The 71,683-nt window shown below is 38.4% G+C and overlaps 4 protein-coding genes, 1 long non-coding RNA gene and 1 other non-coding gene across 10 annotated transcripts; 5 read left to right on the forward strand and 1 right to left on the reverse strand.

Moving 5' to 3' along the window:
• The first annotated feature begins 6,330 nt into the window (after positions 1–6,330).
• On the forward strand, positions 6,331–11,690 carry LOC104227848 (calcium-dependent mitochondrial ATP-magnesium/phosphate carrier protein 2-like). Its single transcript, XM_009780196.2, has 4 exons — positions 6,331–7,182; positions 10,025–10,810; positions 10,892–10,982; positions 11,096–11,690. Exons 1-4 carry the CDS (start codon positions 6,783–6,785, stop codon positions 11,286–11,288), a joined length of 1,470 nt encoding a protein of 489 aa, XP_009778498.1. The 5' UTR covers positions 6,331–6,782; the 3' UTR covers positions 11,289–11,690.
• A 980-nt stretch (positions 11,691–12,670) lies between these two features.
• On the forward strand, positions 12,671–17,496 carry LOC104227849 (uncharacterized). Its single transcript, XM_070171435.1, has 6 exons — positions 12,671–12,840; positions 14,974–15,215; positions 15,312–15,524; positions 15,610–15,702; positions 15,799–15,900; positions 16,632–17,496. The coding sequence occupies exons 3-6, from the start codon at positions 15,447–15,449 to the stop codon at positions 17,052–17,054; spliced, it is 696 nt and encodes a 231-aa protein (XP_070027536.1). The 5' UTR covers positions 12,671–12,840; positions 14,974–15,215; positions 15,312–15,446; the 3' UTR covers positions 17,055–17,496.
• Positions 17,497–18,998: 1,502 nt separating this feature from the next.
• LOC138886963 (uncharacterized) lies at positions 18,999–19,954 on the forward strand. Its single transcript, XR_011405939.1, has 4 exons — positions 18,999–19,261; positions 19,342–19,442; positions 19,516–19,543; positions 19,664–19,954. It is a non-coding gene; the product is annotated as an uncharacterized lncRNA (long non-coding RNA).
• Positions 19,955–27,469: 7,515 nt separating this feature from the next.
• Positions 27,470–29,298, forward strand: LOC104227850 (pentatricopeptide repeat-containing protein At5g61800). Its single transcript, XM_009780199.2, has one exon. It carries the CDS (start codon positions 27,472–27,474, stop codon positions 29,293–29,295), a length of 1,824 nt encoding a protein of 607 aa, XP_009778501.2. The 5' UTR covers positions 27,470–27,471; the 3' UTR covers positions 29,296–29,298.
• Positions 27,478–27,559, forward strand: TRNAS-AGA (transfer RNA serine (anticodon AGA)). The gene has a single exon. It is a non-coding gene; the product is annotated as a tRNA-Ser (tRNA).
• Positions 29,229–37,322, reverse strand: LOC104227851 (sucrose nonfermenting 4-like protein). Of its 5 annotated transcripts, none has more exons than XM_009780202.2 (14): positions 36,914–37,322; positions 36,703–36,790; positions 35,741–35,923; positions 35,446–35,556; positions 35,286–35,345; positions 33,859–33,948; positions 32,912–33,049; positions 31,186–31,327; positions 30,905–31,081; positions 30,763–30,826; positions 30,580–30,649; positions 30,013–30,109; positions 29,820–29,935; positions 29,229–29,608 (listed from the first exon to the last, which is right to left on the reverse strand). In XM_009780202.2, the coding sequence occupies exons 1-13, from the start codon at positions 36,979–36,981 to the stop codon at positions 29,844–29,846; spliced, it is 1,380 nt and encodes a 459-aa protein (XP_009778504.1). In that variant the 5' UTR covers positions 36,982–37,322; the 3' UTR covers positions 29,229–29,608; positions 29,820–29,843. The 5 variants fall into 5 exon arrangements, with proteins under 5 accessions (XP_009778504.1, XP_009778507.1, XP_009778505.1 ...); XM_009780205.2 differs by having other exon boundaries at positions 31,007–31,081; positions 35,446–35,580; positions 36,914–37,321; XM_009780203.2 differs by having other exon boundaries at positions 35,446–35,580; positions 35,741–35,884; positions 36,914–37,320.
• Positions 37,323–71,683: the final 34,361 nt, after the last annotated feature.

Raw genomic sequence — 71,683 nt, forward strand, 5'->3', positions numbered from 1 at the left:
GTAAATTGCCGGAAGATCCGAAGGCATCCCGGGCACTCCCCACCAAAGCAGTTCGCTACAGCTTCTAGGAAGGCCAGTTGTATAGGAAGTCATTCCAAGGCCCATTGGCCCGATGCTTATGAGCCTCCAAGGCTAATTACATCATGAGAGAAGTTCATAAAGGAGTTTGCGAAAATCATTTAGGTGCAGATTCGTTAGTGTTAAAATTAGTTATGGCAGGTTACTACTAGCCCCTAATAGAACAAGACGCTAAGGCGTTCGTTCAGAAATGCGACAAGTATCAACTCCATACGCCGTTAGTACACTAACCGGAAGAACTATTGCATTTAGTATTATCGCCATAGCCATTCATGAAATAAGGGATGGACATAGTCGGTCCGCTATTGTCGGCTCCTGGAAAGATAAGGTTTCTTTTGATTTTAACTGACCATTTCTTTAACTGGTTTGAAGCAGGTCCTTACCTAAAAATAGGCGAGTGCAAAGTGGCCGATTTCCTTGTGAGAGAACATAATTTGTAGGTTTGAAATACCAACGGAGATAGCCTGCGACAATGGGCCATAATTCATTAGGCATAAAGATTACAAAATTCCTTGAGGATTTGAAAATAAAAAAGATCACATCTTCACTATACCATCTGCGCGCAAATGGCCAAGCAGAGTCTACAAACAAGGTGATTATTCAAAATCTCAAAAAGAGATCAGAAGAAGACAAAGGCAAATGGCCCGAAGAGTTACCGGGAGTGCTATAGGCATACCGGATAACGGCCAAGTCAAGCACGGGAAAGATACCTTTCTCTTCCGTATACAGAGAAAATGACCTAATCCCGGTAGAAGTGGGAGAACCTACCATTAGATACTTCTTGGCGGACGAAGAAACAAACAACGAAGCGTTGCTGGTCAAACTGGAGCTGCTTGATGAACGTACAGACTTGGCGCATATAAGGATGGTGGCCCAGAAACAAAGAATGGAAAGATACTATAATTGAAGAGCCAATATCCGTTATTTCAAAGTGAGAGACTTGGTTTTAAGAAAAGTAACTCAAAATACCCGAGAACTCAACGCAAGGAAGCTGGGTCTGACGTGGGAAGACCCCTACCAGGTTTTAGCTATCACCGAGAAAGGATCATATGAACTGGAAAACCAAGATAGAGTAAAATTGCCGAGCAACTGGAATGTGGCACACCTCAAAAGATACTATTGTTGATGAGTATCACTTATACTGAAAGTATGTGTTGCACTCTTTTTCCCTTCGTCCAATTTTTGTCCCAATTGAGTTTTTCTAGCAAGGTTTTTAATGAGGCAACAACGAAAAATATACTATAAAAGAAATGCCATTAGCAGAAATAAGACCTTTAAATGGCAAGTCATGGAAACAACAAACCACTGCGGGATGGTTAGATAGTCTTTGGCTCGATAGCAAAGTTCTTAATAGGAAACAAAGCTTGCTATTGGAGCAAAAGTTATTCGACCATTCACGAGTTCCCCTTCACTACAAGCCACTAGGGGGTGGTTAGATAATCATTGGGTCGGTAGCAAAGTTCCTAATGGGAAACGAATCTTGTTATCAAACCAAAGGTTATCCAACCATTCACTAGTGAAATCGTCAAAGGAGCAAGACTTCCAGTGTTCCAATTCACATTATTCGCATTCGAACACTAGGGGGGATGATATGAGAATACATCAACCTCATTGCCACAGAAACCGAGACTACAAAATCTGGGAACAAAAATATATCATCAGGATCAGGGATTGCGCAGCCGACCCAGTAGAAGCAAGTTGTACAAGTTAGACACAAGTAATGGCAATTTTATTTTCAGCAAAATGAATGCTTATGTACTTTTGAAGATAGATGAAATAAAATAGAGTCCTTTTATTTTTATCTTGTTTCTTGTCCAAATGATGAATTAATTTTATCATTTGAAAGTTAATCAAGTACTTCAAATGCTAGTGCCAGAATGAACATAAGACGTCCTCTTCAAGAGTACTGTAAACATAAGAGGGTCCTCTCTTATGAAACCTTCACAGTAAAGGGTTGGTTCTGTAAGAGTTTATGCCCGGAACCCAAATGTTATCGGAAAAATGCACCCGAAGCATTGCATAATTTGATGCAAAAAAGTAAACTTTGCGTAATACTTAAACGAAAAGCACTTTTATATAACAAACGTGCCAAGCAACAAAAGTACAAAAGTATAAAAAACAACAAAGGGAAAAGAAAGTGAAAAACAAAACTATTGCATCCCCAGAACTCAGAGAAAGAGAAGCATCTACACCCCTAGGAGAAGTAGGCAGATCTATTGTCGGCTTGAGATCTTTATCATTCATCATTATCCCCTTCAAATTCCTCTTAAGATCCCAAGAACTCAAAACCAAAAACAGAAGAGTTAGTTGTATCAGACCAAGCCGGGAGGTGCCTTCGGGCAGTTGGCTCTAGCTCTCGAGTCTTGGTGATTTCGGCATTAAAATCAAAGATGCCCGCTTTGGCATCTTCCAAGATTTTTCTCCTCATACTATACATAGAATGTGTTTTCTCAATAATGAGGGAATCCTCTCAATGCTGGGGTTCCTATTTAAGCCAATCAACCTCGATCGAAAGGCCGTCCCGCTCGGATCTTATGGCTGTAGGCTGAGATCAAGGTCACGGATAGTGGAGATATGGACCTTATTGTGTTTCATGACCCTTTTATACTTCTCCTCCATCTGGGCACGCTTCTCCTTAATAGTAACAACCTCTTCCGCTGTGGAGTTCAAGGCTGCCTCTAAATTATTCAGTCTCTCAGTAGAGGCAGCCTCGCACTCGGCAGCATCGAGAATAATATGTTGGACCTTAGACCATTTAGCCTTGGTTTCTTGAAATTGTACACTTAACTGGGATGATTCTTGGCTAAGGGCCATTACTTCTTGCTTGCTCTATTGCAACCGAGACTCTAACTCACAGGCTTCAAAAACTTGTGCTTCCAATGTCAGGAGACGAGCAACAACTTGGCCAATAGTTGATCCTGCTCGGATGTAAGCTTCTTTTTTTATTATTATCAAGGATCAACTTTTGAAGGCCCTTAGAAGCAAGAAAGTTGGCATGCAAAGCAAAAAAAACCAAGTACGAAATCCTATCATAACAAATCAAGAGAAAATAAACAACAAAGAGAACGAGCACCATACCACTACTGCATTGTGCATGGCATTATTTATCATACACTCCCCCGAAAGAGAGTGTATTTTCTTTTTGTCTTTCTCTGAAGCCAGCGGCTTCAGGTAATTGGCGAGGTTCACCAGTCGGGACATCAGATGGCACTCGGTAGAGACCGAGAAGGAGATACTCTTTCTCATCTGGGATCTGCAGAGGGAGATGAATAGTTGTTCCCTAAATTTCCATGGCCTGGGGACTAGGGAGGAGTGACATCATACTCTCGGGTGTCTGCGGTCAGTGAGGGTTGTAGATGTTGCTGGCGACGAACGAATGATCGGCGAGGAAGGAGATGAAGCTGATAGTATTGTGGGTTGAGGTTATAAGCTCTTCAGATTGAGCATTCTTTTGAGCTGATAAAGGTCGTTTTCTCCTTTATAAGGAAGCCCCTTCATCACTGGCTTCCCCATCATCATCAATCACCACAGTGGCAGCAGCTGGCTTGGGTATGACTTTCTTCACCTTTTTATTTTTGATTTCGCCTAAGGAAGAGCGCCTTTTTTTTAGTTGATTGCTCTCCGGTCGGGGACTCCAAGAGTAAGCACTTGCACCGAAGGCAGATCCGATGTTGCCTGTTCGGGTGAAGGCCTCGTTCAGAAACCTTACAGCCTCTCGAGATCAACGAAAACATCCTCCTCGAGGATGGTAATAGAGCATTGTGGAAGACCTGAATTCAACAAAAAATAAATTTAACTAATTCTTTTATACACAAAAATAAGATAAAGACAAGATTAGTTTCGCGAGCCAACTTACCATGATTTTTGGCCTTCCACCTATAATTGGGGAGTTCTTTCCACCAACGATTCTCAAGCGTGGTAATGTCCAGAATCTTCTAGACCCACTGGTCCAAGCCTTCAACCCTTGGTGGTGTCTACTGGGTTGCTGAAATAGTAAAAAGAGAAGAATCAGTAACAACATGAAATAACTTTTTTTTCAAGAGAAAAGACATGCTTTAAACTTTCGTGTATGAGTCCATAACTCAGGGAAAGATGGAGTTGTGGCCGGAATGATATCCCTAGTGGCAACAACAACGAACCGCTCCATCTATCCACGATCATTGTCATCATCCATGCTGGTGAGCAAAGTATGGTAGTCATATTTGCTAAAGTTTATTACTTTCCCACTGAAAATATTAGGGGAGTAGAGGTTCATTATGTGAGTCAAGGTGAGCTCTTCATTTATTTCCTGGCACAGTTGCCGTAGACAGGCTACCATTCGCCACACTAAAAGGCCCACATGTGCCAAACAAATCTGGTATTTGTGGCACAACTCCAAAATTACAGGGTCAATTCCCCTGCTCAAAGAAAATGCACCCAAAGTAAATGGGTACGTATAAACGTACATAAAGCCCTTTTTAGGAAAGGTTACTCGCTCCACCAGTTCGGGAGCGATGATATTGAGATCGTGACAATCACAATCCTCCTTCACAACAGGAATGCTAGAACGACAGATGGAAGAAGGGTACACGCCAACAACCCATGTACGAGAGCTTGTAAAAGAAAACTTCTCTTCGAAGTCCTTAGTTGTTGTGAGTCTTCTGGGAAAGATAGTGCTCACCGTAGGAGGGATAACATCATTTGTGTTTTCTTTGTTTTTAAGAGAACTTGAGTTCTTGGAGGAGGAAGCCATGGTTAGCAAAAGGTAATAAGAGCTCGATGAAAAAGAAGAAGATTAAAGAAGAGTGACAACAAGAAAGAGTCGAGTATAAATAAGTTGAGAGAGTTTGAAAAACTGTGAAGTGTAAAAGAAGAAGAATGAGGCATATAAGTAAAGAAATAGGCGGCTAAAATCCTGGCCATGATTACCTTCGAGAACCAACGAAAATATTGTTAAATCGTGGAGTGACGCTTGTTCGGGGCATTAAATGCGGAGAGATGTGCGTCTAATCAAGCGTTAGAAACTTTTCAAAAGGGATCAGAAAATTTTTCGCCAAGAAAGGTATCTTCACCAACTTCCCTATGACACAACTATATGCCACTAAAAAGTAGGAGGACTATCTGCATAGGGTAAAATAGCGATTATATTAAATACTCGAATGATAGAGCGATACGTGAAACCGGAGATAGATGAAAAACGAGGCTAATGGAAACCAAGACGGGGACAACAGCTTTGGTTGGCACCGAGCAGACCCCAAAAGGAATATTGCTAACAAGGACAAACGAATATTTGCCACCCGATGACATTCAATGTAGAATATTCCTCAGTATTAAATACACAATCCGTTACAACGAATTTTGGCATCCATAGCCTACCGTTACACATTCTTCAATGGCTCTCATAATAGTCATTTAAGAGAGGCTTGATCCTAGGACCTTGTTCCCTAGGAGTGACTATATATAGTGACTTCAACAGTCATTGTAAGACACGAAATTTCTGACAAACTTATGCTACACATTATTCTAAGCTCAATAATACTTTATTTCCTGTCTATTGATATTCTTATTGATGTCTTCGGAAGCCTTGCTCCCTGAACTAAGTTGTTTGCTGTCTTATCTCGATTTCAACGCTAAGTCTTGCATTTTATTTAAATTATTTATTATTTTGGGATCAAATTTATTCGCTTGTCTATAAATAACGTTATAAATTCAATTGTACTGTTTTATGGGTAAACAATTATATTCGTGAACAACAACAACAACCCAACAAAATTTACTATTGAGGTCGGGGGAGGGTAGTGTGTAATGTGGTTCAAAATTTTTAAGTTATCACATTTTACCATTCGACTATTCTTTGAGGCTAATTGTAATGTCTACTTAGGGAATCAAAAAGGCGTTTCAGTTAGGTTTCTTTTTTGTTTTGTTTTAGACTGCAATATTTGAAATTTACTTATCTTATTAATTTGAATTTTTGCTGCATAAGCTAATTAAGGGAAAATAAAAAATTCCAACTTTCAAGGCTCAAACATAAAATCTCTGGTAAAAAATCATGAACCAATGCTAAATTCTGTTTTTCTTTTTCTTTTTAAATTTTGGCTCTAAATTTGGAATAAAGGCACAAGAAACATGAGCATGAAAACGAAAGCGTGAACATGACACCAGGCTCATACCCAAACGGCCAAACCCCATCCGGGGGGGTGGGGGTGGGTGGGTTGAACGTGCGGAATCATGTTCCCGTCAATATAAATCGACTATTCCATCCAAGTTCCACCCACTTAGGAAATTTTTTCACACGCACTGAATTACAAATCACCGGTAGCTACCGCTTCAGCTCCGCCGACTCACCACCGCCCCCTTACAATTTATCAGACGCCCATTGGACCCTCCTAACTGGAAGTAAGAAATTCGGTAATTGGTTTCTTTGTCCATGTCTGTCCGAAACCGGCCATTGACGTTTTCTTTAAGCATTGTTTAAACAGTAGTACAGTACCCAATAAATTAATCAGTTTCTTCAACTTTGGTAAACTTTGACTCTTCCCTTGACTCGTTAACAACAAAACCGGCCTATTAAACCGGGTTTATTCCTCGGATCCTTCACATTTATTCTATCTTTTTTTTTTTTTTTTGGAATTAATTCGCTTCTATACAGAATTACTACACAAAAGCACTGTTGCGTTTAGATCTGAAATTCTTTTTAAAATTCCATGCGGTGAAGAAACCCAGCAATGGCAACTAAGGACCGGCCCGGCTGCTGCAACCCGGTGAAGAAGCCCGGACCGGTCTCAATGGACCACGTTTTATCAGCACTAAGGGAGACTAATGAGGAAAGGGACATTAGAATCAGAAGCCTATTCGGCTTTTTCGATTCGGACAATGCCGGTTACTTGGATTACACGAAAATCGATAAAGGATTATTTGCTATGCAAATTCCAGCTGATTATAAGTTTGCTAAAGAATTGCTAAGGGTGTGTGATAAAGATAAGGATGGGAGGGTGGGTTATCAGGAGTTCAGAAAGTACATGGATGATAAGGAGCTGGAGCTGTATAGGATTTTTCAGGCTATTGATGTGGAGCATAGTGGCTGCATCTTGCCGGAGGAGCTTTGGGATGCCCTTGTTAAAGCTGGTACTTATCATTTCCCTCTTCAATTTCGTTCTCTGAGATTAATCGTACATGTTAATATTGCTCTCTTGTTTACTGGTGTAAATACGTGCTGTGAATGTAGTAGAATTACTTCTGCTGGTTTGTGCAAGGAAACTATGTCTATACCACTGGGGTGACTTAACAATTTGCAATATTGACTGATTCTATTATTTATCTTTATCTTGCATTTTTTTTTTTTTTGCTTTTCATTAAGTTCTTATTGTCTTTTTGTATGTATTTATTCTTTAATTCTTATATTTAGACATGGTTAAACAGCTTAAAGATCTGTACTGATCCTTTCATATTGTTGAAGGGCAAACAAATGTATAGGATGATTCATGTGTTGCCTGCATGTGTCTTTAATCTCTACATCAGAAGTACGAGGCTTTGTACTATTTTAGAATATCAAGTAGGTTGACACTTTGTACTATTTTAGAACTTCAAGTAGGTAATTTTTGTCTGATCAATAGCATTGAGAGTAGATGAGGTGCTTTTTTGAAGGGTTGTATTGCTTGGAGTTCTGAAGGTTTCCTTCCCTATCATAGTGCTAAACTCTGATTTCAATCCTATATTTTCCGTTCAAGTTAGATATAAATGGCGTCCTAGTTCGGCTATTAATAGAACCATCTGAAGTCTGAACTAATGGAAGAATTTGGTACTCCTATAACTCTTTCTGAGTTTAAAAGAGAAAGGAATCAAAAGGAGGATTATCCCTTCCCTCTATTGCAATCCTACATCTGCTTTTCCTAGTTCCCTTCCCAGTCTTGTGAGTTGGAATTGAAGCCTCAATGGCTATTATAATCAAGGAGGGAAAGACAAGAAGCAAAAGATAGCATGGAATGATGGAGAATTGGAGCAAACGTGGTGATGAATTGTAAGGGATTGCAGGTGTTGGGGACTTGCCGGAGGGGTCAAATTTTGTCGACCGGTTATTGTCACCTATTTCCCAGGTCTCCTGATCTCTTGGGATAAGGCTACTATTGCTGTGATGACTAGCGGCACTATTCTGAAGGCTAGCACCATTATCTTGTGATCATTATTGCCAACAGTCATCTCTCTAAAACTTTACATGGTAGCTTCAAAAGTGTATATCATTTGTAGAAGTCCTAAATGGGCTAAACACTTGAAAAGTCTAGCCTTTCATTTTTTTTGCAAGACCACCAACACCATTTTTGGTCCATTGTTTGTAAAGACACCATCCTGAAGGCTAGCCGTTATCTTGTTATCACTAACCGTCATCTCTCTTAAAACTTTATACGGTAGCCTACAAAGTACATTTCATTAGCAGAAATCCTAAATGTATTAAACACTTAGATAAGTACAGCCCATTTTTTTCTTTTTAAAATTATGTTTAATGTTCTTTTGGGACATGGATATCGATCAATTCCTGTATGAAATTAAACCCTGTAATTTAAGGTTATGCAGATGATATTGGGATCAAGTGCAATTAATTTTAAGTTAACTTGCAAAGTAGCTTCTTGTTTCTGATTTCTTTTTGGTGTACCGTTCCCAATTGTACAGAAGATTGAGTTTCTTCCGTGGAGAACCATATCTTGGTGTAGGTTTTCTACTTTTTGATATACGGCTTGTATATGGGGATTTCCTATCATTGATAAAATTATTTACCTTAAAAAAATTTGGGATCGAATGCAGTTGGGTTAGTGGACTTTTGGGGCTAAATTTTGTGTGAGAAGGTGGCTTGACGTGTGAAAGTGGTGATCAATACCTGTAGTATAACACTGATTAAAGTAAATACTTGTACTATAATTTATTTATTTCCTTATTTATGTTTTATTGATTATTTTAACTAAGTTATTTATTTATTTATCTTGTTATGCATTTTTTACTTGGAACAACTACTTTGGGGTGTGTGCGTAAAACTGTTCTTTTCCCGATTTAGTTCTTTCAACTCTTTATTTTTCTTCCGTGCTCTGGTGAAGGAATTGAGTTTAGATGAGGTTTAAGTCTATAGGTACTTAAATTTGTTGTAGTATTGAAACTGAGGCCAGCAAAATTAGGTTTAGGCTTAGTTCCAGCGTTGAGCTGGATACTTTATTCTTATATGTGTAGGGTATAACTAAGTTATTTGTGGGATGCCTTGCTTGCTGTTTCTGAATGTCCGGACTAATTTTGGAGATTGAGACTGATCTTGTACAAGCAGCAGGTAAAGGTGCTTATCAGTGAAGCTTCTCAAACAGCCAGTTCCAAGAAAAATGAAGCTTCTCAAACAGTCTTCCATTCATAGCATTCTCTGCACTCTACCGATTTCTAGCAGATTCAGAATTTTCTTTGTTATGATCAGTTGTGTGTGTGTGTGTGTGTGTTTTTCTTCTTCTTTTTTTCCGGATGAAGAATCAGTTGTATGTTCTTGAGATGCTCTGTCTAGTAATTTATGTTTGCCTTCTTCTTTAGTGATAGAAAAAATATGTGTACTCCTCGTTACAGTGCTAGTTGGCCTTGTGAAGTTTTCTGACTCATAGTATAGAGTTTTTTACTTAATTGTGAAGTTTCACCTGTTATGTAAATGCTCTACATCAGTACTCTTTGTCTGCCTTTTCACTTTTGCTACGTGGTTTGTCGGGTAAATATCTCTTTTAGTTTCATCTACATTGAATAAGATGCCTAAATGGGTTTGGGTTGATTAATTGGATTATGCTTTCTGAATCTACCAAACAAATATTCCATCTTTTTTCGCTAATTTGGTTGCTTTTACAAATATTCATCTCCTCTGGATATATGTTTCTGGGTCATAATTGTTCCCAAGCCTCATTTCCTTTCATTAGTTGTCTTCCTCTTATAAGTTAGGGCAGTTTCCTTTTTGCAGGGATAGAAATAGATGATGATGAACTTGCACGTTTTGTGGAACATGTCGATAAGGATAATAATGGGATTATCACTTTTGAAGAATGGAGAAATTTTCTTCTACTTTATCCACATGAGGTCACGATGGAGAATATTTACCGATACTGGGAGAGGGTATGTCTTGTAGATATTGGTGAACAGGCTGTTATTCCAGAAGGCATCAGTAAGCATGTTCATGCAGCTAAGTATTTGATTGCTGGGGGAGTTGCAGGAGCTGCTTCTCGTACCGCTACAGCTCCCCTTGATCGGCTTAAGGTGGTTTTACAAGTTCAGACTACTCGTGCTTCTATTGGTCCTGCTGTCAAAAACATATGGAAGGAAGGTGGTTTATTGAGTTTTTTTAGGGGCAATGGATTAAATGTGATGAAGGTTGCACCTGAAAGTGCAATCAAGTTTTACACTTACGAAATGTTGAAAAATGTCATTGCTAGTACCAAGGGTGAGGAACAGGGTGACATTGGAGCTTCTGGGCGTCTTGTGGCGGGAGGCTTGGCTGGTGCAGTAGCACAGACTGCTATCTATCCCATGGATCTTGTTAAGACTCGGTTACAAACTCATGCATGTGAAGGTGGAAAGGTTCCCAACCTGGGAAAACTATCAAAAGATATATGGGTTAAGGAGGGGTCTCGGGCCTTTTATAGAGGGCTGATACCATCTCTTCTTGGAATTATACCTTATGCAGGCATTGATTTGGCAGCCTATGAGACATTGAAGGATTTGTCCAAGATATATATTCTTCATGATAGCGGTATAGCTTGTAACTGTTAACTGCTACTCACTTTTCTCCGACAAAATTAAATGGAAAATTTTCTAACAGTTTGATATACAGAACCTGGCCCTCTTGTGCAACTGGGTTGTGGGACAATATCCGGAGCGCTTGGAGCAACGTGTGTTTATCCTTTACAGGTCGTTCGCACGAGGTAGCTCTCTATGTCTAACTGATGCTGCTACCATAAATTTTCGCATTTGTATATACTTCATGTGTTATCATGCAATTTGCCTTTCTATTCACACACAACTTCAATTTTGCTAGAATGCAAGCTCAACCTACAAATGCTGATGCTGCTTACAAAGGAATGTCTGATGTGTTCCGAAGAACACTTCAGCATGAAGGTTTCAGAGGCTTTTACAAAGGACTTTTTCCAAATCTTCTAAAAGTAGTTCCAGCAGCAAGCATTACTTATCTCGTTTATGAATCCATGAAAAAGAGTCTAGAACTCGATTAGGTGATATATTCTTGATTGACTGCTCCACATTTGGAGTTAAATACAGCTGATGCTGAGGACGACGATGATGAAAATGAATTAAGATTTTTTGGCTCATAGGTGCTTTGATTGTCAAAATCACGCACTTCATTTTACCTAACAAAAAAAACAAAACATACACATGGTTGATGCGACATTGGATGTTGAAGAAACTTTAACGAGAGTTTTATTCTTAGCCTGACAGAATAACTATGTTCGTGATTGAGAATGGTCTTCATTTGGTGATTTCTGTCCGAGTTTTGTAGGCATGCCCACTGTAAACTAATGCTAATTTACATACACAATGTAATACTGTAAGGTGTAAACCTTACCATTTTTTCTATATGGATAATTTGCGTGGATGATCGAACTCATTTTGCTCCATTTCCTTCTGTATATAGGCTCGTTTGCCACCTTGGAGCAGATGAAACAGTTACACCAAAATAACAAGCTGCTTACTGTTTTACCAGGATTCATGGTTCGACATTAGATTTCTTGTTCTCGTAAAGTGGGATGGTAAGCAATCTGTTTTTGGGTCAAATACTTGAGTTAATCAAACAGCATGGCATACTTTATGTGCCACTGTATTAAGTAAATAACCAAAGCATATGCAAAAGAAGACAGAGCTATGTATATATGTAGAAGTATAAAGTTAAACGAAATCAAAGGTGAGTAGGAGAGTTGGAAAACAAAATTTATTGTGATAGTATAATATCACAGTTGAAAAGCAAAATTTATTGTCATAGTGCAATATATTTTTCTCATGAAGGTTGTGAGAAGGGTACAATGTAATTCTTTTAAAAAAAAAATTCCCTTTCTGTATCCGACAGGGAAGCAAGAAATACATTTTTTTTCTAGTTTACGCGTTAGCAAATAATGTTTGATCATTTCCTCAGTTTTGCGTCAGAAGCTCATTAAAAGTTTATAACTTTCAGTTTTTTTTTTTTTTAATATTTCAGTTACAGAAGTTAATATTTTAGAACGAAAACATAGGAAGTGAATAATCTAGGGTTGTATTTACGGCTTTGATCTATTAGAATCTTTTATGATATGTTAATATTTAATTGCCAAAAATATTAATTAATGATCAATCCTGCTAAGATTTTGTAAAATTTGTAAATATTGTACTATTATATGTCACTACAAAAAAACAGTCACGGCAGTCAATTAGCGGCGGTCACTCGGTAACTCCCGCAAATTGTATCAAATTGCGGGACTTTCTCTAATCTAATCGATGCAATTAATTATAATTTGTGGATCAGCTGGTACATTAAAAGCAAAAGAGCGCTAAGCTTCTAATTTTTCCCACAATATTTTTGTTTTCCCTCATTTTTTTCTCCGCCAAAATCTTTTAGACTTATTACCCAAAACCTTTAGACCTTCTAATTTTTTTGCCGTCTCTCTCTCTAGTCTCCAAGCGGCAGCCTCTCTCTCACCAAATTGGAGTGTCGTTGCTAGAAAATTCTCGGTGTTCTTCTTCAGATTATTTGCAATTTGTCTTTCATCTTCTCCAATTCTGATTTTATGTAACCAGGTATTTACTATTTTGTAAATTACATGTGGGTTTTCACTTTATTTTTGTGTTATTTTGGGTATTCTCTGTTGGATTTAAGGTTTCTCTATTTATTTGGAGTTTTTTGGTTGATTTGGGGTTTCTATGTTGATTATATGCAATTTATTAGCTTGATTTCTCTATAAACCTAGAATTTTCCGGCATGCAATCTGCTTTATTGCCTCAATATCCTAATGTAATTTTGTTTTCTGTTTCTTCTTTCATGTTCTGTAATGTAAAAAAAATTCACTAAAAAATTGATTTGTCGCTGTGTTTTTCAGTTGTGGTAAGCTTTTTCTCCATTATTTCTTTAATTACTGCACTGGTATCCCTAATTTTTAACCTTCATTTTACTTGATTCTTACATGCATATTTATGGCAGATACCTAGGCACATGTATGTATAATTTTGGTTTTGTGATGATGCTCTGTTCTTTCGATTGGGGAATTATGTGATTTTATTGGTTATTATATATATGAATTGGAGTTAAGGGTTATAACTTGGGGATTTGTCGATTTTCCTATTTTGTGGTTATGATAGGGTTCTTTTACTGATATGATAAAAATCAAAGTAGTAGGCCTTCAATTTAGTTTGATTCACCTCTCTGCCAGTAGGAGGTAATATCTTATTGTTGAAACATGTTGTCCATAGTATTATCTGTTTCATATCTAGCTGGACTTTATGAATCAATGGTATTGAATATATGAAGAAGATTAAATGTCTTGGGTCCTAAACTGTCTTCCAGCAGCTGTTACATTCTGATTCTTGTTTGTCCCTTGGTACAATAGATGTATTATGGTTAATATGCTATAATTTTAAACAGATACTTACTTATTGTATGATTGTTACTGTGATTGTTTCATTACAACAGATTCACAATGTGAAATTATAACTTGTACACAATCACTGAATAAGTTTGATTGGTTCTAAATCAAAGTAGTAGGCCTTCAATTTAGTTTGATTCACCTCTCTGCATTGAGAGAGACCTCAAACCCAAGGCACCATTAATCTCTCAATTGTTAAAGAAGAAGGCGCAGATGGAAGAAACAGTGCAATACAGTGAACTTTACCCGATAATGAAACCTTTAGTTAATAAGGAACTAGGGAATCATATTAAAAAAGTGTTTACTAAGCGTATCTCTACATAATCAATTAATGTAAGCAGTAAACCTTTTGTCACTCTCCCTGCCTTTCTCCATTGTTTGCATTGTTCGACCATATCTTGTTGGAGCTAGACTTCTTCTGTTAATTCTTGACACAGTAAGCAGAATAAACAAACTTTTCTTTAATATATTTTTGAAGTCAACTTCATTTGCTTATTCAATGCAGTACATGAGTTTTTGATTTTTATTTCAGTTATTTGCTATAGACAAGTAATGAATGGTGTAACGTATCCTAGAAAATGGTAGTGAATATGATAAGATTGGAATTTTAATTTCCTTTGGAGGACAGTACAATGAAGTAGATTTTTTAATAGTAAGACTTGACAATACAATGAAGTAGATTTTATAATTTTATCTTAGTGCTGCTGCTGATCACCTGATCTTTCATAAACATACTAAGTGTTCCATCATATCATAATAATGGTGGGGATCTGCATGTGCAATGTGTTTTAATGCCACTGAAGTTGTCCTTTGAATATGTACTTAAACTGATGTGCTATCATGTTGAGCTGCTTCTCAACCAGATGTTATAAGGAGAGTAATAAGTTGGTAAATATGGTTATCTTTTATGGCTGCTTAACATTACTTTAATGCAAAAGGCTTGATGTAATGTAGTCAATTGAGAAATTAAGTAGCTTGTTGTAGCATTCTCAGTTGGTTTTATCATGCTAGATAATTAGTAGAACATTACCTTTACTTTTTTTTGTCTTATAAAGTGTTAAATATGTCTCTAATCTTAAATATGTCTCTAATCTTAAATATGTCTCTAATCTTAAAGCTTTGACACAGAAAGAAAAATAGGAAAGAACCTCCAACTAGAGATCTTATCAGTATAAAGTTAAAGGCTGCAATATACAACCAAAGAAGGAACAAAGCATGTTTGGGTTAAAGACATAATGATAACTGCTGAAGTTTAGTAACATTTTTTCTTTTGGCTTTTATTTTATTAAAGATTCAGAAGAAAATAGGAAGAGGCTCAAAGTGAAAGTTAGGGATGTTCTAAATTTATCTGGTGAAGAACGTATCGTGCTTGAATTCGATTACCTGGACGAACCATTTGGAGAAGCACAAGGCCTTATTGCTGGCTTTTGTGGAATTTTAGCAACTGATTGCGCCTTATTTCCAATTCACTTTGAGAAATGGCCAGATTTACCTGTATCATACTTTGACCATGTATTTGATCGAATTGTAAAGGTATAAGCTTTAATTCTTTCTGCTACATGTCTATTTTATTGTTGGACTTCATATTTGCATGTAGTAGATAAGCTAACCAATGTTTTATTCTTGAAGAAACGGTTTTGTTTTAAGACAGTCGAGTCAGTTGCACGGCGTTATGTTTATAATTCTATTTGGAAAAAGTGGAGTGCGAATAGGCTAAACTTGTGGAGAGCATTCTATGATCCACTCAAAAGTAAAGCTCAGATTATGGAAAATATTCCGACTGGGATTCCACGGGATCAGTGGACTTCATTTGTTGATTACCGTTTTAAAGAAACAACTTTGGTATTTATTTAATTACTTCAACTTTTATGTTTGATTATATTTAGTTATTTGTGTGATTGACTTTCAAGTATTTTTTTTTTGTAAGGAAATGTGCAGAAGGAATACTGAGATTCGAAAGAAACAAACATCTACACATACAGGTGGCTCCAAACCTAACTCCAGAAGAAGGGCTGAAATGGTGAAAGATGTTAATTCATGTCATTTTACTTTAATTATTAAACTAACTTATGTAACTATTCCAGTTAAGTTATTCTGTTGGTTATTTTATTTATAGATGGCTGAGACTGGACGAAGGCCTGGACGCGCACAGCTTTATCTTGATACTCATAAGAAACAAGATGGAACATATGTGAATGAAGCGGCAAAGGAGATATGTGTAAGTTTCTTCTTTATCTTTGTGATTGTTGAAGGTTATTCCTTTTTGGGGTATGAAATCTAATATATGTATCTGTCTGATTCACTATTAGTTTCAGCTTGTTCCAGACTAGTTATGTATCTTTTTTGATATTTATCAATGGGTTGTAATGTCAAATAAGTCTACAATTTGTTTCTTCCTTTCTTGTTTGAAACATTATCTGCTTTTTCTTGGAAACAACAGTATCTCTGTCCTGATGATGAAGTGGTTTTATTGCAACTATTAATCTAGCTAGTAACACAGGCAATACAATTCCCCCGGAGCTCTATCTTGTCTCGTAATAACTGCTCTCTTTGTTTCGTCGTTCTACGTACAATGGCGATAACACAACAGCTGAAACAAGTGCTAAAATCATTTCTACTCCTATGTGTGAAGAGTACTGGTTTGAACATGTAGCATAACTCTCCATTGTGCAGGAGTTTTGATAAAAAAAAAATTAAAGGTCAGTTTTCTTGTTATTAGGCCAAGAGAACTAACCCTTAATGGGATAAATGATAGCTCAAAGTTTGTAACATTAAGATTTATAGAGGAGCAAGACAAGGTATGAAAGGAATGTAGGTGTAAAGGTGAAACTTTTAGGTGTATTTATACTTTTAAAGTGTCTGGCTTGATGCATTTCAGCAGCTATCTCTTTTTTGCTTGTCTTGGTGTGCATTTAGTTACTTATTAATGTTGTGACAAACAATACATAGGAAAAAATTGAGCTTGCTTTGAGCCAAAGCACGGTGGATGAGTCTGAACTTTCGCCTGGTAAAGTGCTAGGAAAAGAGCACTCTAGAAGGGTAAGGTGCTTAGGATTAGGAGTTGTCCCTAGCAAAGCTTTTAAACATGCAAGACCTCGTTTTGGTGGTATGAATGCTTCAAGTAGTGATGCTTCATGTTTGAACCATTGCCAAGAGAACTACAATAAATTGTTGAATGCTCACAACCAAAGCCAAGAGAACTACAAACAAATGATGAATGCTTTCAAGGCATATAAGATAATGAAAGAAGGGACAATACCGGAGCAATTTGTGGAGTTCTTTGCTTCTCCTCCTACAACAGTAAATAAACTTGTGATTTTTTTTCAACTGATATTATCTGCATCAGGAGCTGCATCAACTGATATTAGCTGACCTGGTGTCAAAAGACACATGCTTTCCTTGTCCGTTCTAGTGGTTTTGGCACTCTGTAAAATCCATGTTTGCTTGTTTACATGATGAACTTGAGCATGATTTTTCTGCTGAATGCAGCACTCCAGAATATGCTCAGAGCACTTCTGTTTTCATTCTTGTTTGGATGGACAATCATATGTTTATGTCCTATCCTGCATCAACGATGTGCTATGAGGTCAAAACAGTATAGTGAAAACAAATAAATTGTTGATCTCTTACACACTTGTAGCTTTTGACAATGTCTCAAGAACGAAGACCCGAGGGAACCTTTTAAGCAGGAAAGAGCTGATATTTGAGCTTCCCTGATAAACTAATTTTCCAACTGTTTATATGTATTGCTGAATTTCTAGTTTCATGTGTGTTAAAATTTTGACTACAGAATAAAGGATGGAATTGGTTCAGATTTTTATTCAAGAAATAGCTTAAGTTATAATTAGCATTTAAAGGATCTTATTGTTTTATTTTGTTTGCTGCCTAGAGATGCAGCTAGTGGACCCCTATCACCCACGGGCGCAAGAAGATCACCTGATGGCAGTAATCCAAGTGACAATAATTGAAGTTTTTTATAATTGAATTAGATAATTGATTATGGCAATGTAATTATGTGATTGGAGCGGATGTTAGAATGGCTAGGGTGAATGTTTTATGTTAAAATTTAGTTTGAAAACTAAGTTCGTTTCGAGCAACTAAATATAGAGGCAGATTGCTATATCGGAGACAGCTCTTCCGACGCTACTGTATGCAGCTAGAAACATTGCTGAATCTGCTTTGAGTTGTTTAGGAATTTTTGCCATCGGAGCATTTTTGTGGCCCCATCATTTATATATGAAAGTAATACTTTTGTGATACTAACTATGTTGTTGATATTTCTAAGTATTATATTATATTCAAAGTTTAGTTTCTAAGTGTTATATTATATCTTTTTTGGTTAGATTATGGTGTGGAAAGGTTCATTAGTAGATAATATTCAAAGTTCAATAATTGTAAAAAATGCAGTAAAAGAAATTAATACGTTCAATGAATTGCATGGGTTTTGACCGCCGTAATTTTTGTATTGCTAAATAATGATTTCCTATGTTGCATAGGTTCAGACTGTCGGAACTTGTAAAATATATAAATTTTTTAATAATTTAATAATCAATTTACGGGGGTTGAACTGCCGCAAATTAACTCCCACTAATTAATTACAGCAGTCGCGGCAGCGGTAGAACTACTGTAAATTGATTGCAGCGAGCCTCCTTGGAGGAGTTTTGTGAACCGCTGCAACAACAAATTACGGAAGTTACCGACTGCCTGCAATTTGTAAAAATAACTGCCGCAATTTGACTGTTTTTTTGCAGTGTGTGTTCTTTCCCCAGACAAAAAAATGAATTACTCCATTTAATTTTGGGGCGTAAAATTTTCTATACTGCTGTCAGTATTTCTCGTTTAGCCGAGGTCTGGGAGCAAAAACACTATAAATAATGTTTTTTTAATAAGCGAGTGATAGGGTGCCCTTTTCTGCTGTAACTCGTTTGTTCTCTCGAATCATATACCTGTGTATTTCAACATGCTAGTGTTACTCATGCGCTCTTGATTTATACAAGTACTGTATTTTTTGCGTAGATATTACTGATATTTCAATAATCTACTTATATTATTCACAGTTCCGGATCTGGGATTTTAATCCTAGGTTTAGGACTTAGGTTTCAACCACTGAAATCATCACCTTGTCTGTCCCTGGAGCTAATACCAATAGACACGTGTTCCAAGAGAATTTGTTCTAATATAGACGATCTTTTTTCACCTGATGTTTTGTTTCTCGAAAAACCATATAATCCTACGCCTTTAATCTCTATTAGTTTAGGTGCTGATAAGTTTTTGTTAGGTGTGTGGGCTGTGGCTAGTGTTTAGGTCTAACACTATTGGTTTCCTGTAACAAATTACTATTCATTCTGCATTTTTATCAAAATGGTGTTGGCCTATGTATTGTATATACACATGTTTTTCGGAATAATTAATATCATTTACGCGCACATATAGAGAAGGTTTAATTTCTACCAGAGAGTGTCTCTGCCAATGTGTTTGATAATATGTGTTATTGATCATACTTGTTAAGTTTCTAACATCATTCGTTAACTGACAGCAACTTGTTACACCTGATCGATATCTCTGCACAAATTAAAATGGTGAGTGAAAAATTGAACCTCATCCTCTTAATACCAATTGCATTAATGCCATTGAACCATATATCATTTGTTCTCCTCAGGTTCTTCCGAATGATATTGATTTGCTTAGCCCTCCTATGCCACGCTGGGGACAAAAACACATAAGCTAAAGTCTGTACTCCAAGGACCTACTTGTTCTGTGGTAATCGTTTGATCCGTTATCACGCCCTTTGTTTTTTTCCTTATCTTCTTTTAACTCTAATGAACTGTTGCAGAGTGTGAATGTCAATACTGCTTCATTATGTAAGTAACAAGAACTTGGTTTATATTATTGTTTATAGGTGTTCTTTTGATTGATAATTAACTACTATTAGTTACTGATTTAATAAGGTACTACTACTAACTTCTTTAAAATTCTTACAGGACTACGAATTTTGGTCGTGCACAACCGTTTGTTCTATGCTCCAGCTGCCAACAACAGACATGTACACCATCATCTACGAGATCGAAGCTTACAGAAGGTTGTTCCTTTAGGGTTAAAAAAGAATGCTAAGATGATCGTTTGCCTGATATTTAGCTATACTTGGTTGAACTACCAAGGTGACATATATACGTACTTAAAGGATGTGTTAGTCAACAGATAAGTTTTCCGTTTACTTTTTTTTTTTTTTTTGTGAAAACATTATTACTATGAATAGTTTGGCTGTTGTATTAATCTACTGCAAGTTGAAGCGATTAATCTTCTTGGCTTTCGATTTTGTTCCTGTGAAAAGAATAGTCTATACATGGGCGTTAAGTTCTTCGGTCATCCATATATATAATCTGGGAAATAGGGGCTTTCCGTTGACTCTGAATGCGAGAACAACAACAACCCAGTGAAATCATACAAGTGGAGTCTGAAGAGGCTAGTGTGTACGCAGACCTTACCCCTACCCGGAGTGGACTCTAAATAGCGTTGTGATTGCACTAAACAAATCCAAGCATGATGTTTTCTATGGTACTGTTAACTGGTACAGAGAAAAATATGAGTAATAACTTGTTGTAGCTAGTTAAGTTGCATTTATAGTGTAAAATTTCTTTCATATTGTCACTACATATAGATTAAATCCTTGATATGGAGCTAGAAAAGTTGGGAGAAAAGGGAAAATAAACACCATTATACTTAATGGACTAGAAAGGTAAGAACACAACTGTATTTCTTAAAAAGAAGGCATTGCCTCCAACACCATTAATAGCAAAGCAACAAACTGAACAAGGACATTGGTTGAACAGTAGTTTAATCAAAAGCTAAATGACTAATAATAGCAAAGCAACAAACTCAAAAGCCAGGCTGATCCATGATATGATGGAGAAGTAATATGAAAATACAATAAGAAAAAGGTAAAATCTGGAAGAAAGGCGTGGCCTTCCCTTTGCCGCTATGACTTGCCTGTTTACCTTGGTATCTGACTCACATCAGATGCACCAAAGGGTGTGACCTAGTGTTCACTGAAAAGTTTTAGTGATCGCCATTTTCATCCTCGAGTACTCCATCAAATACTTCTTTTTCTTCTTTCTCCACATCTTCTTATGCTTCACAGCCTTATAGTGCAACTAATTATAGGAGCTGAGTTGCTGTTTTCTCTTGTCTCTGGAAGTCCTATTATATAACAATCTTGAAAGCCAAGAATTTGTCCACCATATTATCTGTAGACTGTAGCCAAGGGCTAGAAACATAAAGAAATGGCAAATTTTTATGGTCCCCCCTCCTAGCAATATTCTTTTTGTATTAGGTCGTCTTGTGCTTATGTTACTATATTACGGTTTCTACTGGAGTTACTAAAGAATTGTCTTTCCTTATTTTTTATTTCCATCTTTCTGAGCCGAGGGTCTATCGAAAACAGTCTCTCTGCCCTATCGGGGTAAGGGTAAGGTCTGCGTACACATTAATTACCCTCCCCAGACCTCACTTTGTAAGATTTTACTGGGTAGTTGTTGTTGTATTAGGTCGTCCTGCGTATCCACCACTAAGGGTTTATATATTCTCTCTTTGAATTTTTTTGAATTGATACGATAACAACAACAAAGAACAATTATATCTCAATGCCAAGCAAGTTGAAGTCAGCTATATAACATGAGGTCGATTTAGAGGCGGATCTAGGATTTAAATGTGGCGGGTGCCAAAATTTCCTTTAATGTACATCTTATAATAACTATTACTATATAGTTTGTTCGGAACATTTGTACGGTTCATATTTTTTTTAGTTTATTTGGATAATTTAATAAGCACTTTATTTGCAAATATAAAAATTACATCAATTTTCTAGACCCTACTTATGAACTTTCATTGGTTATATATATTATTGTTGTCGCATGAAAATTACATCTCAGAATTAAGAAGCAAATATAATTAACATTTTAAAGAAGGAATCACACTTTTATTATTAATAACACAAGTAAAATCAATATTTTTACTAGGGAACTGCATTTTTTGTATGCTAAAAATAAATTTGCACAAGTAAAATAAAATCTTTAATAAGGGAGCTCTACCGATCAGAATAAGAAAAATAAAAATAAAAATATCTTCAATAGATAAATTATACCCCATAAGTAAATGACAGAATTAGATAAACTACAAGATCTCAAAACTTCAAATCATAAATCTAATGATTGAGAAATATTCATCATAATTTATTACTCAAGAGATTTAAATTGTATTTAACAATCATAGAATAACACAATTTTTTATGTTATAATAAAAAAGAAATAATAAGTTAATTTTGATCTCAATCTAAATATCAAGACCCAAGTTTTTTGATTTTGAAAAACGAAAACAAAAAGATTTGAGATTAAGAGAAATACTTATATTATAAAAATTTTAAACTTTGGAGGCTCTTTTTTGAGTGTTCTTGCTAAATATTAAAGATAAAGTAATAGAATAGAGGGAAAAATAAAAATAATAAACGACAAATAGGAAATTAGGAGGTAGCCTAAAAGGAAAATGACCGAGAGAAAAGAAATAAAAACACAACGAAAAGGGAAAGTCAAACAAGGTTCAAGATAAATTCGAACTTGAATTTTACACACGAAAAAAACTTTCAAAAAGATTTACCAGCCATGGCACCTTTGTCTAGTTTACGGATGGAGGTGGCAGGATCATATATTTAAACTAGTTAAAAAAAAATTATGCATAAATATATGATAATTTTACCAACCGAGCAGGTGCCATACCACCCCTACCCATAAGGGTGGATCCGCCCCTAGTCGATTGTAGTTATACTATACTCTGCACTTAATTGTGCAGATTTTGGAGTCAGACCTAGTCGAGCTTTGTGAGCTGAGCTGTTTGCTGTACTGTGGAGACCGAGGTAGAGCTACTTCCTGCCTGGCGTCTCTTCCTACCTTTCCTTATTGTTGTTGTTTCAAATAGTCTTTTATGTTTCAGACTTATATTCGTACGGTAGAACTCATGACTCAGTATTAACAGTTTTGGGAAGTTGTATAATGATTTGACATTATCTATGGTTATTTGTCTTTCAAACGTATTTATTGTATTATTTTTTACTCCCTCCATTTCAGTTTATGTGAACCTATTTCCTTTTTGGTCCGTTCCAAAAAGAATGACCTCTTTTTAAATTTGGAAACAATTTAGCTTAAACTTACAATTATATCCTTAATGAGAGACTTTTATAACCACACAAATACTTTGGGCTTCTTTTTATCTTGTTAAGGACCCCAAATTCAAAAAATCGCCATTTTTTAAACTCCTTGCTCAGTCAAACAGGTTCATATAAATTGGAACGAAGAGAGTATCATATTTCGTTCTTGCTTTTATGATTGACTTGTCTACTAAGTGGGTTAGGCTTCATCACGACCGATAAGTAACGGATTTAGATTAATAAAGGCGAGGAAATCTATGCACTCTCCATGTGGATAAAAGCAGAAAAAAGGATATAAACAAATCGATACTTTAACTGAAAAGTGGAATGCGCTTAGTAAAAAGATGCAATTCAGATGGATAAGTAAGTGGAAAGTGTTTGGTTAAAACTTAAAAAGCATTTAACGGAGGCCATATAACATTAAAAATTAAGTAAAGGATGCTAAAAGAAGAAAACAAAGGACCCTCCAACCTACTAAAAGTGGAATATGATGCAGATTGGCTTTTTCTAAAAAAAAGTACAATTACTTTGCATCGTTCGTTTTTAATAACTCATTAAAAAAATTCAAATGATTCTAAGGAATCTTGTGGAAGCTGAAAGCCACTAATTCATTAAGTGGGGAGGAGACATTATCCCAGCGAAAAAAGGATCTAAATGTGGAAAGTGTACAATATATGTCATTTTCCATTATGTTCCTTTTGAAAGTGAAATTCTTGGTAGACAAAGGAACTAAAGGGATTGAATATGTATAGCAATCTTGGGTTGAATAATGGAGCTTTTATGTTAGTTTAGAGATTTGAGATGTTTGCTCCTTGGAATTTGGAGCTAGAGGCTTCTAGGAATATTACAAGACTCCACTATTAAAAAAATTGGGACTTAACTATATTTGTTATAAACAGAATTCTATTTATGGTGAATGTCTATATTCTAGAAAGATTCTAGGATTTGTTACGTGGTGGTTAAGTTACTTTTCCCTTATATTTCACTGATTTCCTACTCGCATTCCCTTCTTTCCTCTTTCGCTTCTGGATTTGTAGTTTTGGTATGATTTGGCTTCAAATTGGCAATGTGTACTGTCCTTCACTGTATTAGATGTTAGAACGTCTTTGAAATAAAATACTTTATTTTCTTTCCATTTTCTCTGGAAATATTAATATGTATTTGTATATTTCCTTTTGTACGTGAAAACCACGGGAAACAAATATGGATATCTCACAAAGAAAACTTGGATCAATGTCTAATTGTAAAAATATTTGTTTAGTTGATTCATGTACGACACATACAATATTCAAATAAAAGAAATATTTCTCTGCATTTAAGTATGTGTAAGGAAGATGTTACTACAATTTCTGGTAGTAGTAAATTAATTGAACGCTCTGGAAGAGCTACTATAACTCTGCCTAAGGGAATAATACTTGTCATAGAGAAGGCAATGTTTTCCTCCAAGTCCAAGAGGAACTTGTTGAGTTTTAAAGATATCCGCCGAAATGGATATCATATTGAGACAATAGATGAGAATAATCTTGAATATCTTATCATTACCAAGAATGTCTCTAGCCAAAAGAAGATTATTGAGAAGTTCCCATCTTTAACTTGTGGCCTGTATTGGACAAGAATTAGTGCAATTGAGACACATTCTATTGTAAATCAAAAGGTTACTGATTCCAATACTTTTGTACTTTGGCATGATCGATTGAGACATTTCTGGATCAATTATGATGAGACGAATTATAGAAAACTCAAATGGGCATCCGTTAAAGAATGTAAAGATTCTTTTAAATAATAAATTTTCTTGCACTTCTTGTTATCAAGACAAGTTAATTATAAGACCATCACCAACAAAAGTTGGGATTGAGTCCCTTGCGTTTTTGAAACGTATACAAGGGGACACTTGTGGACCTATTCACCCACCTAGTGGGTCGTTTGGATATTTTATGGTCTTAATAGATGCATCCTCTAGATGGTCTCATGTGTGCCTATTGTCATCTCGCAACCTCGCGCTTGCAAAATTAGTGGCACAAATAATTCGATTACGGGCGCAATTCCCTGATAATCCAATTAAGTCTATTAGACTTGATAATGCTGCTGAGTTTTCATCCCAAGCATTTACTGATTATTGTCTATCAATTGGGATAAAAGTGGAACATCATGTAGCTCATGTTCACACTTAAATGGCCTTGCAGAATCTTTAATTAAACGTCTGCAATGCTAGTTCGTCTCAGACCGACAAATTATCATAAATATTCTCCGTTGCAATTAGTTTCGGGTCATGACCCTAATGTATCCCATTTAAGAACTTTTGGATGCGTAGTATATGTTCCAGTAGCACCGCCATATCGCACCAAAATGGGTCCCCAAAGAAGCTTAGAAATATATGTTGGGTTTGAATCGCCATTCATTATTCGTTACCTCAAAACATTAACGAGGTATTTATTCACTGCTCGATTTGCAGACTGTCGATTCGATGAGACACTTTTCCCAAAATTAGGGGGAGAAATTGGTGAAACTAAACGAGAAATTTTGTGGAAAAAACCATCATTGTCTCATCTTGATCCACGTACCTCTATTTGTGAAAAAGAGGTGCAAAAGATTATCAATTTGCAAAGAATAAATAGCAAATCAAATGCAGACGCATTTACGAATTCTCTTATATTGCTTGTTCTCATTAATCAATAGACCAACTGAAATTGGGATTGAATCCCATGAATGTTGGAAATAGAAAAGGTGAATATGGGCCCATTCACCTGCCGTGTATACCACATAAGATGCATCTATGAGATGGTTACATGTGCAATTATTATTAACACGCAACCTGATGTTTGCAAGATAACTTGCTCAATAATTTAATTCAGAGCATAATTTCCAGATTTTCTATTCAAGACTTTATCTTGATAAGTTGGTTATACCACAATTGATTTAGCAAAATGATTTATTGAGTGCATCCACTTAATAGCTAAACTATTACTTATGAGAACTAAGTTGTTTATATCAGTTTGATATACATTATATACGAAAGTATATTACATTCTCCCCTCACAAGTGGTTCAGGGCCAGGAACCAAATAATTCCATCTTATTATTATTGATGTGCGGTGTATATTTTGATTAACACCATAATGCACAAAGATGGATTCCCAAAATTGAGGAATAAAGTTAGTTTTTCTAATATGAGGGAGAGACATGATAAACAATTGAGAAAAAGTTACGTGGAAAGAATTATCATTTGTCCATCTAGATCCTCGAATAAGATAATATGAACTTGAAGTTCATAAAAATATAATTCATCTGCAATATATTGCAAAGCATGCCAGACGCATTTGCTGACCCAAAGAAAGTAACTATATTCTCACTGAAAATGCTCATATTTAGAATAAGTCCTAGAAGGACAAAGTCTATGGCACGCTTAAAGCGTATAGACTGATCGGTTTCAAATAAACTTCTTGATAAAGAAGATGAGCAAATGATCAAAATGATCATAATAAAAGAGGCAAGTGATCTAGAAGATCACATGACATAACACTTCATAAATCTAGGTTCAGGTACCTGAAAATATGAATGAAGAGATCTCTATGTTATGTCTTTATGAAAAAGATAATATTGGAACCGATATAAAATGTTCGTCGGCGACATCTTTCATAGCGCTAAGTATCGATGAGGATCTTAAGTTTGTCGAATACAGACCCAAAAAAATATTGGCCAAATAGAAGAGTCGCAATTCAAATAGAATTGGTTTCATATGAAAGACAAGTATTTGGACCTGCAGTTCAAACACTTGAAAATATAAAGTCAATGATATGTACAATCACTTTTCGATATCTTATTTGTCTAGTATGACATGAAAACTTGATATGCATCTAATTAAAGTCTATTATATGACTTATATGACAATTCTTGAAGGATATTGCTAAAAACATATAAAATTCTTGGTCATGAAGTACTACATCCTACGTGCAATTTGTGCACATATGTATCTTGCTATAACTATAAGCATGATAATGTGATAGTGAGAATTTTTCCATCTATGGAGACACTGAAAAGGCTATTCCGCGACATTATATAAATGCATTATATATATACAAGAATGATGATTTCAAGGTGCAACATATTTATTCAAGTGATAATATGGCTGATTTGTTCACAAAATCTCTATCAACATCAACCTTCAAGAAGCTAAGAACAAGAACAATATTGCAGAAAAAGAGAGAGAGAATTCTTATTGAATTGGGATGATTTATAATGGAATAAAACCCCTCTATTTATAGGAGAAAAGTAATATTGAATTTACAATGGAATTGAGAGAATTCTCTCTTTTTCTGCAATATTGAATTTGTACGTCCGAAGTATGCTAATATTGATAAGGGGATAAACTATTGAATCATCATATGACTAACTGCTACATCAGCAAGTGATAAGCTCATGCGTTATCGGGCAAATTCTATTGAGACTTTCGTTATTAGTAGCCAAAACAGTACGTTATCAGTAGATCTCGAGCAAATTCTATTTGCTCTATAATCCAACTATTATGTGTTCGTTTTCTCTCTTCCTTGCTATGAGCTATGTTAAATACTAGATTAAAAACTGTAGAATAAAAAACATGTCGGTGGACGTGCCGGAGTGGTTATCGGGCATGACTAGAAATCATGTGGGCTTTGCCCGCGCAGGTTCGAATCCTGCCGCACGTTTTTTTAAAAAAAATTTCCTTCCCACTTTGTGCCTGCATATACAAAGAACTGCCACTTTGCTAGTTATGGTTTTGGTTTCCACAATGAACAACAACAACTCCTATGGTAAGGTTCAAGTAAGGTACAAACAATCATCGTTCTTGATATTTACACTAAAGCAACAATGCAAAACCATTTCACAAATTCAACAAGTCCATGCTCGAGCCATTACCAATGGCCACCTCTCTTCTTTTCACTCTACTCTTATCCTCACTCAGATCCTTCATTCTTTCACTTCCCTTCTCTCTTCTCTTCCTTTACAACCCAACACCCATCGCTATGCCACTCATTACGTCACCTCCATTTTCAGCCTTATTCACAACCCGTCATCTTTCTGTTACAACACTATCATTCGAGCCCACACACTTCTCATTTCCCCAAATACCTCTTTTTTATATTTCCTCAAAATGCGTCGAAAATCAGTCCCACCAGACTCCTACACTTTCCCCTTTGTTCTCAAAGCTTGTGGTTTAGTAAATTCTCTGTCCCTCGGCAACACCCTTCATTCTCAAGCCTTGAAGTTTGGGTTTTTAGCTGACGCTTTCGTGTGTAATAATCTTGTTCATGTATATACCGTCAATGGTAATACTAGTGACGCCCATAAGGTGTTTGATGAAAGTTGTTGTAGAGATGTTGTTACTTATAATTTAATCATTGATGGGTATGTCAAAGCAGGTGAGATGGGCAAAGCGAGAGAAATGTTCGACGAAATGACTGAAAGAGATGCGGTTTCTTGGGGTACCCTTTTGGCGGGATATGCAAAAATGAACAAATGTAAAGATGCCATTGAACTATTCTATCAAATGGTTTCATTAAACGTAAAATTTGATAATGTTGCATTGGTTTCTGCTCTCTCAGCTTGTGCCCAACTTGGGGATCTAGAGAAGGGGAAGACCATACATGATTATATTAGGAAGAAGGGTATTCACATAGATTCATACTTGTCTACTGGATTGGTAGATCTATATGCCAAATGTGGGTGCATTGAGATTGCTAGGGAGATATTTGAGACAAGCTTGGAAAAGAAAGTGTTTACTTGGAATGCTATGCTAGTTGGATTAGCCATGCATGGTCATGGCCAGTTATTGTTTGATTACTTCTCAAGAATGGTGGAAGGTGATGTCAGGCCTGATGGGGTAACTTTTTTGGCATTGTTGGTGGGATGTAATCATGCAGGTCTTGTTCAGGAAGCTAGAAGGCTCTTTGGAGAAATGGAAGAGGTTTATGGTGTTTGTCGAGAACTAAAACATTATGGGTGTATGGCGGATTTGCTGGCACGTGCAGGGTTGATTAAAGAAGCTATGGAGATGATAAAGGCAATGCCAATGGCTGGTGATGTGTTTGTGTGGGGTGGTTTGCTTGGTGGGTGTAGGATACATGGGCACGTTGAGCTTGCTGTTAAAGCTGCTGAAAATGTGATGGAGGTGAAACCAGAAGATGGTGGGGTGTATTCAATCTTGGCAAATGTGTTTGCAGATGCTGGTCGTTGGGATGATTTGGTCAGTATAAGGAAAAGAAGAGATTGTGCAAAGATCAAGAAGAGTGCTGGTTGTAGTTTGATTCAGTTGAATGGGATGACACATGAATTTATTTCATGGGATGACTTGCACCCTCAAAGTAACGAGATATATTCCGTCTTAAATTGTCTACAACTCAATTTGAAGCATTCTATTGCCGATAGGGTTTTGATGAACTAACAATACATTCTTTTCACTGGTACATCTATACTACTGTCATTTGACGTGTAAAAAAGTTCTTGAGTAACATCTCAGTCCAGGTTCTGTGTATTTTCTTTTTTTTCCTCGACTACACAAACTTCGTTTGTTTATAGACAATTCTTAAATAGCATTTCTCTTCCACGAGCTACTTCAGGCAATACATCGCTGGATTATGCTTTATTGGTGATAGTTGTATTCATCTTTTCCACTTAGCCAAACGACATACTGGGGACTTTTCTGTTTGAGCAAATGCGCAGCCATTACAAAGTCATCATACTTAGTTTATTCCCTCCTGCCAAAACAAAACAGTGAACTGTAATTGCCATTGGCATAAACCTTTAGAAATGGCAAAGAAGATGATTGGATCCAGTTCACTACTTCTCTTAAAAGTAACTTTTATGTTCTTTTAGTTAGTCAATACTGTACACAAACGCTCATAAAGCGATTGCAAAATATAATATGCAAATTGATTGTGGCTATTTCAGGAAGTAAAATCTAAATACCTGTGAAATTGTTCAAGAAATATTTCAGCTTAAAAGAAGATTAAACACGTCTCTCAAAGTGATTATGCCTTCTACCTGCCGGGAATTGGGATCAATAACCACAATGCGCCGGACAACTGAATCAAAAAGAGAAGGCATTCATATTAGAAGATTATGAGGCTCACAAGAAGAAGAAAAAAGAAGAGGTACAAACTTGGATCTGAAATGAGCTCCATTATCTTATAGAGTGAATCGAAACGTGTGCATGTCCTACAACGATCACGAGATACTTCATCTATGACCTCCAGGACCTGCAGTGAAATTGAATATGCATTATATGCAGAAAAAGTAGAAGAAACCTTAGGTAACAGCAGGATTACAACTTCAATCTACGCGGATTTACACACACAGTAATAGAATGTCCGCATGCCCTAAAAGGATCATCACCACGCCAACACTATTTACCAAAAAGATTCTGCAGTACTTTTACCCATAATATCTTGAATTAATCAAGATGAAAGAGTTCCAAGAAGCAAGTAAAAACCAAATGGTAACTAAAGTTTAAGCAGCTTTATATCACCATACAAGTATGACTGTCCATTTAAGTCTTCATAGAGTTATTCTGCATACCAAAGAAAGTTTGGAGACAAGAAAAATGTTTTTAAATAAATTCACCAACTTTTGTAGCCCATAGAATTCTTTTGCATGCCAGCACCTCGCTTATATTAGCAAGCATGATAATCTTGAGGGGACAAGAGACAGTGGATTGAAATGCACTTACTTGGGCCATTGTCATCTGGTCAAGCCGAAAGCGAGCATACACATTGCCTCTCGCCAAAGAGGTAATGTCACTATGTAAAGACAGCAAAATCACAAGTTTGTAATACTTAAAATAACAAACCAACTTCAATGATGCTGAAAATGAAAAATCTCAAGCAATTACCATCAGAAGCGCATGAATTACCTCCGAGAGTACACATTTATAAGGGCTCCATCATCATCAAGGATAGGTATTGAACTTATCTGACCTGTCAGAGCAAGAGAAAGACGTGCTTAGTACACGTCTTAGTTAAACAATTTTGTTCTACTCATATAATATTGTGAACCTTCTATTAGTAATTTAAGAGCAGAACTAAGGGGATCTCTGCTGTATAATGTTAACAATACACGGCTGCTTGCCCTTCCACCAACTTCTCTTGCCCATGTACCTAATGGAAGATTACCCACTGGTTGCTGCAGAAGAGGCAGATACTCAAGAGAGTGCCTAAAATGCCTGCATATGTCTAGGATTTTCCAAGGAAGAGATAAAACCAAACATAAGCCCTTGCGAAAAACATTATGAGGAAAAAACTGCAGAATTGGAAAGCAAATTATAGAGAAAACACACGCTTTGATATTCCTGCAAGGCATGCAGTATGCAACAACTGCACACACGACTCGTCTTCTGGTGAATGTAAAAGTGGAACTGCAGAGATCTTATTGTGTAATAATAATAGGGCCACATCTTTCAGTGAGTCATCAGGTCCAGCCTGTGATTGAAGAGAAAGTAGGAGGAATGAATAGAAAGAATAAGATTCTGGATAAAAGCTACTCTGAGAGAAAAGAAAGAAAAATTTATCATGGTTGGATAACCTGCAAATACGTAACCGCTCCCCCCCCCCCACCCCACCCCCAAGGCCAAAAAAAAAAAAAAACGTACCTCCAGGGAGAGACATGTCAAACAGAAGCAAAAACCATTTTATTCCATATCTTCTATATATTACTAAAAGGAGAGGAAAAAGCCCTTTCGTTAATCCAAGTGGCAGCTTAAAAAAAGCCACATGACATAATTAGTTACTAAATTTATTATTTAGTTAATAATTAATTATTGGTTATTCTTTTTGAATTTAAATATATATAAAAAACGAAAATAATAAAAAAATATAAAACTACCATATATATGAATATATTCATATATATATATATATTAATTGATTACTTTATTTGAATTAATAAATATAGATATCTTACAATTAACTATATAAAAAACGAAAATATAAATATAAAAAAAAACTACCCATTCAAATTGGGTGGGAGTAGTTTCAAGTTGGAGTTTTTAAATTATTTTAAAATAAAAAAGCAAAAAAAAATCTATAAAAAAACAAAAAAAAAGAGAAGAAAAACTACCCATTCAAATCGGGGAGTAGTTTCAAGTTGGAGTTTTAAAATAATTTTAAAATAAAAATAGATATCTTATAATTAACTATAATTAGAAAATGAAAATATAAATATATAAAAAAGTAACTACCCGTTCAAATTGGGTGGGAGTAGTTTCAAGTTGGAGTTTTTAAATTATTTTAAAATAAAAAAGCTATAAAAAACGAAAAAAGAGAAAAAAAACTACCCATTCAAATTGGGGAGTAGTTCAAGTTGGAATTTTAATATAATTTTAATATAAAAACAAAATTAAAAAAATAATAAATTACCAATTCAAATTGGGGAGTAGTTTTAAGTTGAAGTTTTAAAATTATTTAAAAATAAAAAAACAAAAATAAAGTAATAAAAAAAACTTCAGAGAAAAATATTAAATAACGTAATATGCTAATGAAACTTTCTATTAACAAAGTAATAGTATTAAATATTGAAAGATATAATAAAGAAAAATACATAACAAAAACGTTATTCGATGCGCTGCCTGTATAAGTCCCGTTAGTTTAACATAGATTTTATTCACTAAAATTTAGATAATATTATTAAGAACAACATAATAATTTAAAAAAAAATTCAATAGTAATAAATTATATATCTTCTCATATATTACAAAAAGAAAGCGAATACTAAATATTGTTTAATATAATAAAGAAAAATAGAACAAAAAAGTTATTCACTGACTATATAAGTACGTTTGATTTAATAGAGATTTCATTATTGGGTATATCGTATTGACAAACAAGATGACAATTGAATTTTATTAAAGCAATACGATCTAATAGGATCAAACAAGCCTGATCATAATTTAATTTAATTAATATTTTTTTAATATTGACCGCGCATCGCGCGGGTACGACTACTAGTAACAATTAGAAGAGCCAAGAATAGTTTGTGAATACTCCACTACACATAAAATTACATACTTGCAGTAACACCCTTCTGTTTGGAGGTATCATAGGCCCTGACACTTCTGCATGCAGTTGGAATTTTCTGTATTTCCAAGCTGAAACAGTGTGCCTTTCAAGCTCATCGTTGGTCAGCACTGAATGACTTCCATGGAGCTGCAAAAAGTAGTTTACCTTAGGCATGATATATAGGAATGAAGCATAGATGATACATGACGACAATGCACTAGTTATATACAAATCTAATAGTAGTAATAAAATTTATCATTAATGATCAAAAGACAGCCTCAAAGGCATCCAATAGGAGAATTCAACTGCATAAAAATTATACATAGTAGATGGAATTCAGAAGAAAGGCACTATCTTCTTGTGATTAAACCTTACTATATCAATTCTCCCCATAAAATACAATGCAAGGAACATTCATCTGCAGGTTTATGATCCTCAATTGAACATAGAAAAGTCACTTATTTCAAATATAAATGAAAAATCGCTCAAACGACATAGGATTCACTCTTCACTATTTGCTGCATTAGAAAGACCAAATGCTTTGACATGAGGTGGACGGGCATGGAGTCCATGGACAAGCAACTTATTAGCCATATAAAAATGGAGTTTCTGAGTTTTTACTAGAAACATGGATTTTGATTATTAAGATAATGAGAAACCAAGCAAGAAAATCTTCCTCAAGAAAATATTATTCTCCGGCTCATTTTCAGCACTTAAATTCAAAGCTCAAAAAGGTTAAAAACTCGGTGGACAATGGACCCATCCCTCTGCCCTTCTCCACTTAAAGACCAGGCTTTTGTCTACCGCAACAGTCAAACTGGTGACATGTGCCTAACTCACACACCACGTGCTCCACTCTTACCATTATATCAAAACCCTACGGCCTCAAAAATATTTGGAAAAATAAAAAATTTAAAATCAGTTGCCAGTTGTGCTTAACAACTACTAAATAGTACCTTCAACAATATCAAAATGAAATCAGAAGCAGTAAGCATTCCCGATATCATCGCATTCCGCTCATCCCAAAGAGGCATCACAGCAAGTCCCTAAACATATGTTCAACTAGTGAACCTCAAAATATATACCAAGCATAAAACAAAAATCAACATGTAAAGTGAATGGAGAAATATAGTGTAACAAAACATTAAAGACATAGTAAGATTGCATGAACTATTACCGGACACTAGAATTTTTCAACCAACACAGTTGCATTGATGCCCAACCTATATCCAGGGAACATTACAGGCTCAAGAGCCATACTTTTGGCAGGATTCACCTGCACTGAATAATATTTTTTCCATCCTATGTTTTCTTCAATGAAACCAGCCCAAGAAATAGATTTTCTAAAGCACTGCAGATTAAAGGAAAGACACTCTCTTCCCCATCACAGAGAAAGTTGACAAATTAATATTACACGGCTATATTCCACAACCTAAACTATAAGAACATCTGAAACATAAATGGATAAGGTGCCATACTATAGATCTTCCTACCCTGTACATGAAGAAGGTCTCCACAAGTCACTTTTTGGAATAGGCCACATAAGCAAGAATCCAAAGGGTAAAACAAAGTGGTTTCATATAATAGAAACAACTATGCTTCTTTCGCAAACTAGTCGGGTCGTCTATATTAATTCTCAATATCCATTATGTTTTGTTTGGACCCATTCCCAATACTCAATAATTTATCATTTAAGGAAAACTAGTGTTCACTAGCTGAAGAGGTTCTCTGTATTTTCTATTACATACAAATCTCAAAAAACATCGTGGAAAACACCAAACAATAGTGTAAATGTGGAAACACGACAAAGTCTTAACTCCAACTAGTCTATCTTGCGTATATGAATCTTTCATTTCCATAATGTTATGTTCTTTGCCAAGTCCACATAGATTCTGGAAAAATGAATGACTTTGAGACAATATCCCTCCACGTAACTCTAGGTCAATTTTGTATGTCCCAGCAGTCAGGTTTGGTCCTTCAGGCAGCAACTCCCGCTGGTATATAATCCATAAAGGAAATTGGGCTAGGAGGTGAGTAACTATATCCAACTATTATTTGCCGATCCATGCAATTCAATAACAAATAACAAAGCAAAATGATAGATTCATCTCAGATGGCAAACCATACCGAAATCAAGAATAAACTAGTCTTAATAAAGTGCAGACATTTTGGTTGTAGATTTATAATCAAGTCCATAATTGAAATGTATAATTTGGATATTTACTCGAGTTAACTCATATGCAAATCTCCAAGACAAATTACAACTTCCAGAATTTGCTGAGCAAGTACTTATTAGCTACAACCTTGAGCTTGAGGACAAAGGTGTCTCTGACACCCAAGAGGAACCAAGAAGACGGTCAATAGTGTACATAGAAAACCGAACCTGTTCATACATGATATGAAAAGCCTGTTTCACAGCCACATCAGAATCTAATGCAAAGACCTATGAAAAATCACCAGTTAGGTAGTCAGTAAATTTAAATAGAGATATTATTAAGTAATGGCACAATACAAGAGGAAAGCATAGATAAAGACTTCCAAACCTTTCCTGAATTTGGAATCAGCTCATCTGCTCGGGAAGATGACAACAACATGAATAGACGACGGCGGGAAACATCTATTTCATTGGCTGACAACTGCATGACTGGTTCAAGCTGTAGTCCACATGAAGATGAAGCCTGGTTGGTATGACAAAGAAATTATACGGAATTAAAATGTTAAGGAAAGTGGTTGGAGGAAATCATTATGAGTAGTTGTCAGAATGAGGGACGGAAAAGGAAATTGAGGTATGGTCATTAACCATATCAAGTAAGAAATTCTTTTCTGGTCAGCACTGACCTCTAGATGCATGCTTCTAGCAAAACCCGAGACCAACTTCGACTGAGTATCCTCCCTAAGTAAGGCAGAAGGTGTGGAATCTGATTCCTTAACAAGTATCAAGTTATTGATTGCACCATATTCATCCTGAACACAAAGCTGTTCCTGGTCGACTTGCCAGGTTCCATCAATAAAGAATTTGTACTGCATAGTTCATTTGGAGCCAGTAAATTCAACTCCATACAAAATGTGCACTTTTTTTATTTTAAGCAGGTGTTACTGTACGTGTGTAATACATCAGTAACAGCTATAATATGTAAAACTTTACGATACTCCATATCTTGTGAAGAGGTAACATTTGCTAATGGTTAACTTGTTAAGAAAGCAAGGATGTTCCTGAAAATCAAATTATTTACCAGAATAGACATATTAAACACAAAATAGGATCAGTTTACACATCAGCCAAAGCATCAAAAGCAAAGAATACCGTAATCCTCAGGAACTAGACATGAAAAATCATTAAACCTATGCCTGTACAGTAATACTAAATCTCGGAAATATATTTGCATGCTTAAGATTTGCTGATACTTAGACGCTAATAAGCATATTGATGCATCTTCTTAGAGGCAGTTAAAGTGCAGCAACAGAAAAGGAGTACAAGGGACTTAGACGGTAAGATGGATCACAATGAGTAATAGCATATCTCCCGGAGTATTCCCTCAATCTCAATTTAGTTAGCTAACTTTCAGTTATAATCCATCCAATTCATTTGACCAACCCTGATTATCTATTTCTTTACTTTATCAAAACTTCTTCTAGCTCTGTGAACAGATATTCTGTATGAAAAAGATGATAGTAACTATTTTCGCATACAGCACCTAAGGCAATTGTCATTGAGCCGCCTTTTCTTTTGATTTTTAGGTGTACTTTGGCACAAATTCATTAGCTCGTTACACAATCATCACATAGAATTAAGGGAATACCTGATGATAACCTGGTGGAAGATCAATGATCCTCTGAAAAACGGTGGCCGAACCCTCCACCAAATTCATCAGTAACTGATCAGTCCAGCTGCACCATCCAAAATCACAGGCACTTAGGCAATATAACAAGCATGTAACGTGCACTTTGTTGAATCATAACACAAGGGGCTTAAAAATAAAAGACTAGTTGTAAATGAGAAATTAAAAGTACCCATTGAAGGAACCATAGAGGAAAACTTGACTACCACCATATCGCCATGTAAAGGTTATTAGTACCATTTTCCTCTTCAGACCCAAAACTTCCCTTTTGTGGTTTCGTATATATACATGGTTTTACGGGAAGACACAGTCAGCAAATTAGACAGAAAAAATCAGTGGAAATTCCAGAGGAAAGAGGGGAAATAGGGGAGCAAAGAGCATCGGTATACCCGAATGACAAGAAGCCAGCAAAGAGCGGAAATTATATTAAAAGAAAAACTACTAGAGTAAGCAAACAGTGGAAAATGAAAATGTAACAATGGATACGACATGGAAGTACTACTATGATGTTTGTGTATTTTAATGTTTGAAATAGTTGCAGATGCTTTCTGTTGGTTTCTATTTCTTTCTCTTTTTCAACGTTTTTTACGTTTTGTCATTTAGGTTGTTTGGCTTTATATAGCAAGAATGACATTTGTATTTAGTTTCTCTTTCATATGTCCTATGTGTTTGTCCTTCTTTGATCTTTTGAGGTGTATGATTGTACGGTGAGGCTCGTTGGTATTTGAAATAAGAAATAATTAATTTTAAAATTAAATTTGATATAATTTTATTTTATGTTTGGTTAGGATAAAATTATAGTATATTAATTTCGAGATTAGTTATTCCAGGATTATCATATTATTTTTATTTTAATGGAAAAATAAAATAATTAATTCCGAGATAATTAATCTTGTCATAACTCATTTCCCAATCAAAATACCCCTAAAGTGGGGTGTGAAACTACGGCGGTCTTGACATCTCCTCCTATGAACTTCAAACATAGATGTCTATTTGTTTCTATATGATATATGATATATGATATATACTCTGTTTAACTCAAAAGATATTAAAACCTTTTTGAACAAATCAATCAAAGATGAAGGGGTAAATTATAGTCAAACTTAATTGATTCCAGACCGAACAACTTCGTAATGATGAATATATAGGAGATGAACAAGATATCGCCAATCTCATTAAGATTCAATATTGCATTCCTCCTCAGTTTCTGAGGAAAAAGAGCTACAATTGCTTTTTCTTTGAATACCAGAATGGAGCTCTTAGCTCTATTTTTTCTAGATAAACCTCGAGAAGCCCCCCCCCCCCCGAAAGCCTTTCTGGGCTATATTTATAGTTGAAGCCTCTTGATCCCCACCGTGACTTGGTGCGCTTGGGTCAGTGGTGCGTTCTGGTCGTGACTCTAGGCATTGCTCTTTTCGAGGTGTCAGATATCTTGGAGGAGAAATGAAGTGGACCCTATTGACTTCCACTACCCGATTGCTAAAAAAGGGTCGTGGGTAACCTGGTCATGGCAGTCAGATTTTGACCAATACAGTTAGTCCCTCCGTCCGTCGGGGTCGTCCTTTGTCGGGCTCGACGGACGGATCATGTTTGCAGCGTAGTTGAGAGGAATCTAACCCCCAATTATCCGTTCCTTAGTCGCGTTCTATGGATTGTTTGGCGGAGTGGAGGTGTTCTTTCGGCACTCGTGGATCGTTGGGATGGTTTCAGAGTCGAAAAGCCGGTTTGTTAAATGAAGTGTTAGTTCGTGTATGCCACCATTATGATACACGTTCCTGGGAAACTGAAACATTTTGTGCCCCATCAGATTCAAATGGCGACTCTTGGGTTTCGTGCTTGGAGAATTTATGTCTCTTATAAATAGGGGAACTTGTCATTTGATTGATACACTTCAACATTCGTTTGAGGGAATTCTTAAGATATCACTTTCTCTGATACCTCGAATTCTTGCTTACCTTCTTGCTCACTGAAACCTTTCTTTTTTTCTTCGTATCGCATCTCTTGGAGAGTTTTCTTGCTACAAATGGCTCGTGATTCTTCTCATGATAATCTCCCTACCGCTAATTCAGTGCCAGAGAGTTCCGTTTAGATCGTCGAAGAAGTGGATGCGGTGGAGGATGAAGAGGTTCCCTCGGTAGATGAAATTCTGCCTCGCCCCGGGAGGGACGCGACTGACTTCAGTTTCGGCAGTGGAGCGGAGCCGGAACCTGTCGCTTCCGTTGTAAGAGAAAGGGGAATTGTAGATTTGAGGGAATTGTGGGGAATCCCCGATTTCATCGAGATGCGGCCGGCGGAGGGGGACGACAGAGCTCACTTCGACCGCCCCCGATATTGTGTGTTCTACGCCTACCCCTTCATTGTAGGGTACACACTTCGTCTTCCCATGTTGGTGGTAGATTTTTGCCGTCACTATGAGGTGTGCCCTGCTCAGCTTTCGCCTTATTTGTACAAGTTGTTTCTTATGCTGCTTAAGTATGCAGAACTTGCCGGTCGTGAGGTCACTTTGGGCCATATGCTTAGAATTTTTGCTCCACAACTGATTCGAGGTACGATGATTCACGCGCGTCCTCGAGGATCGAGGAGCCTGGTGGTGAAGATGGACGACAGAACTCACCATCGTTTCTATGAAAATTATTTTTATGTGCGGACCGAACATATTGTGGCAGACCCGACGGGATTCCCCTAGAGATGGAACTTTGCCCGTAAGTTTGCATCTTTAATTAATGAAATGTTTTACAATTTTCTATGAATGCTAAACTGCTCTATTTTTCTGCAGCTGAGAGATTTCCCCCGCCACCTGTCGAAGGGATTCGTGAATGGGTGGAGGCCATTCTTCCCCACATAGTGGGATTTCGCACCTAGTCGACTTTTCACGAGAGGTTTGGACGCAGGCCTCTTACAGGTGAGATGGCGTCACTGTTTACTGTCTTTCCTCTTTTCTTTTTTTTTGTTCGGCCTTGTATGCATTGTTCATTGTTGTCAGGGAGGGTGCGGAGAGTAAGGGCCCCTCAGCTAGCCTTTCGCCAGCCAGCCGCATCCGCTCGTCTTTTTGCTGTACCCACTGTATGCCCTTCATCGAGGGCTGCTTCAGTTGAATCTGGGGCCTTAGTTACTCCAGCGAGGGCCGATTCTCAGGACGAGGTCCTGACCAATGACGTCCGTCCTACGAACGAGTCACTGTCGACTGGAGAGGAGGAAGGGTCGTCGAAGAGACGGAGAGTAGAGTTTGACATGGCGCCTCCGATAGTGATTCACTTGGATGATTCTACCCCGACGGGCTCAAGAGAAGGTGTTGTTACGGCCACCATCACGGCTCAGCCGGAAGTTCCTGTTGTTACTGGCGATCAACGCCTTGTCGTGGCATATAACCAGACCTCAGGCACCGCTATAGTGACGTCAGACGTGCCCTCCTCTTATGCAGCGGGTCGCGCTCCTCCTTTGGAAACGGAAGGGGAAAAGGCATGGCGATTGACGAGTATGAGTCGAAGTCAGACCTGGATCCTGATGATGTTAGGATGTTCGAGGAGGGTCTCACTCATTCGACGGTTCATGCGGGGAGCTTGGCCCGTATTCTTTAGATCCCTTCAGGCGTTAACCTCTTGGTGGAATGGGAGGATCTGGTGCCGCAGTTCAACCTATTATGTTCAGAAGCTGAGAATAAGTCCCTTCGGGATACCCCTAATGCCAAGTTGAGGGATGAGGTGGCCGTTATGGGTTTGAGGGTACGTTGCCTTTGGTTCTCGCTTTAATCTTTTCCCTTGTTCGAAAGCATTAGCTTAACCCCGTCTTTATGATTTTCAGAAATACATGGTGGAAGTGGAAAACATTCGTAGGGCCAACATCCGGGCAAGGATCTTCTTGAAGATGCTAAAGAAGTACCGGCGTTACTGTGACAAATGTCGCAAGATGCACAAGCGGTTGAGGACAGATCCCCGCAACCGGGCTCTTGGTGAGGAGTTGGAGAAAAGGGATCAGGAATTGATGCAGATCCGTAACAAGAGCGAACTTGAGGAGAAACTCTGCATCAAGGACGAAGAGCTTGAATTGGGTAAGGGGATTGCTGCAGAGTGTGAGCATTTGTAGGGCAAGTTGAGGTCTATGCAGTCAGAGATGGACCCGAACTTGGTCCGAGTTGAGTCGATGAGCACAGAGTGGAGATGGAAGTTAACCGCGATGGAGAGCAAGGTTGCTAGTTTGGAGAATATTGAGAGAGCCTGGTCTGAGGCTTTGGCGAGGGCGGCGGCCCTGGAGGACACTATCCGCGTTCTCCAATCTGAACAGGAGTCGGAGAGAGCGACAACTACTCTTATGGAGGCGAGGCTCGAGGAGCGGATTAGCACGATTGATCAGGAGGCTTTGATTTTGGGGGATCAGGTTGCGACCCTGGAGGCGGAGAATGAGCGACTAAAGGCTCAGGTTGAATCGTCTTCCGATGCCGTTCCCCATCAAGTGCATAAGCTCTGGGTTTATGCCGAAGCCCAGTGGGACATATATAACGGTTTGTGGGAAGCAAGCACCGTGGCTGAGGCTTCTTATGAAGAAGCGCGAGTAAAAGCTCGCGAGACTCGCATCAACTGTGGATACGATGCGGTGACACCCGAAGCTAATGGGGGTGCGAATGGTGATGATGATGAACCTCGTGGAGATGGTGATGACAGTGGTGATGATGATGGCGGTGATGACACCGAATGAATAATGTGGTCTTTTGTTTTTTATTTTTATTTCGTTTGTTGATTGGCGTCTGTTCGTTCTGTCTTTTCTTTCTTCTTCTTTTTTTTTATTGGTTGGCCTGGTCCATATGTAAGCGGCGATAGCCCGAACTATGACATTGCATAAATAAAAGTTTTCCTCTTCACTATTTTCCTTGTACGTCAATTTTATTCTAGCTATTCGTGGTCGTGGTGCAAGACAGGGGCTCGCCCGACGAGTCCCGGTTTTTCTTTTCCTCCGGTGGTTGTCGAACTCTTTCCTTTTCGGTGAAGGTGCTTGGCCTTAAAGGGGTGTTATTTTGAGCTTATCGAAATTATAGCCCGTCGTGGTTCGAGCGAGGTCGAACCTCTCTTTCTCTTTGATGGCGAAGGCCTCTGGCCTTAAAGGGGGTTATTTCGAACTTATTGAAATAACAACCCGTCGTAGTTCGAGCGAGGTCGAACCTTTCTTTTTCTGATGGCGAAGGCCCTTGGCCTTAAAGGGTGTTATTCCGAACTTATCAAAATAACGACCCGTCGTCGTTCGATCGAGGTCGAACCTTTCTTTTTCTGATGGCGAAAGCCCTTGGCCTTAAAGGGTGTTGTTTTAAACTTATTGAAATAACAACCCATTGTCGTTCGATCGAGGTTGAACCTTTATTTTTCTGATGGCGAAGGCCTCTGGCCTTAAAGGGGGTTATTTCGAACTTATCGAAATAACAACCCGTCGTAGTTCGAGCGAGGTCGAACCTTTCTTTTTTTAATGGCGAAGACCCTTGGCCTTAAAGGGTGTTATTCAGACCTTATCGAAATAACAACCCATCATAGTTCGATCGAGGTCGAACCCTTCTTTTTCTGATGACGAAGGCCCTTGGCCTTAAAGGGTGTTGTTTCGAACTTATCGAAATAACAACCCATTATTGTTCGATCGAGATCGAACCTTTCTTTTTCTGATGGCGAAGGCCCTTGGCCTTAAAGGGTGTTATTTCGAACTTATCAAAATAACAGCCCGTCGTAGTTCAAGTGAGGTCGAACCTTTCTTTTTCTCTGATGGCGAAGGCCCTTGGCCTTAAAAGGTGTTATTTCGAACTTATCGAAATAACAACCCGTCGTCGTTCAATCGAGGTCGAACCTTTCTTTTTCTGATGGCGAAGGCCCTTGGCCTTAAAGGGTGTTATTTCGAACTTATCAAAATAACAGCCCGTCATAGTTCAAGTGAGGTCGAACCTTTCTTTTTCTCCAATGGCGAAGGCCCTTGGCCTTAAAGGGTGTTATTTCAAACTTATCGAAATAACAACCCGTCGTCATTCAATCGAGGTCGAACTTTTCTTTTTCTGATGGCAAAGGCCCTTGGCCTTAAAGGGTATTATTTCGAACTTATCGAAATAACAGCCCGTCGTAGTTCGAGCGAGGTTGAACCTTTCTTTTTCTCTGATGGAGAAGGCCCTTGGCCTTATAGGGTGTCATTTCAAACTTATCGAAATAACAACCCGTCGTCATTCGATCGAGGTCGAACCTTTCTTTTTCTGATGGAGAAGGCCCTTGGCCTTAAAGGGCGTTATTTCGAACTTATCGAAATAACAACCCATCATTGTTCGATCGAGGTCGAACCTTTCTTTTTCTGATGGTGAAGTCCCTTGGCCTTAAAGGGTGTTATTTAGAACTTATCGAAATAACAACTTGTCCTTGTTCGATCGAGGTCGGACCTTTCTTTTTCTTATAGCGAAGGCCTTGGCCTTAAAGGTGTTCGAACTTATCGAAATAACAACCCGTCGTTGTTTGATCGAGGTCGAACCTTTCTTTTTCTCTGATGGCAAAGGCCATTGGCCTTAAAGGGTGTTATTTTGAACTTATCGAAATAACAACCCGTCGTCGTTCGATCGAGGTTGAACCTTTCTTTTTCTGAGGGCGAAGGCCCTTAGCCTTAAAGGGTGTTATTTCGAGCTTATCGAAATAATAGTTCATCGTAGTTCGAGCGAGGTCGAACCTTTCTTTTTCTGATGGCGAAGGCCCTTGGCCTTAAAGGGTGTTATTTTGAAGTATTGAAATAACAAACCGTCATCAGTCCCGGTTTTTGGAGAGTTGGGAATCCTCCGTTGGAATCCCAGTTTGTTTGGTGTTGCTTGCATCAGAGGGTGCAACGTTGGTGGACATGAGGTGTCAGCGTTTCATATAGGCTTGCGCTGTATGTGCATTATAGCTTTCTTGCCTGACTTCGGTCGTTTATCTGGGAGATGCTGCCGGCTGGGATGGCTTCGGCTGTATCGTAGTACTTTTTGTTTTCCCATCTAGATGCCCTTGTGTTCGTTCGTTCGCGAGGGCCTTATGTGCTTGCCCTAGAGGAGGGTAGGAGGTGATGATGAGGTTTTCTTCGCTCCCGTCCAGTGGTTCGGTGGGGGAGAGCTGGTTCCGGAGCACCGTTTGTCTAATTTAGAAGATTTGTAGCTGATGGGGTGACGGGTTCCGAGTTCGGTGGACTCACTCGGCCTTCCTTCTCTTAACGTGCTGTATTCATGTCTCGCGTGAGTTAGATTCTTCCTTCGTGCTTCTTTCGGTGAATGATCGTGTTTCTCAGCTTTGATCTGGGAAAAACTAGGAGTTTTCACTAGGAAATCCCCACAGACAGCGCCAAATTGTTTGACTCAAAAGATATTAAAACCTTTTGAACAAATCAATCAAAGATGAAGGGATAAATCATAGTCAAACTTAATTGATTCCAAACCGAGCAACTTCGTAGTGATGAATATAGAGGAGATGAACAAGATATCGCCAATCTCATTAAGATATTGCATTCCTCCCCAGTTTCTGAGGAAAGAGAGCTATAATTGCTTTTTCTTTGAATACCAGAATGGAGCTCTTAGCTCTATTTTTTCTGCATAAACCTCGAGAAGCCCCCCTTGAAAGCCTTCTTGGGATATATTTATAGTCGAAACCTCTTGATCGCCATTGTGACTTGGTGCGCTTGGGTCAGTGATGCGTTCTGGTCGTAACTCTAGGCATTTCTCTTTTCGAGGTGTCAGATATCTTGGAGGAGAAATGAAGTGGACCCTATTGACTTCCACTACCCGATTGCTAAAAAGGGGTCGTGGGTAACCTGGTCGTGACGGTCAGATTTTGACCAATACATACTCCATTATTCTTACTTTTCCACACATCAAATACTTCGTGTTCGAGTTTACAGAACGGACAAAAATGATTGTCTTAACTGTCTCTACCTCAAACAAATTAATATTTTATCACGTAACATATAACTATGATGACGCTTAATTATGCCTTATAAAAAGAACTAAACGGTTGTTGCAAATATAATTCGGTTTATAAGTCTGAAGTCAAATCCCACAGAGAACTAAGATTTAGCTACAATTGTTCTATATCGCTAAGAAACACAAGTCCAAACAATTTCCTAATCATAAAGATTATAATGTTTATTTTTTATCTAATTAACTAACAAATACTAGAAAGCAGTAAAACTATTAATTAACAAGGATAAGGATTGGAGACAATATTAATGAGGTCTAGAGTTATGATTTTCCTTATTGTCGGAATCCTTTTCGCTATGTTTCCTATAAATTTGCCCAAGTCTTCTCTACTGATCATGAACGCTCTGAGTGTCGTAGTTCTCTCCCGAGTAACTGCCACAATTTACTAGACATATTCTTTCGAACTACGCTAGCTGACACTAAGTTACGGCTCACTCGGATGCACCAAGATTTCGTTATCCCTAATTCCACCTTTAAACCTCCGTATTGATCCCTCATATACGTTAGGAGTGATGTTGTTCAACAACTACCTAAATATACACTTTCTTCCGAGTAATACACACTAAATGGGCATAATTGATTGAGAGCTCTTCAACCAACCACAATAATAACGTAGTTGAACAAACAGAGAAAAAGCTACAGCAAATCTATATTAACATAACAGAAAAATCATCCTCCAATAGGTTCCATCAAAACCCTAGATAATTAGCTATTTATAATAGTATGCATAACTACAATACTAGAATTCATAACCAATAAGGAAAATAGGAAGAAGAAAGTGAAAAACTCGTAGAAGAATTCTCCACCTTGCTCCTAGTGTGATCTTGCCTTCTTAGGTCAAATCCCTGGTCTAATGTCAGTCTCTTATCGGTCTCCACTCAAAATTTGTGTTTAATGACTATTTATATGTGTAGAGAAAAGCCTCAGACAAAATAAATAAGTTCAAAATTAAAAAGGAGATAAAATAGGCTTAAAATCCGGATCATGCGTCGCCACGTGAAACGCGCGAAGCACCTCGCGAAAGGCCTGGCGCCGCTGCCTTAAACGCAAGGAAATTGGCTCGCGTCGCCAGCTTCTCTGCCTTGTTGCCTAACTTTTTGCTTCAATTCTCATTTTTGAATTGCAGCTCGTTGCTTTTGGTGCTGCCAGGTAATTTCCAAGCCTTCACTTTTTTATTGTATCTATACTTGTGCTACTTTGTGTCCTCTTACTTCACTTTTTTTATCCAGACACTTTAACTTGTTCAAAATTAATGTTTTAAACCCCTTTGATTATTGACCGAGCATATATAGCAACTTGATGACTGAGTTGTACAAAATGTGTATACTTCACGCGTATAACGAGTGTGAATATAAAAAATTTTATTAAAAAAAAAGAAAAATAAGAAGACAAAAGAAATAAATAAACAAAAACATAGTATGTTTCTTTCTCGTTTTCACCGAGACCCACCTTTTCACCTGTTCTTTTTCTCTTTATCCCTTTCCTTTCTTTGTTCTTCCCCAGACCTAGTCCCAATTCTTTTTCTCTCTCCCCTCCCATTCTCGTTTTTCCCCATCCCTTGCCCCATTTCATTTTCTTTTTCTTTTTTCCCTTTCCTGTTCTTCCCCACCCCTGCCTCTTTTCTTCTTTTTAAAATATCTTTTATAGATCTAATTTTCCTTTGTATGGTCTAGTTAATTATCTGTTTGCCATTATTTGTTTGCTTTGTGAATATTTGTTTTTAGTACAAAATAGTGTAATTTAATTGATAGAAATTTTTAATTTTTATTACTCTTGTATGATTGTTGTTATATAAGGATGAAGTTAAAATTATTAAAATATTAGGTACCTTTTTCTGGAAAGCAAGATCTTAACAGGGGAGGGTTTGAGATTTAAAGCTAGTGAAACCGTGAATGAGTGAAGGAATGAAGATAGGATGAAAATGGCGAGAAGAATAACAGAATTGGATTGCTACTATGGTTGACCAACTGTATTTTAGAGAGAAAAGAATAAGGTGGAGATAAGTTATTCTAGATTCAGGCAGTACAATAAGGAGAGGATGATGGTGGAGAAGAAAGAAAAATAAAGAAAAGGTTTGAAAAAAAGAGGGAGGAAAGATAAAAAGTTTTTTCTTCATGTAATTTTAAAAAAAAATGCTGAAGTGGCATAATCCACGCGATTGAGAGACACGTCAGAAGGGTTTAAAATATTGACTTTGAATAAGTGTAAGTGCTTGGATGAAACTTTATTAATTATAGGGACCATGATAACAAATGAGAACAAGTACAAGTGTCTATTAGGCTATTCTGTCTTCTTTTATCCAGAATTGCATGCAAATCATTAAATACATACAATATAGTTCCAAAATATTTATTTTGCTCACAATTTTATTTTTAATGTGCCTACACATAAAATAAACTCAATTAAGTATAAATATAGTATAATTTAATATTAAAGCACTTAAAATGTAAGGTAAATAATCTACTAAAATATGAAATTATAGCCGAACATCAAACCACAATATTTAGGAATTGGAATGTTAATACAGTAACAATGTTTGAAATATTTAAAGGATTGATTTATTTCAAAGGTAATTACGTTTAACTTTATTTAATAAGTATTTATTGGTAATTTATTAATAAATATTAAGTAGCCTTACTATAACATACTCCATCCGGTCCACAATAAGTGATTATTTTACTTTTTGTTTTGATCCAAAATAAGTGTCCATTTACATAATCAAGAAGGAATTAATTTTATTTTTTCAAAATTTGTCCTTATTTACATATTCCAATGTGCCAAGGTAATTGTTTCACCAAAAGATAGTAAAACCTTTTTGGTTAAATTAACCAATAATAATAAAGGGGTAAATCTTAGTCAAGGGTAATCAACTCCGGATCTAAAAATGTAGAGCAAGATAACGAACGAAAAATAGGAACAATCAATATTTATTGGTGTTACTATGAGATAGAGAGCAAAATCAGTTTACATTCTTCACAAAAAGAAATTGTTGGAGAAAGAATAAAGAGAAAAAATCCGCCCCCCTTTTTCGAGAATCCCCCTTCTATATATAGTTCTCGGAACTTTACTGTGTTCTTTGACCAACGTGCTCTTCACGTGACAATCTTTTCGTTGTTTTTCGAGTGCCGTTCTTATTTAGCATTCACTGTCGATGAATGGACTGAGGTTGGTCGTGGTACTTCTCGCCATTTAGCCACTTAGGCGAGATCCTAGCTTGGTCGACCATTGTGGTCAGATTTTGACCCATACAGTTAGTGCTTCCGTCCGTCGAGGTCGTTCCTTGGCGGGCTTGGCGGACGAACTTGTAGATTCGAAGACTAGGAGAAATCTGACTGTTCAGGCCTTGAACGAGGTTTTTAGATCGAGGCGATGGTGCAACGCTTCAACGATGCCTTTGTTTCGCCGCATCCGTTCGGAATCGAAACGTTGTGTTGATTGGAAACATCGTTTATTGTTATTGACATTATGACACGTTTCCCGGGGATTGAACCGTTTCATGCCTTATCAGTGCTAATTGGTGACTCTTAGGTTTCCCGCTTGGGGCATTTATATACCTATAAATAGTGGGAAAACACCAATCCACTAACACACTTTCTTGGTTTATCAAAAGAATTTTGCGAATTCTCTTCTTCCCCGACACTTCAGACTTTTCGATTCTCTATTATTGGTCAGAAATTAGCATCTTCGTCTTCTCTCTTACCTCCTTTGTTCATTCATTCTGTTTAATTGAGACAAATGGTTGGTTCTTCTCCCCGTCCTAATGATCTTGCCGTAGTTTCGACGCCGAAAAATGGTGTTCCTGTTCCCGAATAAGTGGAAGTAATAGAGGATGAGGAGGTTCCAACAACGACCAAAATATTGCCTCATCCCGGGAAGCCGTGGTCCGATTTCAATAGCCTTGCCGGTGAGGAACCAGAACATATTTCCTCTATTATGAATGAGGCGGCGATTGCGGAACTGAAGATTAGGTGGGGGATTCCGCATCACGTCGAGATGTTGCCAACGGTGGGAGATGATGTCATACATTTCGACCGTCTAGGATATTGTGCATTCTACGCATATCCTTTTATTGTCGGGTTACGCTTTCTCCCCCTTCCTTGGTGGCAGATTTTTTCCATTTCTACGAGGTGTGCCCGACTTAACTTTCGTCGTACCTGTATAAGCTGTTCCTCATGTTACTCAAGTTTCGCGGAGCTTGCTGGTCGGGAGGTCACTCTGAGACACATGCTCAATATTTTTACCCCTCAACTCATTCGAGGAACGATGATTCACATGCGCCATCAAGGGACGAAGAGCCTAGTGGTAAAGATGGACGATAAAGCCAACCATCATTTCTACGAAAACTACTTTTATGTGCGGACTGGGCACCTTGTGGCGGATTCTACAAGGTTCCCCGAGAGATGGAACTTTGCACATAAGTTTATCTTTTGTCGGAGTGATATTCGACCGCTTTTCTTTGGGCAGTATTGACCTGTTTTTATTTTTTTAGCCGCGAGACTACCCCCTACGCCTGTCGATGATATCCGCGAATGGGTGAATGTCATTCTTCCTCATACGGCGGTAGTTCGAGAATGGTCGTCCTTCTATGAGAAATATGGACGTAAGCCCCTTACTGGTAAGTAATCTTGCCGCAATTTCTATTTTTGCTCTTTGCAATTTGGCTTTGTTGTGTATATGACTTTTATCATTATTAGGGAGAGTGCGAAGGGCGAGGGCTCCTCCGCTTGGATTTTGTCAGCCGACATCTTCTGCTCGGTCCGCACCAAGGTTTGATGTCCGACCTAAGGCAAGGGCTGCTCAAGTTGAATCTACGGCCGTAGCCGTGTGCACAGAAACTGTTCCTCAATCTGGGGCTCCGACTCCTACTACCTGCTCGATGGGGGAGTCTTCCCATGCTGAGGACGGGGAAGAGCTGTCAAAGAGGTGACGAGTGGAGTCCGAATTGGATCCTTCAGTCATGGTATGTTCAGAGGGTGGTATCCCCTTGACGGAGTCTGAGATGGGGGACGATGCTAACCCGTCTATAGAGGTAGGGCCGGTTACCATGACCAAACTATCGATAGAGACTTCGACCCTTATGATTGACCAACAGACTACTGCGATGGGGAGTCGGAATCCCGAGGCCGCTACTGCTACTTTGGGCGGGCCTTCATCTTTCGGATCGGGTCATGCTTCTTCCTCGATCGCAAAAAGTGGAAAAGGTATCTTGGTGAATGAGTATGAGTCCGAGTCCGACCTTGATCCTGATGATGTCAGGATGTTCGAGAAAGGCCTTACTCGTATAGTGGTGCATGCGGGAGGCCCGTCCCGTATACTTGAAATCTCGTCGGAGATTAACCTTTTGGGGGATACGGAAAACTTGGTACCGCAGTTTGACCTTTTGTGCTCTGCCGCCAAGAGCGAGTCTCTTTGGGACATCCGTGATATTGATTTGATGCATGAAGTGGCCGCTATGCGCCTGAGGGTAAGTTTCTCCTTTCTTTTATGTTCTTTTCATCTTTGGCGACCTTGATCTTAACCAACCTTTTCGTCTTTCAGACGTATATGGTGGAGAATAAAAGTGCTCGTAGGGCCGACACTCAGGCCAAAAATTTTCTAACAATGTTGGGGAAGTATCGGCGCTACCGCAACAAGTGCCGTGAGATGCATGAACGGCTAAGGGCGAATGCTGGTGATATATCTCTTGGTGATGAACTTGAAAAGATGGATCAGGAGCTGATGCAGGCTATTCGCAGGAATAGCGAGCTCGAGCAACAACTTTGTGTAAAGGACGAAGAACTTGAATTAGGCAAAGGGGTCACTGTAAAGTGCGAGCATCTCTAGGCGAAGGTGCGGTCATTGCAGTCCGAGTTGGATCTTAATGTCGTCAGAGTCGAGGCTTTAAGCGCTGAGTGGATGGGAAAATTAGCCGAGCTGGAGAGAAAGGTCTCCGAGTTGGAGTGCATCGAGAGTGCCTGGGCGTCGGCTTCAGCTAGGGCGACGACTTTAGAGGACGCTATCCGTGTCCTTCAACCCGAGCAAAAGTCTGAGAGGGAGACGACAACGCTTAGGGAGGCGAGGCTCGAAGAGTGTATGGCGACATTGACCGGGAAGCTTCAACTTTGGGAGATCGGGTCGCTGTTCTTAAGGCCAAAAAAGGCACAGTTGTTTGCCCAAGTTGAATCTGCCTCTGCCGCTGTTCCTCACCATTTGCAAGAACTCTGTGTTCATACCGAAGCCCAGTGGGACATATACAAGAGTTTGTGGGAAGCAAGCAATATTTCTAAGGTCGCTTATGAAAGAGCTCGGGCGAAGGCACGAGAGGCTCGTGTTAACTGTGGTTATGATCCCGCGACACCGGAGGCCGGCGAGGATGATGATGCTGTTGGGGAGTTTCCTGGAGATGGCGATGAGGAGGACGACGGTGATGGCGCCCAGTAAAAAAGTTGTCTTTGTTGTCTTTTCTTGTTTGTCGTTGTTTGTGTTGTTGTTTTCTTCCTTTTTTTAATTTTGTACTGTACCAGTTTTAGTCGTGTATAATCTGCAGCCATTTGCGCAACCATTTGAATAAAGGAGTTTTTATTGCCGTAAATCTTTTGTATATCTCCCCCTTTTGCCTTACATATCTTTGGCGCAAATTATCGGATATTCGTATGGTGGATTCCTGATTTCTCAGGGAACCAACTTTAACCGGACTGAGTAGGACTTCATCGTGAGTCCGAATGGAGTCTCATTCGTTTCACCTATTTGGGGAGGAATTGACTGGTAACTTATTGCTTTTAAGTAGATTCATCTTTGATTTAAATTTATATAATTTTATTGTTCTGGACGAAGTTAGTCTTGACTTGAGTTGTTCATGTGGGATCAAACTGTCGTTAATTCGGACGAGGTCACTTTTCTCTTTTTTTTATGCATCCGAACAAGGTCGAACTTGGAGTTTATAGCGAAATCAATTTTTTAATAAGCAGAAGGAAAAAAGCACGACGAGGGCTGATAGTTGCAAAGGCATTATTGGGCTCGAATGAGTTCGAACTTTTCCTTTTGCGGTGGCCTTTTACTGTAGGGATGTTGTTTTGAGCTAGCATCGAAATGCTAACCCGATACAATTCGAGCGAGGTCGAACTTTTTTTTTAGATTTTGGTGACGGCCCTTGGCCATAAGGGTGTTATTTCGAGCTAGTCGAAACGTCAACCCATTGCAATTCGAGCGAGGTTGAATTCTTCTATTTTAGCGATGGACCTTGGTCGTAGAGGTATTATTTCGAGCTGTTGTTGAAATGTTAACCCATTATAATTCGAGCGAGGTCGAACTCTTCTTTTTTGGCGATGGCCCTTAGCCGTAGTGGTGTTATTTTGAGGTGTCATTGAAATGTTAACCCATTATAATTCGAGCGAGGTCGAACTCTTCTTTTTTGGCGATGGCCCTTGGCCGTAGGGGTGTTATTTCGAGCTGTCGTCGAAATATTAACCCATTATAATTCGAGCGAGGTCGAACTCTTATTTTTTGGCGATGGCCCTTGGCCGTAGGGGTGTTATTTCGAGGTGTCGTCTAAATATTAACCATTATAATTCGAGTGAGGTCGAACTCTTCTCTTTTGGTGATGGCCCTTGGAAGTAGGGGTGTTATTTCGAGCTGTCGTCGAAATATTAACCTATTATAATTCGAGGGAGGTCGAACTCTTCTTTTTTGGTGATGACCCTTGGCCGTAGGGGTGTTATTTCAAGCTGTCGTCGAAATGTTAACCCATTATAATTCAAGCGAGTCGAACTCTTCTTTTTTGGCGATGGCCCTTGGCTGTAGGGGTGTTATTTTGAGCTATCATCGAAATATTAACCCATTATAATTCGAGCGAGGTCGAACCCTTCTTTTTTGGCGATGACCCTTGGCCATAGGGGTGTTATTTCGAGTTTTCATTGAAATATTAACCTATTATAATTTGAGCGAGGTCGAACTCTTCTCTTTTGGTGATGGCCCTTGTCCGTAGGGGTGTTATTTCGAGTTGTCGTCAAAATATTAACCCATTATAATTCAAGGGAGGTCAAACTCTTCTTTTTTGGCGATGGCCCTTGGCCGTAGGGGTGTTATTTCAAGTTGTTGTCGAAATATTAACCCATTATAATTCGAGCGAGGTCGAGCTCTTCTTTTTTATTGGTGGCCCTTGGACGTAGGGGTGTTATTTTGAGTTGTCATTGAAATGTTAACCCCTTGTGAGTCCTAGTTTTTTGGAGAGTTTTGGGTCTCCTCTGGGGGAGTCCCAGTTTTGCTTAACTTGTGTGTTTTCTGGGTGAATCCCAGTTTGCTTAACTTTGTCTGTACTGGAGAGTGTGATGCCAGAGAGTATTGAACGTTGCTACCTTGCTCATGTTTGTTTTATGTATATGTTGGAATTTTCCTGTTCAACCCCTTCATCGTTCGGCCTGGAGAGTTTATCGATAGGCGGGATGATAAATTATACTTTGAACTTTGTGACGTCTCTCTTATTGCCTCGTCCAAAACCTCCCTTAGAGAACCCAATTGGGACAACACCAGGGTGAGGAGAAGGAATATAACTTAGGGAACGTCATTTTCTAGCAGTTGGAATGTTTGAGATAGGCAATATTCAAGTTATTTTGTAACAGTTCTTCCACTCCAGTTGGAATGCTTCTTTGATCGCTTGCCCATGCGACACTTGCGTTCCTGTTTAAGCAAACAATAGAAGGTAAACCATGATAAGATTTTCCTTACCTCGATCCGATGAGTCGATGAACGAGGGTAGACTTACATCATTGTTCACTCTGCCAGGTATTTAAGTGGTTGATGGAATGGTGGTTTGTGGATTCGGCAGCCGTATTCAACTCTCTTCTCTCCCCCTTTTTTTTCAATGCCCTGGCTCTGTGTGGGTTGGGTTTGTCTTATCTCGCTCGTGGGCCGTTCTGTGTGTGGGAGGGGGGAACGTCAGAGTAAGGCAAGATATGTCAAATTTTCTATAGGATCGCGCAACATGTGTCGTCTCCTCTTGTGAGCTTTTCGTGGATATTGATTGTAACTCCTACTTTCATATGGCATCAAGATCTAGATTAGCACGTGGGGTTCACTTACTGGTGGGTGATTATGTTTCACCGATTTCAGACCTGAAGGAGACTAGGAAATTTGGCTAGGAAATTCCCCACAGACGGCGCCAAATTGTTTCACCAAAAGATAGTAAAACCTTTTTGGTTAAATCAACTAATGATACTGAAGGGGTAAATTTTAGTCAAGCGTAATCAACTCCGGATCTAAAAATGTAGAGCAAGATAACGAACAAAAAATAAGAACAATCAATATTTATTGTTGTTACTATCTCATCTTTGATGAGGTAGGGAGAAAAATTAGTTTACATTCTTCACAAAAAGAAATTGTTGGAGAAAGAATAGAGAGAAAAAATCCACCCCCTTTTTTCGAAAACCCCCTTCTATATATAGTTCTCGGAACTTTATTGTGTTCTTTGACCAACGTGTTCTTTATGTGATAATCTTTTCGTTGTTATTCAAGTATCGTTCTTACTTAGCATTCACTGTCGATGATTGGACTGAGGTTGGTCGTGGTACTTCTCGCCATTTATCCACTTAGGCGAGATCCCAACTTGATCGACCACTGTGGTCAGATTTTTGACCAATATAATAACAATTAATTAAAATTAATTTTGTGAATGTATCTTTTTTTTTTCTTTAGGAGTTTGTATTTCATTAATTGGTGGGTCAAATATAAAATGATTACCTATTGTGGATCGGAAGGGGTATTAAATTACACTAACAACAGGGATGAATGTAGTGCGCGCGTTCATTGGAACTTTCACATGTTGAATTTTGGAATTTGTTGGGTTCAACCCAATGAGCATTGCTGGACTACAACCCATAAACCATAATCACCTACGTACGATTTTGAAGTATTTTCAGAAACTACTATTGTTTAGTGGTTATTAACTTCCTATAGCTATTATATTAATAATTACTTCCTATAGCTACTGCTTAGTTGTTACGGTAGTGTATTCACTGTATTTCCGTTGCAGTATTCATGAATACAACAGCAAAAAGTGCCTAAAATTAGGGTAGTCTAGCTGTACGTGCATGTATTCACATGTATTCGCGCCATGTATTCATGAATACATCAGCAAAAAGTACATAAAATTAGGGCAGTCCAGCTGTACGCGCATTTATTTACATGTATTCTGTAATAACCCAAAATATCTTAATATACTTATTAATTATTGGATTAGAGAATCAATTATTATATATAGCTATTGGATCAAATACTAAGCTATTAAGTGAAAGTTATTATATATTTATATAAAATAGTAAACTAGTACCTTGCTAGTAGACCAAATTTATAAGTATCACATATTATTGTTGATAAATTAATTAACTTAGTTAGGTGTTTAATGAATAAATGAATAAACAAAAAAGAGAAACTGATGGGCCTAGCCCCACCTTGTGAATCTCACGTGTAAGATAGAAAATAGGTACTTAGGGTTTTTATTCATTAGAGGAGTAAACAAAAAAAAAAGAGGTTTCGGGATCGGAATTGGCGGCGGTACATTAAGAGATGTAGATGCTTGGAATTATTTTTCCATTGACAACACTAATAAGAGTTTATCTAGAAGCAAATTGCTTGTTTCTTCCTCTCTTTATCCAACAAAGAAAGGAAATTTCCTTTGCTCAGTTTGAGGTGATCCGGATTCCTGAGAGTATAGTTCTAAGTTATCGGAAAGAGTACTTGGATTGTGAAATTCGAAGTAAGTGAGACTTTAAGGTTTGACACTTGCTTTTCTAAAAATCGTTTTGAAAGTGTATTTTCTCTGCCTGGTCCATGTGTTGGGACAAGCGTGCGCTTGGCAGAGTCTGTGGTCTTACACTAGCCACAAATATATTATTTTATGAAAAAAATATTATTTTATAAGTTGTTTGATAGTGTGATACGGTTGTGCCTCATGAGGTTGAGTTTTATAGTTTGATTCGGTTGTGCACCATGGTGTTGAGTTTGATACGACTGTGCACCATGATATTGAGTTTGATACGGCTGTGCGCCATGATGTTGAGTTTGATACGGCTATGTGCCATGATATTGAGTTTTATACGACTGTGCGCCATGATGTTGAGTTTGATACGGCTGTGCGCCATAATGTTGGGGCATTGTGTAAGCCTTTGTACATCACCCGAGCATTGTGTATGCTCTGTTACATATTTGAGGCATTGTGGTGCCGTTATGGACTCGAGGTGTGTTGGTAAATTTCTTTCACTACAATTATGATACATCCTTAGTGTGTATCCTTGTTAGTTAATTCTTAATAACTCTGTTGATACACATATATTGAGTTATTATATAATTATCATATATACTATATCATTCGTGATGTAGTGTGTTCGTATTTTCTAATACTTGTTCCAGAGGTATTTAAAGTGGCTGGTCGAGGATCTTACTGGTTATATTTACGTATAACTCACTCCTTACCTGCATCTCAATGCAGATACCGTTGTGAGAGATAGAACTAGTGACTAACGAGTTTGTTCTAGTGGATCCTATTTTTGAGGTGAGCTACCGCATTGTTTGTGGAGGCTTTCATTTCAGACTTGCTTAGTTCGTGTTAGTTATTTCCTTTTTTTGGGGTTTGCATACCCGTCAATAAAACTCATATTACTCTGTTAGATGATCCACGGTCTTAGTGTGTGATTTGGGCTAAAGTTTTATTATATGAGTGATTGTTGGTTTTAATAATACTTTAGGCCTGCACTTTTTCTCTCAGTATTTGTGTAAATGGTTAAACGTTTGAAAAAGGGGGTCGCCTGGCAGGTGGTGTTAGCTGGGTGTCAATCACGTCTAGGGGGTAGTTTGAGTCATGACAAAGTTGGTATCAGATCTTAGACTTTAAGTCCTGGGTCATGGAGCGGTGTTTAATAGAGTCTTGCTCATGGGTATGTAGACACCCATACTTGTGATCTTGAGGTGAAAAAAACAAATCTTTTAGAAGATTTTATCATGAAAGGAGTTATGAGATTTTGAATGAGATTAGATTAGTGGCATATAGACTTGCTGTGTCCTTAAGACTTTCAACTATACACCTTGTTTTTTTATGTGTTTATAACGAGAGTGATATAAAATTCAATCTAAGGAAGTGGAACTAGAAAGGGGGGGAGGGGGTTGAGAGTTAGTCAAATTTTTGAATGTTGAAAATCTGTGTCAATTGAAAAGTGATCTATGGATTTGATTTTCCTTGGAGCGACATATTCAATATTTGAAGTTGTGGATACAACTCCATGTTATGAGTTTGATTTGGAGTAGAAAAGAATTTGACGCAGAAGTATAAAGTGTAAGGTAACAATATCTTAAATACCTCTAGACTGTTAGGCTTAGTGTGAAAGATATTTTGAGAAAGATGCTTATATGGGTCTAAGCTCAATATTTTTTGAAGTGATTTGATTACTTGTGATATCTTGATGGTAATGTTATAAGTGTATTTACGACATGACTATTCTAATTTAAGGTTCCAGAGTCATCGCCGGCCTTGCTCCGGCCTACCATGGTGTTTTGAGCCTGGTTCTGACCTCTCTGACTCAGATCAGTGACCTTTTCAAAGCCTTTCTCATTTCTAGGGTTCTTCTGAAACCCTAACCCTTCGAGGTTTTCTCCGATCTCTTTATATCCGTTGTGTATCTGTGCTCTCTTTGAGTTTTCAAACGATCTCCCTAACTTTTCTTTCGAAAATTACTTTTCAAAGTCTTTCTTTTACGATTTAGGGTTTTCTGAAAATGCTTAAGTGTTTCTCTGACTTTCTTTTTCTTTTCTTTTGTGTGTATTTGCCTCTACTGTGTTCTATGTTTTCCTTCTACCATGTATGTTCTTCTACTGTGCTTTCTATGTTCCGTTCTTGTATGTTCTTCTACTGTGCTTTCTATACTATGTTCTTGTATGCTTTTCTACTATGTCCTACCATTTTCTTCTACTATGTTCTGGTATGTTTTGCCTACTGTATTCTTCTACCATGTTCTTACTATTTTTCTTCTATTGAACTTTGTTTAAGTTCCTTTTAAAAGGATCTTCTTAAGCATGCTTTCTTCTACTGTTCTTATCAGTCTTTTCTCATCATGTTTCGAATTAGTTTCTTTACTCTGTTTGCCTCGAACCCCTCTACTGTATTTACATGCTATTCATGAGTTCTGTTGCTGGAAGAAGCATGTTAGAAGTTTCAGTTCTTTTCTGAAACCTCTAAACATATTTTGATTCGACTGCTTGCCTCCTCATCTCTGTACTTGATTCAAAGAGGAAAGCCTAGAATTTGGGGGGTTCTGCCGAGGTTTTATTGAACTAGGGTTTTATTTTAGAACCCTTAACTCTTTCAGACTGACTTTGAGTCTCTGAACTGAGTTTGGACATCTTTGTTTTCATACAATGCTGAACTTTTTGCTAAACTCTTCTACACTGGATTTTTTCTACTGATTTACACGATAGTCTTCTTTCATGCTCACATGCTCCTTATATATGATAAATTTTCCTCTAAATGGTTTTCAAATTTACAATTAGTGGAAACTTCCTTCTGAATATGGCTTGATTGATTTCTTTCAATTGTTTGCTGATTCTCCCTGTTACTCGGCCTAAGTTAAAACCCTTCTTCATCTTTTCTGACTCGGTTCATTCATGCAAAATCTCAGACTCTTTTGATTTACTGTTTGTTAATTGATTTGCTTACCTTATTTGCACAAACCGAGTATTTCAAAACCTTATCCTTAAATAACTTTTTATGTATTTGCCCTTGATTGTATGTTGTGCACAAAGTGCTTACTCAATTTGTTTCCTTAAATGGTTTTCACCCGCTTGAATCTGAATCCCTTAATTAAGGGAAGCCTTATGTAATTGATTGACAATCAGTTCCTTAACTGTTTTTCTTGCCTTATTTCTGCCTGATTTTTACACTATAAAAGGCACGACCCTCTTCACACACTACAACATCAGAATCCTTCTGAACTCATACTCTTTCATAATAATATTCTCTTATTGACTGCACTGTTGCCTGTTTTACAAGACTTACTTCTTTCCTTTACTTGTTTCCCTGAAAATTGGTATGTCCTGATTTAATTCTTAGGACCATAACAATGTGTACTTACTGCTTTTGTATCCATGTTCATCTGCTATTTTTGTAGATCTTAGCACTTAAATTAGCATGTTGATTTCCTTATGTGTGTTTTGTTATGAACCCCCATTCTTCTATCACCACTATGTGTTTTGAGTGGTGACTTAAGGCATGGCAATGTAAGTTATTGTCCATGAATTAAGTTTGAACAACTGGGGTCTTGACCTCTAAGCAAAGATGTCAGAGGGTGTGCCAGCATCTCCCATTGCTGGGTATGCCCTTCAGCCCTCTTTTCTGTTGCCTCTTGCAACTTCCCATTCCCCTATACCCTTGTGTGTAATGATGTGAGCTGCTTCCCTTTTCCCTTTTCCCCTTTCAGAATCCTACTTCTGCACTTGCACTCTCTCTTAGTCCTTAAGTTCTGCCCCCTCTTGTGAGCCTTGCCTTGGGACCTCGAGCTCCCTCTAAACTTAGACACCTGAGGGATAGCCTTTCCACACTACACTATGGCTTAATCCGTGATACATTTAGGTGTAAGCACTGCCCGGAGTTCATATGAGACTCTTAGGGAACTCTGACACACCCCAAATAAAAGAAATGCTTTGAAATATGATATCTTGGAGTTGATTTACTTCATACTTCAGATAGAAAGTCTGAATCAGGCTCTCCTTGGTTGTACTTTTTAATTTCTGATGTATTTTTCCTTTACTTTACTTTTTCTAAGTTGTAATAATTTTGTAACAAAACTCTTGGAAATGGTCAGTGAAGAGGGAGGGTAACTATGTATGCAAAAGGGGTAGATAACATACCTATAGGAGTTTATGAATTTTTGTATTCTCATATAGATACCATGTCTATAGGAATCTTGCATTCGCGTCTAGATACCATATCTATAAGAATTTCTGCATTTTCATGTATAGATACCATGTTTATATGAATCTTGCATTCTCATATAGGTACTATGTCTATAAGAATTTCTGCATTCTCATATAGATACCATATTTATAGGAATCTTGCATTCTCATGTAGGTACCATGCCTATAGTTTATTTCTGAACTTCTGCATAGCATATAGATATCCTGCCTATAGGAATTTCTGAATTTCTGCACATCATGTAGATACCCTGCCAATAGGTTCTTTCTGAATCTTGCATATGCATTCTTCATCAGACAAACATGTTTGTAGGTCTTAAATAATCAACTGCAATTAGATATCATGTTCATAGGCTTTAAACGAAATTCAGCATCTAGATGTCATGCCTATAAAGTTTCTGCTTTTTTACTACATTTATAAAAGTGTCCAAAATCGACAACACATAGAAAGCATGCCTATAGGAGCCTAATCGAATCTGAATCGTTTCACTCTCTTATAGGTCTAAAACCAGTAACAATGACACATGCTCTTTTGCTAAAACCCGCCTTTCTTCAATAACAGACGATTTTCTTAAATCAGTATGTATTCATGTTTGTTTCATTATTTTTGGAATCAGTAGATATCATGCCTATAGGGGTCTTCGTCTAACACTTAGGCAAGCCATATGATGAAAGTTTATAAACTGAATCAGATTTAATATGCTACAACTAGCAGGCATGCCAGATTCGGGCTTCTTATCTGATGTAATAAAACAAACTGCCTCAATCCTTTAAGTTTAATCAGACCATAAATAGTATGTGTAAGTTGGCTAACTACTTGCTTTTCTCTGCTTAAAAGAGGTATGTTTGAGTCTTTTCATTTGTTTATATACTTCCCCATACTTGCCATACGTGTTTTGATTGTCCCCTTAGTATTTTACCTTTTGAAACCACAAATAAGCCCAATACCTCCTCCCTTTAGGATTAGTTATCCCAAATGCCTCCGGGGCTGATAAGATGGGGATGGGTAATAGCATGCAATAAGTAAGCGAGACCATTCCGCACTTTAATATCTCAACGGGGTGGGAAAGGTTAGATATGGATATGATGACCACAGGATAACATCTCGTGTAGCCCCTCATTGAGGAGTGATTACCGGATGTTGTGTGGGGTGATCCATATTATTAATAAACCTAGGACACCCTTTTCCTTTGTTTTCTTTGTTTCTTTTAAATCTTTTTAAACCATTTCTTTTAAGAAAATCAACTCCTTTTAGTTCATTTTTATTACTTTTGTTTATTTGTAACCATTACGTGAAAATCCCCTCTTATTTGAAGTCTTTATTTGCCTATGTGTTATTTGCACTTAAGTCACAACAATAGATTGGCCGGGAACCACACTAGTGGATCCTAAGGGGTGCCTAACACCTTCCCTTTGGGATAATTTCAAGCCCTTACCGAATCTCTGGTTGTTCAAACCAAACCTTTCTTAGTGTCCTAATGCACTTAAATCATTAGGTGGCGACTCTTCATTTCAAACCCAATTCCTGAAAGGGAACGAGTTGTCTCCCAAATGTCACAAACCCGATTTTCGCGAGAAAAAGGGGGGCGCGATAGCGTGGCGACTCTGCTGGGGATATATTTTAGGCTTATACCATTTCAAGCTATTACTATGACTTTACATTTCTTATGTGCCTTATTTGTTTAATACCTTTAAGCATTTAATTACCTCTTCTACTGCATAAAAAACTAACTTGTCTGTTGTTTTTTCCCTTGTTTCTTTCACTGTTTTCCTTTACTGCACTCCTTTATTACTGTTTTAAATTATTGTAGTTATTACTTTATGAACGTGCAAATACATGACAACTTGTTTTAATTATTGCATATGCATGTTTCCAACATCATATTCTACTCGTGCCAAACAAATACCATAGCAACACTTATAATGAGTGGTTGCGCTCTTACGATATTATCACCCTTTAAATACGGCAAATGCGTATTTGCGGTAAAACCTGTCAATCAACGGTGTAGTCGACGGTTCTGTGCCTTTCCCTCTTGAGTTGTCCGCTCAAGGGTACTAGTCTAAAACCCCATAGAAACCTTACTCTATTTAAATTGTGCATGCATCATGGTCAAACCTAGTCGAGTCAGTTATGTTTTCCGCATAATGACTCTTTAAGATAGCCTTGTCCAAAGTCCAGTGGGTTTCCCAAAAACCCAAACGGTCACTATCACGTTTTGTGCATTTATTTGGAGAACTAAATGCTTTTATGCCAATTATTGGTATTTAATAGTTGAGTCTGGTGGGGGTAAGGGGCTAACCCTTTTGTCTTGCAGAAACATAAGGCACGAAGTCCCCAGATTTGGCATGGTCACAAACATCAACCCAAGGTTGCTAAGCTGGTGGGAGGATCTTCATTCGAGTGATCAGACTCTTGTCCGGAAATACCTAGTAAATATACCTTCCCTCCTGGAGGTCCAACCCAACAACAAAATCGTAGAAGTTTCTACTCTGTTCTGGGATTGCGATAGGTCTATGTTTCGCTTCGAAGAGATAGAGATGATACCTCTACTAGAGGAAATAAGAGGATTGGCTGGTATACCATGGGAGACCCTGGGTTTGTTAATGCCAGAAAATCGCAAGGGTAGAGGTTTTCTCAAAATGATGGGCCTAAAGAAGAATCCAGACTTGATATGTTTGAAGGAGTCCTACATTCCCTTTGATTATTTGTACGAGAGGTACGGTCACAGCAATTCCTACCGTACATATCCGGATGAGTTCACCCTTACATTGTTGGGGCATATTCACTGAAGGGTCTTTGTCTTCATGTTCTGCTTCTTGGGGATGATAGTGTTTCCAATGAAGAAAGCAAGGATCCACACCAGGATAGCCATGGTCACCAAAAATTTGATGGAGGGAATTGGTGGACAACCATTTAGCATAGTGCCCATGATCATCACAGAGATATACCGAGCCTTGGAAAAGTGTCAACAAGAAGCCCCACACTTCGAGGGCTGCAACTTGCTACTCCAGCTCTGGCTCATAGAGCATCTTCAAAGGGGTGAATATCGGCAAGAGATTCCGCATAGAGACTGGGACGATCATATAGCCTTCCATCAACCAAGGCGAATAAACTACATACCCAACATGTTTGCTCAGTCAGAAGATGCCAAGGGGTGGGTGAAGCTGTTTGAAAATCTAACTAAGGATCAAATACAATGGATGTTCGAGTGGTTCCCTACTGAAGAGTTCATCGCCCGATCCAGGGATGCACCATTTTTGATACTGATCGGTTTGAGAGGAACCTACCCTTATGTCCATCTCCGAGTTATAAGACAGGCTGGTAGGAAGCAGGTTATACCAAGGGTCGACAAGATAAGTCACTTTCGGGCTGAATTCCAAGCTAATGACAATCCTTATAAGTGCCAAGCTCAGCATATGTGGCATTGCAAGATCATCATGGGAAGAGATACTATCGAACCAGACAGATACCATGCTGGCTGCACCCCATACTATTCAGGCTGGCTGGAGGATAATCACAATGGTCTGGGCCAACCCGAGTTTGTTCGAGGTCACAGAATCATCAATGAAAGGGCTGAAGCACAAGTCAAATACAACCAACTGTGCAAGAGGATTTGGGAATGTGAAAGAGAGCACCATGAGATTCAAGAAGCCCACCAAAAACTGATTGAAGAGTGGAAAGACATGGTTGTCGGTGCCAACAAGCGATTAGGATACCTAGAACGAGGTTTAGTGGAGCTGGAAAGGAAGTTTCTCAAGAGGATCGAGGACTGCCAAAATACTGAAGGAAACGAGGGTGGACACCTGGCTAGAGCCTACCTGCTGCTGGGACTTCGCGAGCTGGTGAAGCTGTTCGATGGAGCCAAAGATGCCGAGTCTGGGGAAGGTCCTTCTGAGACCAAATAGATAGGAGTTTTCTTTTACTTTATGAAATGTAATAAGGCCAATGGCGACTAGTGACATTTTATTCCTTGTTATTTAGTATCGTCTACTTTTATCAATCGAAGGAGGCATTTAACATTCTAAGTTCTCCAAATCAATTTATCGCTAGGCCTATCTCAGGCACAACAAGGCTCCCCAAATTAGGACGTGATTTACATTCTTGCACTATGTGTTTAAATATCGCAACACTTTCTTATAATCCCTACTGAGTTATTACCTTTTTGTTTTTACTTTTTTATTTACTCCCCTCCCCAAAGGTTAGTTCGTGCACTTTGGCTTCGTTATCATATTTCACAAGATCAAAGGGCCCTCTACCCACTCCTCCTCTTAGTCCTATCAGAAGCAGGAACAAAGGAAAGATGGAAGATTTGAACAACACCAGAAAGGAAAACTCAACTGAACGGGTAGAGGTCACTCATGGTGCTCAGGTCTCCAAAGAAAGTGCGTCCCAACTCGAGCAGAAACTATTGAAATTTCAGGAGGAACTTGATCAGGTTCGGAATTTGGCAAACTTATCATTTTCCCTCACCACTCCCGATATCAATTTTCCAAACGCTCAGAACCCCACGCCTCTACAATACATCCTAAAACCACAAACCATCCCGCTCCTCACCACCACTGCAATACTTGCCACACTTCACTACTCATTCTAGAACCTCTGAATTCCACAAATGATCATTTCCACGCCCACCATAACACCCCCATATATGTGGAAACCATGCCACCCTCCACCCAACCTGTCTCAAGCACACCCGAGTCTGATGATAAAGACTCACTCATCAGGAACCTAGCTGCGGAACTCAAGAAATTGACTAGTCAAATTCAGGGTGTCGAAGGAAGTAAGGGGATTGAAGGGTTGAACTTTGAAGATCTTTGCATACAACCGAATGTCGAACTGCCCAAGGGGTACAAACCTCCTAAGTTCGAGATGTTTGATGGTACAGGGGATCCAAGAGTCCACTTGAGAACATACTGAGCCAAGCTGGTCGGAGTAGGGAAAGACGAAAGGATTCATATGAAGCTTTTCATGAGGAGTCTGAAAGGAGATGCTCTGTCTTGGTACATTAGCCAAGACCCGAAGAAATGGTTGAACAGGGTGAGTATGACGTCCAACTTTATGGACAGGTTCAGGTTCAACATAGAAAATACAGCAGATGTGTTCTACATTCAAAACTTAAAGAAGAAGCCCACGGAAACATTCGAGGAATATGTGATGTGCCGGAGAATTTCGGCATATTTCAATACTAATTGCTTAGATTTTAGCTTGTTTTAATGCAATTATATCCGTTACTTATGTAGTTTTGTTGTTTCTACGGTACATAAGGATTGAGAACCCAAGAACATGGAAATGGAAGCAAAAAGACAAGAAAAGAGCAAAATGTAGCAAAAATGTTGGTCTGCGATACACTATGCGATCGCAGATCAGACATGCGAGCCGCAAAATGCACGTCAAATCGCATACTAAAGCAGAGAACTGGGTTAAATATCAATTCAAGAATGCGGTCCATTATGCGACCGCAGAACCAACATGTGAGCCGCAGAGTGAACCGCAAACCAAGCATGAAGGTCACTGAAGGACGAAGATGCAATACAAAATGCGATCGCATTTTTGCAATGCGATCCGCATAATTGGAATGCGAAGAATGTAAACTAGGGTTCCAGTCTGCGATGAGGATGTTCAAGATGCGGACCGCATACGTGCTCTGCGACAAGAATGCGATGGCATATCAGACCTAAAAGGGCATTTTGTCCATTTTCTGTCCCGATTTTGAGTCCGCTATAAAAGTTTTATGATGTCTTTGTGGGCTCATCTTGTCTAGTCTTTGAACCACATTCCAAGACATTAATATTCTTCACTTTTGGAAGCTTTTGGGTGAAGATTCTCTACTTTGTAAGCTTTTATGACATTAAATACTCTTTGATTTTTGTATTGTAGTATGAGTAGCTAACTTTAAATACTAAGGTTGTGGACCCTAAATGGGTGTTATGCTAATGGATGTTTAACATTGAATATATATAATGGTTGGTTGATATTTGTTTACTTCTCATTCTTCATTTATTGTTGGTGGTTGCAAATATTAACAAGTGCCATTAAATTCTTGCTTTGCTTGGGAAAGTGGGTTAGAATTTGGTAGAAGTAAATATCAATGACTCAAGGCTTTAAACCTTGTTTAATAGAATCGCTTAGGAATAAGTGGGTTTTACTTGGCATATATTGATGGTTCTAAATTGCAACTCTTTTATATTTGGGAAAATTATAAAGAGGAAATACTACTCAACTATTGAGAAATATTGGGTAGTCACTTAGACATCATTTGCATATCAAAAGAACCTTCCATTAGAAATATATCATATTAACACCGATAAGCATTACACTCCATTAAAGGGGACACAACCTTGGTTTCTTTAATCCAATTAATTACTCTATAAATATTTCCAATTAGTTGATACTTCCAAACAAACTCAATTCATACTCTTGTTACTATAAAACCATTCTCTTGTTACTGTTAACCGAATAGAGATACGACTTTAGTCGAGCAACACACTATAAGAGTAACCTTTTCACACCTATTCCCTATGAGATTCGACCCCAACCTTGTTGGGTTATTATATTTGACACCGACCGCCTTACACTATTTATTAAAGTGTAATTTGAGCGTATCAATATGCCACTCACTGGAGATCAGAAGCTGCTAAGGTCAGACCTGCTTTAGAAGAAGAACAAATGAACAAGTTTTTCGTCCAGGCTCAAGACCCGCAGTACTATGAAAGGCAGATGTTGATTGAAAGCCAGAAATTTTCTGACATCATCAAGCTAGGGGAAAGGATCGAGGAAGGCATCAAAAGTGGTATGGTTACAAACTTTGAAGCTTTTCAAGATACCAATAAGGCTTTACAGTCTGGTGGTACGTCCAAGAAAAGGGACGTAAGTGCCATAATGGTTGCACAAAGAGACAAATCCTCTGTCAAATACCAAGCTTATCTGATACCTCTACTCACATATCAGCCTACCCCGAATTACCAAGCACCCTCACCCTCTTACCAAGCTCCATCACCTACTTACCAATCACCCCACTTCCTACATATCAACCTACTTCACCCAGATATTCCCAACCTGCACATGTCTACCAAGCCTACAATGCTCAGCCATCTCACTATCAATCACCTCCCACACGTCAAAACTTTCCTAGACCTCGACCAAATTTCGACCGCAAACCCTCCAAACAGTATACCACTATTGCTGAACTGATTGACCAGCTGTACGAAAGGCTTAAAGCTGCTGGTTATATCACCCCTATCCCTGCTATAACCCCTGAAAACCCTTCTCAGTGGGTCAATCCAAATAAATCCTATGCATACCATTCCAGCATGAAGGGACATACCATTGATGAATGCCGCTCTCTAAAAGATAAGATCAAGACTCTGATCGATAACAAGATCATTGTAGCTAAGGAGCCTACTTCGAATATCCGCAACAACCCTCTGCCGAACCATAAGGGTGGAGGTGTTCACATGATTGAAATAAAGGATGATTGGGATCCCAAAGGATCGATCGGTTTGATCACAGAAGGTGACGAACCAAAGAAGCCGATAGTCACCCTCAATCCGATCGTAGTCCAGACTCAGCCTTCTGGGGATGTCGAGGTAAACATGTCTGTACCACTTGAATTGGAAGCACCACCCCTACAAAGACGCCAACACCAATTGAAGTCAAATTTGGGTCTCCAGCAAACGCACACGCACCGTTTGAAGTTGCACTTTTACCCTCCAAAACACATGCTCCGTTCGATGTAAAGGTGCCCATCCTAGTAGCAATGTTGGTCGTAACACTGTTCCATACAAATGCCATACCTTAGGATTACACAGCCGAGGCAAGAAGGAAAGGGAAAGCTAAATTCGGGGAGATAGTTGCGACCGAGCGCATGACAAGAACCGGCAGGGTTTATACTCCGGAGCATTTAGCTGAGTCGAGTAAGCAGGCCTCTGGTTGTTTGACCAACACTGAAATTGAGCCCGATGATCTCTGGAGAAAGATACAAGCCAAGGAATACTCAGTCATTGATCATCTGAACAAAACACCGGTACAGATTTCTATCCTAGTTTTGTTGCAAAGTTCCGATGCACTTAAGAATGCCTTGTTCAAGGTGTTGAGTGAGGCATATGTATCAAGCAAAATCATCGGAGGAGAAATGGTAAACATGGTAGGGCAGGTATTGGAAAGTCACAAGATCACTTTTCATGAAGATGAGCTGCCACCAGAAGGGTTGCGTCACAACAAAGCATTGCACATCACCGTGCAATACGAAGATTATTTTATCACTAAGATCCTGATTGATGGAGGGTCCAGCCTCAATATTTGTCCGTTGGTAACACTCAGAACATTGGGGAAGGGGCTGCATGAGATCAAGGATGGGGCCATCAACGTCAAAGCTTTAGACGGTTCCCAAAGGTCCACTATTGGGAAACTATTTTGTGCTTGCAAATGGGGCCTACTTGGTTCGATGTCGAATTCCAAGTAATAGATATGCCGACATCTTACAACTTGCTATTGGGACGGCCGTGGATTCATGCCGCTGGGGATGTAGCGTCAACACTATATCAGGCAGTAAAGTTTGAGTGGAATCACCAAGAGGTGATCATTCACGGCGACGGTAGCAATCCCATATATAGTCGCCAAACCATCCCAGCAATCGGAGGAAAAATAAAGATAGGTGGGGAAACCTATCACTATATCAAGCGAGTCAATGCCATCGACAAGGAGAAATGGCGGGGCAATAAAATTGAGAGCATACTAAATTGGTGCGGATATAAACCTGGCAAAGGACTTGGCAAGAACCTCCAAGGAATCGCCAAGCCTATCAAACTGAAGAAACATGGCACCACTTTTGGTCTGGGATATAAGTATACTTGGGAGAAATTCAACAACTAGTCGCCACCATGGCACGGTCCATACTGCCTACTGGAGTAGCCAATACCATATTTGGAGCAGACTTTCTAGCCGGCCGATGTTATCTATGGGTCGGAAGAAGAGGAAGCACTGGCAGCAGTAAGGAATTTGTTCTTAAAAGATGATGACATGGATTGTTGTGTCATTTTTGAGGAGGAGGGGGAGGAAGGCCCTTCCATACAGGTCGTAAGCTGAGGAGCATGCCTCAACAATTGGACCATTAGAACCATTAGAGCCCGAAAAGCCTCGGGGTAGCAAGGCCGAATAAAGCATCATGCACTATCTTTTATTTTTACTAGTTGATTTTCCTTTCGCATATTTGAATTTTCGCAATAAGATCTTCCAATGTTCAAAATAGTTATGAAATTTATCAAAGCATTTCGGTGTTCTTACAAATCTTACTCTTATTATTTTCTCTCATTACTTTACTTATACAACATTACTATTACCTATCTTGATGAACTAATGGCTGTGACATGTAACGAGACAATGCAACAAATGGATACAGATTCAGAAGAAGATGACATACCGAAAGAGATTGTTAAAGAAGTCAAGAATTTTGAGAATAGACCTAAGTCCAACCTAGACAAGACCGAGATTGTTAACTTGGGAGATGCATAAAATATCAAAGAAACTTGGATCAACGTTCATTTGTCACCGTCAGAAAAGGAAGAATATATAGAATTTCTGAAGGAATATGAGGACATATTCGCCTGGTCATATGATGAGATAACTGGTTTGAGAACATCTATTGTGGACCACAAACTGCCAACTGATCCGACATGTCCACCGGTAAAACAGAAGCGCAGAAAGTTAAAACCCGACATGAGTCTGAAAATCAAGGAAGAAGTCACTAAGCAGGTCAAAGCTAAGGTCCTCAGGGTAGTAGAATATCCGACATGGTTAGCTAATATTGTGCCGGTGCCAAAGAAGGATGGGAAGGTCAGAGTCTGTGTTGACTATTGGGATCTCAATCGGGCGCCAGTCCAAAGGACGACTTTCCTTTGCCGAACATACACATCCTGATCGACAATTGCACCAAGCATGAGCTACAATAATTTGTAGATTGCTTCGCTGGATATCATTAGATCTGGATGGACGAAGAAGATGCTGAGAAAATGGATTTCATTACGCTATGAGGGATGTACTGCAACAAGATGATGCCATTCGGGTTAAAGAATGCAAGGGCCACCTACATGAGGGCCATGACTACTATCTTCCATTATATGATACACAAAGAGATTGAGGTGTATGTAGATGATGTCACATAAAGTCCAAGAAAGCTACTGACCACATGGAATATTTGAGAAAGTTCTTCAACAGAATAAGAAGATACAACCTAAAACTGAATCCCGCGAAATGTGCATTTGGGGTTCCTATCGAAAAACTACTTGGGTTCATTGTGAGTCACCGAGGGATAGAACTGGATCCATCTAAGGTCAAAGCTATTCAAGAACAGCCACCGCCAAAGAGCAATAAGGACGTAAGGAGCTTCCCAGGAAGACTTAACTGTAGCAGCCGGTTCATAGCATAATCTACGGTCATCTGTGAGCCGATCTTTAAGATGTTGAAGAAGGATGCCGCTACCACATGGACTGATGATTTCCAAAAAGCTTTCGACAGAATCAAGGAATACCTATCAACACCACCAATCTTAGTTTCGCCTGAGCTGGGTAAACCTCTATTACTCTACCTTATAGTATTGGATGGAGCGTTCGGTTGTGTTCTGGAGTAGCATGATGAAACAAGTAGGAAGGATCAAGCCATCTATTACCTCAGTAAGAAGTTCACCCTGTATGAGGCTCGATATTCTCTGTTAGAATGCACCTGTTGTGCTTTGACTTGGGTAGCTTAGAAGTTGAGGCACTATTTCTGTGCCTATACTACATATCTCATATCAAGGATAGATCCCTTGAAGTACATCTTTCAGAAGCCCATGCCCACTAACAAGCTGGCCAAATGGCAAATCCTGTTGAGTGGATTTGGCATTGTCTACGTGACTCAGAAAGCAATCAAAGGACAGGCACTAGTAGATCACCTTGCTGAAAATCCCGTGGACGGAGAATACGAACCCCTAAAAACATATTTTCCTGATGAAGAGGTATCATTCATATGAGAAGACATTGCAGAATCCTATGACGGTTGGAGAATGTTTTTCGATGGAGCAACAACTTTCAAAGGAGTTGGCGTAGGAGCGGTCCTAGTATAAGAAACCGGTTAGCATTATCTAGTGTCTGCCAAACTCAGGTTCCCCTACACCAACAATATGGCCGAGTATGAAGCCTACATCTTAGGGATCAAGATGGCCATTGACATGAGCATCCAAAAGTTACTAGTAATTGGGGATTCAGACTTGCTTATACATCAGGTCCGAGAAGAATGGGCGACCAAGAACTCCAAGATATTCCTTATCTGCATCATGTGCAAGAGTTGAGAAAGAGGTTCACAAAGACAGAATTCCAGCATGTTCCCAGGGTCTAGAATGAATTTGTCGATGCACTGGCTACACTATCATCTATGATACAACATCCAGACAAGAATTTCATTGATCCCATTCCGATAAAGATCTATGATCAACCGGCCTACTATGCTCATGTCGAAGAAGAAGCAGACGAAAAGCCTTGGTTTCATGATATCAAGGAATACTTGGCAAAAGGAGAATACCCAGAGCTCGCAAACGCTATTCAGAAGCGCACGCTTCGGAGATTATCCAACAATTTCTTTCACAGCGGAGGAATCCTGTACAGGAGGACTCTTGATTTGGGATTATTTAGGTGTGTCGATGTAAAGGAAGCATCCAAGGTATTAGAGGAAATTCATGTAGGGACCTGCAGTCCACATATGAATGGCTTTGTTTTAGCAAAGAAAATACTCCGAGCTGGTTACTTTTGGATGACTATGGAAACAGGTTGCATCCAATATGTCCGAAGTTGCCACCACTACCAGATACATGCAAACATGATAAAGGTGCCTCCAAATGAGCTTAATGCAACAAGCTCGCCGTGGCCGTTAGCCGCCTAGGGAATGGATGTTATCAGACCAATCGAACCCGATGCATCAAACGAGCACAGATTTATCCTAGTAGCAATTGATTATTTCACTAAATGGGTTGAAGCAGCATCTTACAGGGCAGTGACTAAGAAAGTCGTGGCAGATTTCGTCCGTGACCGTAT

This window comes from Nicotiana sylvestris, chromosome 3, assembly GCF_000393655.2.
Source record: "Nicotiana sylvestris chromosome 3, ASM39365v2, whole genome shotgun sequence".
NCBI lineage: Eukaryota > Viridiplantae > Streptophyta > Magnoliopsida > Solanales > Solanaceae > Nicotiana > Nicotiana sylvestris.

Bases quoted from the DNA above. Each gene is read 5' to 3' on its own strand.
- LOC104227848 (XM_009780196.2), top strand. From the start codon at position 6,783: ATGGCAACTAAGGACCGGCCCGGCTGCTGCAACCCGGTGAAGAAGCCC. The intron at 10,811-10,891 runs GTATAGCTTGTA...TTTGATATACAG, and splicing joins ATATATTCTTCATGATAGCG to AACCTGGCCCTCTTGTGCAA. The intron at 10,983-11,095 runs GTAGCTCTCTAT...CAATTTTGCTAG, and splicing joins TTACAGGTCGTTCGCACGAG to AATGCAAGCTCAACCTACAA.
- LOC104227849 (XM_070171435.1), top strand. From the start codon at position 15,447: ATGGAAAATATTCCGACTGGGATTCCACGGGATCAGTGGACTTCATTT. The intron at 15,703-15,798 runs GTGAAAGATGTT...TTTTATTTATAG, and splicing joins CCAGAAGAAGGGCTGAAATG to ATGGCTGAGACTGGACGAAG. The intron at 15,901-16,631 runs GTAAGTTTCTTC...AACAATACATAG, and splicing joins AAGCGGCAAAGGAGATATGT to GAAAAAATTGAGCTTGCTTT.
- LOC104227850 (XM_009780199.2), top strand. From the start codon at position 27,472: ATGTCGGTGGACGTGCCGGAGTGGTTATCGGGCATGACTAGAAATCAT.
- LOC104227851 (XM_009780200.2), bottom strand. From the start codon at position 36,981: ATGGTACTAATAACCTTTACATGGCGATATGGTGGTAGTCAAGTTTTC. The intron at 35,924-36,702 runs GTATTCCCTTAA...TGAACTATGCAG, and splicing joins TTCCACCAGGTTATCATCAG to TACAAATTCTTTATTGATGG. The intron at 30,110-30,579 runs GTAAGTGCATTT...ATTTCACTGCAG, and splicing joins ACCAGATGACAATGGCCCAA to GTCCTGGAGGTCATAGATGA.